Consider the following 72,089-nt stretch of genomic DNA (forward strand, 5'->3'; position numbering starts at 1 on the left):
CATTGAATCTGTAGATCAGTTTTGGTAGGATAGACCTTTTAATAATATTTAGTCTTCCCATCCATGAAGAGGGAATATTCTTCCATTTATTTAGGTCTTCTTTGATTTCCTTGAACAGTGTTGTCTAGTTTTCTGTGTATATGACTTTTACTTCTTTATTTAGATTCATTCCTAGGTATTTGATTTTTTATTTTCTGTTATGAATGGTATTCGATTCATGATTTCCTCAGTTTGTTTATTATTTGGTGTACAGAAATGCTACTGATTTTTGTGCATTCATCTTGTAACCTGTGACTTTACTGAACTCATTTATAACTTCTAGAAGCTTTGTGGTAGACTTCTCAGGGTTTTCTATGTATAGGATAATATCATATGCAAATTGTGAAAGTTTGATTTCTTCCTTTCCAATTTGGATGTCTTTTACATCTGGTTCTTGCCTCAGTGCTTGATCAAGTGCTTCTAAGGCTATGTTAAATAGAAGGGGAGATAGTGGACACTCTTGTCTCGTTCCTGATCTTGGAGGGAAAGATTTTAGGATTTCACTATTGTAAATAATGTTAGCTGTGGTTTTTTCATATATACTCTTAATCATGTTCAGAAAATTTCCTTCTATTTTGATTATTTGCAGTGTTTTTATCAAGAAAAGGTGCTCTATTTTGTCAAATGCTTTTTCTGCATCTATAGATATGATCATGTGATTTTTCCCTTCCATCTGTTTATATGTATTACATTAATTGATTTTCTTATGTTGAACCATCCTTGCATACCAAGAATGAATCCCAATTGGGCATGGTGTATAATTTGTTTAATGTTTTATTGAATACAATTAGCAAGTATTTTGCTGAAGATTTCCACAACTAGGTTCATTAGAGAGATTGGTCTGTAATTTTCCTTCCTTATGGTGTCTTTCTTTGGCTTTGGTACTAGAATAATGTTGGCATCATAGAAAGAGTTAGGCAATGTTCCTTCTGTTTTGATTTTTTGAAAGAATTTAAGCCAGATTGGTGTTAGTTCTTTGCTGAATGTTTTGTAGAATTCACCTGTGAAGTCATCTAGCCCAGGACTCTTCTTAGTTGGGAGGATTTTAATGACTGATTATCTATTTATTTTTTATTTATTATTATTATTTTTTAATGTTACATTCAAAAAATATGAGCTCCCCTTATACCACCCACCCCCCTTACCCCACTCCTCCCCCATAACAACAACCTCCTCCATCATCATGAGACATTCCTTGCATTTGGTGAATGCATCTCTGAGGACTGCTGCACCTCAGGGTCAATTGTCCACATCATAATACACACTCTTCCACAGTCCACCCAGTGGGCCATGGGAGGACATACAATGTTTGGTAACTGTCTCAGCAGCACCACCCAGGACAACTCCAGCCACAGAAAATGCCCCATCACATCTCTTCCTCCATCTCCCTACCCTCAGCAGCCACCATGGCCACTTTCTCCACACCAATGCCCCATTTTCTTTGAATATTAATCACAATAGTTAATGAATAGAATATCAGTAAGCCCACTCTAATCCATACTTTATTCCTCCATCCTGTGGGCCTTAGAATGATTGTGTCCACTCCACATCTATATCAAGAGGGGGCTTATATTGCACATGGATGCTGGATGCAATTCTCCTACTTTCAGTTGTAGGCACTCTTGTCTCCATGGTGTGGTGGTTGACCTTTTTCACCTCCGTTTTAGCTGAGTGGGGTAAGTCCAATAAACCAGAGTGTAGGAGTTGCAAGTCTCTTGTGGCTCAGGGCCTGGCTATCACATGATCAGTCCAGAGATATAGGTCCCCTGGGTATACCAACTACAGTTCTGGTAAAAGTAACAGGAGAGACTTGTGGACAAAGATCACATCTAAGGCTAGCTCCATCACACAGAACCACAAAATCTAAAGTAGGGCCAACTGACATGGCACTGAACTCCATCTGCCATGACCATAGAACCTTTCAGTCTCTGTAGCCTTCAGAAGAACCAATACCTGGGGTTGTATCTACTTTATCTGTCTCTGGGACTCTGTTCAGGTGTGCATAAGGGCAACCCCTCTGATAACCTCCTGGCTCTTTTTAGAGACTCATTTCCATTTAAACTCATTTGTCCTTTCCATTTCCCCATTTTGTGCAGGTCAAAAAGCATTTTTAACTCCTGGTATTTTAGGTAGACTGAGATATTATGCTGGTCCAAATTGACCTTTTTATTCAAGGTCATTTTCTAGTAATATCATCAGCCGGTACTTGGTAGTAATCCCTCAGTGCCAGGGAGGCTCATCCCTGGGAGTCATGTCCCATGCTGGGGGGAAGGCAACACTTTTACATTCTGAGTTTGGCTTCAAGACTGGCCACATTCGAGCAACACAGAGGCTTTCAGGAGATAACTCTTAGGCACCCTGCAGCTCTAGGCCTTGTTCTTATTTCAGGTGCAGAGGCTCAAAGAATAGTCATTGGTATAAAGGGCTCATTGTTGGACCTTCCTTCTTTTTTGGTCTTTGCAGTCGCACTTAGGGGATTGTTGCTGTTCCTTTAGGGACTGTGATAGAGGTCCCCTGGGTAGAAACTCAGCACTCCCTCAGTTGTTTTTAATTTTAACTACTATGAAAATATCCAAACATTTTTATGTACCCTGGATATATGCCCTGTAGAACTCTCTGCCAATCATTGTCCCCTGTCAATAACATCCCACACCAGTATTCCTCCCCTGCCATTGTTGAATGTCTCTGTGATGCAAAACTTCACCAAAAGTGAACCCTAATGTATTGCCAGGTTTCATTAGTAGTAAAATGGAATATAGTGCTGAGTTTAAATGTTAGATATAGAATACATATTAATTTAGAAAAATTAAGGTAAAAATAAATTAGGGTATCAAAACATTAAAAAATGAAAAAGATTTGTTTTTGATATTTTGCCTTCCATCATTGCTAAGGGTTGCCCTGCATGCAAAATGGCAAGGCAACTACTTCCGTCTTTTCCTCAGTGTTTACGTCCTATCTTTTTCTCTTTTTTTCTAATTATTAAGCTTATCTTCACAAAAGTTTTAGATCACAGTAATTCATATATACAATATACAGCAATATACAGTACTCCCACATATTCAACATAAAACCCTTTTCCCTTCAGCAGAAATAATCTTTTTATATATTCATACTATATTTACTGAAGCTGACGTACAGATATTGAGACAATAGCTTTCAAACAAGGTAACATTTGGGTTTAAATTGTAGTTTATATTTTAGACTATACAATTTTCTAAATTTTTAGTTATCTTATGTTTTACATTATGATTTACATTTTAGCCTATCAGCCCCTATATATTTTTGGTGTGATTTAACATGTCTTATATCCATCCTTGCATAATCATGTGGAACACATCTATTACCCACACAGTTACATTGGTTCCATCTATTCAATACCTATTTTCCCCTCCCCTTAGGGTCCACTGTCACAGTCAATCTTCATTGCTTGAAGGGCCATGTTCAGAGATACTTGCAACAGTGCTGAGGGCTTGATATGTTCAACTGCCCTAATGAACTGAGAGCCTCCATTTCTCTTGAGAGATACAATTCCCTTTATTTGAGAACATCAGTCCTCCCCAGGATGTGGGTATACCTTCACTCTCATTATATGGGTCTCTATCCAATGATATAATGCACTATGGCAAAATGAGCATTCACATATTCACTAGGAGCCTGTCCTGCATAGGATTATCCCCTTTAAGCATCATAAACAGGTAACCTTCCTATTATGTTTTTGAAATATTTATCTCAGCATTATACTCTCAACCAAATACCTGACAATCTCCTATGTTCATATGTTACCCTACCCTCCCACCAATTTCTTGGTCAATATTACCCATTCTCCCATCCCTAGCCCCCATCTAGCCCACAAAGCCCCAACCAAAGGTAACCCTATTCCCCCATTTTATCCCTTCTTGTACAAATACTTACCTCCAACTTATCATAGATTTCACCCATTAGATGTCAGCTTACATCCTTCCTCTACCTCCCATTTTCCTTTAAGCCTATGATCCATTCTCTAGCTCTCTCAGGCAGCATGGTTTATTTCATATCATTGAAGTCATGTAGTAATTGTCCTTCAATGATTGGGTTGCTTCACTCAACATAAGGTTCTCAAGATTCATCCATGTTATCACGTGTGTTTGTAGTGCAATTCACTCTTAAAGCTGAGTAGTATTCCATTGTATGTATATACCACATTTTATTTACCCATTCATCTGTTGTTGGGCATTTCGGTTGATTCTAAGTTTTGACAGTAGTGAACAGTGCTTCTATGAACATTAGTGTGCATATATCAGTTTGTGTCCTTGTTTTCTGTTCTACTGGGTGTATACCCAGCAGTGGAATTGCTGGGTCATATGGCAAATCTATAGCTAGTTTTTTGAGAAACCACAAAACTGTCCTCCAGAATGGCTGGAACCTTCTGCATTCCCACCAGTAGTGGATGAGTGTTCCCATTCCTCTACATCCTCTCCAGCTTTTGTAGTCTACTATTTTTTTCATAGCTGCCAATCTTATGTGAGTATCATATCTCATTGTAGTTTTGATTTGCATTTCCCTGATAGCTAGAGATTTGGAGCATTTTTTTATGTGTTTTTTAGCCATTTGTATTTCTTCTTTGGAGAAGTGTCTGTTTAAATCTTCTTCCCATTTTCTAAATGGGTTGTTTGTCTTTATATTTAAAAGATAGAGGAGTTCTTTGTATATGCAGGATATAAGTCTCCTATCAGATATATGGTTACCAAATATTTTCTCTCATTGTGTAGGCTCTCTTTTCACTTTCTTGAAACACTCCTTTGAGGTGCAGAAGGCTTTACATTTATGGAAGTCCCATTTATCTATTTGTTCTTTTGCTGCTCATACTTTTGGTGTGAAATTCATCAAGCCATTTCCTATTACAAGGTCTTGTAGATGCTTCCCTACACTGCTTTCCAAAGTCTTTTAGGTCTTGGCTCTTATATTTAGGCCTTTGATCCATCTTGAGTTGATTTTTGTATAAGGTGTGAGATGGTAATCCTCTTTCATTCTTTTACATATGGATATCCAGTTCTCCAGACACCATTTGTTGAAGAGGCCATTCTCTCCCAGTGAGAGGGTTTGGTGGCCTTATCAAGAATGTCAACCACCACATCATGGAACCTAGAGTGCTTACAACGGAAAGCAGGAGGATTGCATCCAGTATCCATGTGGAATCTAAGCCCCCTCTTGACATAGATGTAGAATGGACACAACCAAGCCAAGGTCCACAGGAGGAGGAATACAGTAAGGATTAGAGTGGACTTAATGATATCCTATTCATGAACTATTGTGGTTAATAATCGAGAAAATGTGGCATTGGGCGTGGAAAAAGTGGCCATGGTGGCTGCTGGATGTGGGGAATGGGAGGAAGATGAGATGTGGAGGCATTTTTGGGACTTGGAGTTGTCCTGGGTGGTGCTCCAGGGACAATTGCTGGACATTGTATGTCCTCCCATGGTCCACTGGATGGAACATGGGAGAGTGTCGGCTATGGTGTGGACCACAGACCATGGGGTGCAGCGATGCCCAGAGATGTACTCACCAGATGCAATGGATGTGTCATGATAATGGGGGAGAGTGTTACTGTGGGGGGAGTGGTGGGGTGGGGGCAGTGGGGGTGAATGGGGACCTCATATTTTTTGAATGTAATATTTTTTAAAAAATGAATAAATTGAGTAGAATTTGGAAAAATAAAAATAAAAAAATGTTATATGACTATATATGAAGAGCTATATCAGAACTCTCAATTTGGTTCCATTGGTCAGTGTGCCTGTCCTTGTGCCAATACCATGCTGTTTTCACTACTGTAGATTTGTAGTATGTTTTGAAGTCAGGTAGTGTGATTCCTCCAATTTCGTTTTTATTTATCAATATGTCTTTGGCTATTCGGGGCCTCTTTCCTTTCCAGATAAATTTCATAGCTAGTTTTTCTAGTGCCTTAAAGAATGCTATGTTGATTTTTATTGGGATTGCATTGAATGTGTAGATCAGTTTTGGTAGGATAGACATCTTAATAATATTTAGTCTTCCTATCCATGAACAGGGAATATTCTTCCATTTATTTATGTCTTCTTTGATTTCCTTGAACAGTGTTGTGTAGTTTTCTGTGTATAAATTTTTTACATCTTTAGTATAATTTATTCCTAGGTATTTGATTTATTTATTTACTATTGTAAATGGTATTTTTTTCTTGATTTCCTTTTGAGCATGCTCATTACTGGTGTACAGAAATGCTACTGATTTATGCACATTGATTTTATAACCTGCGACTTTACTGAACTTATTTGTGAGTTCTAGAAGCTTTGTTGTAGACCTCTCAGTGTTTTCTATGTATAGGATCATGCCATCTGTAAATGATGACATTTTGACTTCTTACTTTCTAATTTGAATGCCTTTTATATCTGGTTCTTGCCTCAGTGCTTGAGCAAGTACTTCTAAGACAATGTTAAATAGAAGAGGTGATAGTGCGCTTCCTTGTCTTGCTCCTGATCTTAGAGGGAAGGATTTTAGAATTTCACCATTGTAAACAATGTTGGCTGTTGGTTTTTCAATATCCTCTTTATCATGTTCAGAAAATCCTTGTGATCTGATCTTTTACAGTGTTTTTATCAAGAAAGTGTGCTGTATTTTGTCAAGTGCTTTTTATGCCTCTATAGATAGAATCACGTAATTTTTTCCCCTCCAGTCTGTTTATATGGTGTATTACACTGATCAATTTTCTTATGTTGAACCATCCTTGCATACCTCGAATGAATCCCACTTGGTCATGGTGTATAATTCATTTAATGTGTTGTTGAATATGGTTAGCAAATATTTTGTTGAGGATTTTTGCGTCTAGGTTCATTAGAGAATAGGTCTGTAATTTTCCTTTCTTATTGTGTCTTTGTTTGGCTTTGACACTAGGGTAAGTTTGGCATCATAGAATGACTTAGGTAATGTTCCTTCTCTTTCAATTTTTTGCAAGAGTTTCAGCAAGATTGGTGTTAGTTCTTTTTGGAATGTTTTGTAGAATTCACCTGTGAAGCCATCTGGCCCTGGGCTCTTCTTATTTGGGAGGTTTTTAATGACTGATTCCATCTCTTTACTTGTGATTGGTTTGTTGAGATCATCAATTTCTTTTTTTGTCAATATAGCCTGCTTATGTGTTTCTAGAAATTTGTCCATTTCCTCTGAATTGTCATTTTGTTGAAATATAGTTTTTCAAAGTATCCTCTTATGATAGTCTTTATTTCTGTGGGGGTCAGTGTTGATATCTCCTTTCTCAATTCTTATTTTGAGTATTTGCATCTCCTCTGTCTTTTTTTTTCTTTGCTATTCTAGCTAAGGGTTTGTCAATTTTATTGATCTTCTCAAAGAACCGACTCTTGGTTTTGTTTATCAATTCAAGTGCTTTCTTATTTTTGATTTCATTTAGTTCTGCTCTTATCGTTGTTCTTTCTTTCTTTCTGCTTCCTGTGGGGCTACTTTGTGTTTTTTTTGCACTAATTCCTCCAAATATGCAGTTATCTCTTCAATTTTTGCTCTTTCTTCTTTTTTATGTATGAATTTATGGCTATAATTTTCCCTCTCAGTACTGCTTTTGCTGCATCTCATAAGTTTTGGTATGTTTTGTTAACATTTTCATTAGTTTCAAGGTAGTTATTAATTTCTTTAATCCACTGTTTTTTTAAGAGTGTGCTGTTTAATTTCCATATCTTGGTGTGAAATCTGGGTCTCTGGCACTCGTAGATTTCCAGCTTCACTCCACTGTGGTCAGAGATATTATTTTGTATGATTTTGAACTTTCTGAATTCATTGAGCCCTTCTTTGTGACCTAGCATGTGGTTTATCTTGGAGAATGATCCATGTGCACTTGAGAAAAATGTATATCCTGCTGTATTTGGGTGTAATGATCTGTATATATCTATTAGATCCAGCTCCTCTAATATACTGTTCAAAATTTTTGTTTCTTTATTGATTCTTTTTTGAGATGTTCTGTCCAAAGTTGGTAGTGGTGTATCCCCATCATTTTTGAATCCTAGCTTAGCTGGGTAGAGTATTCTTGGTTGGAAATTTTTTTCTTTTAGTTCCTTGACTACATCATACCACTGCCTTCTTGCCTCCATGGTTTCAGATGAGAAATCAGCACTTAATCTTATGGAGCCTCCGTTGTATGTGATGGTTTTCTTTTCTCTTGCTGCTTTTAGAATTTTCTATTTGTCTTGAGCATTGGATAATTTGACAAGTATATGTCTTGGGGTAGGTCTGTTGGGATTTATGCTGTTTGGGGTGCATTGTGCTTCCTGGACATGTACATGCATCTCCCTCAATAGGTTTGGGAAGTTTTCAGCCATTATTTCCTCCAACACCCCTGCTGTACCCTTTCCCTTCTCTTCTCCTTCTGGGATGCCTATAATACATATGTTTGTGCATTTTGCCTTGTGATTCAGGTCCCTAAGTCCCTGCTGCATTTTTTCTATCTTTTTATCGATCAGTTCTACTATCTGTTTGATTTCAGATGTACTTTCTTCCACATCACTAATTCTCTCCTCTGCCTCTCCTAATCTGCTGCTATTTGCTGAGAGTGTATTTTTTATTTCTTGAACTGTGGTGTTCATCCCCGTCATATCTGTTATCTTGTTTCATATGTCTGCAATTTCCTCTCCAAATGTTTTCTTCATATTGTTAATCTCTTCCTTTACTTCATTAAGTTGATCTCTCATATATGTTTTTAGATCTTCAATTATTTCTCCCATGTTCTGCTACTCTTTCTGGTTTTTAGTATGTTGATTGGATTCATCCATATTTTCCTGATTACTTTTTTTCATTTGTAGTTTTTAGTTGCTGTCTGGTCATCATTTTATTTTGACAGGTTTAATCGGTTCCTTAGGTTCTTTGTCTAGTCTTGGGGATTAATTAGTTGTTGTTCATGCAGAAGTGTTATATCTTCTCTTTATCACTTTGTTCTTCTTACTCTATTTTCTTGTTGCTGCCTAAGTTCACTTTGAAGGAAAATATTAGGGCCAGGGAAAGCAAAATGAGAAAGTAAAGAAAATGTATAAAGTAATTTTGGTAATAAATGTTAACAGAGCAACAATGTGTTATCTAGGAGAATGGATATTAGACTCATGTAAGTTGTATAGACTTATAGCAGTAAGTAGAGTACTGATAATGAGATAGTCAACTGAATATGGGGAATGATATGAATGCGTGAGAGCACCTACACCTCACCAGAAACCCCAAATATGTTATTGAATACTTGGATAGCACCTCCTACAGTCCCTCCCCCTTAGGTGTGCTAGGAGAGTTCTAATAGATTTTCTATCTACACCTTCTCCCAGACCTAGATTCCTATTCCTGGATGTTTTGGTAAACTGGGCTTTCTCAGCAGATTCACCTCTCCTTTCTTCCTAGACTCTCCCCAAGACAGCTGGTACACTCTTCCAAGTCCAAGGAGAGAGAAAAAAGAACAACCACAAATGCCAAGGGCTAGGGTAATCAAGGACCTCAGATGGACCTCAGGACGTGGTGGATTCAGGGATGGGAAATCTGTGGTATTGCAGATTCAAGGTGTGTGAGTCTCTGGAGCGTGGTCCACCAGGGTTTATGGGACACAGACTTGGGAACCATGCATCTGGTTAACAGGGGGCCTGGGAGCAATGCAGTGCAACACAGCCTTCAGGGATCCCTGCAGCTGGGCACCAGCCCTAGGGGGAGGGGTTCCACCTACAAATTCTGACCTCCGTGTCAGAAACCAAAAGTTCCACCTCTTGCAAGAATCTTTTCTGTCACTGTCTCACCAAATCGACATCCAGACATTTCTTGCCCTGCAAGCCCCCAAAACAGCCCACTCAGGTTTTGGGAACACCCCACACAGCAAAGATCCCAGGGATCACAGCATCCTGGCTGCCAGCCCTAGGGGGTGGGGCTCCACCCAGAACTGCTGACCTCCTTGTCAGAAATCCAAAATTCCACCTCTTGCAAGAATCTCCTCAGTCACTTTCTCACCAAATCGACTTTCAGACACCTCCCGCCCTGCAAGCCCCTGAAACTGACCATTCAGGGCTTGGGAACTCCCCAGCACAGCAAAGCCTTCAGGAAACGCCCTCTATCTATTTATTTGTATTGGTTTTTTGATATTGTCAACTTCTTCTTTTGTCAATGTAGGCTGTTATGTGTTTCTAGGAATTTGTCCATTTCCTCTAAATTGTCATTTTTTTTTTGGAGTATAGCTTTTCAAAGTAGCCTCTTATGATAGTCTTTATTTATATAGGTTCAGTGGTGATATCTCCTTTCTCATTTATTTTTTTGGGTATTTGGATCTTCTCTCATTTTTTCTTCGATAGTCTAGCTTAGGGTTTGTCAATTTTATTGATCTTCTCAAAGAACCAGGTCTTGGTTTTGTTTATTTTTTCAAGTCCTTTTTTATTTTCTATTCCATTCAGTTCTGCTCTGGTATTTGTTATTTCTTTCCTTCTTTCTTTTTACTTGAGGTTAGTTTGTTGTTGTTTTTATATAATTCCTCCAAGTATGCAGCTAGTTCTTTAATTTTAGCTCTTTCTTCTTTTTTGGTGTATGAATTTATGGCTATAAATTTCCTTCTCAGTACTGCTTTTGCAGCATCCCATAAGATTGGATATTTTGTGTTATCATTTTCATTAGTTCCAAGGTAATTATTAATTTCTTTTGAGATTTCCTCCTTGACTCACTGTTTTTCTAAGATTGTGTTTTATAATATTGGTGTCAAATATGGTTCTCTGCCCTTCCAGCTTCATTCTACTGTAGTCAGGAAATTATTTCTTATGATTTTGATCTTTCTGAATTCATTGAAATATTTGCTGTGGCCTAGCATGTGGTCTATCTTGGGGAATTAACCAAGTGCACTTGAGAAGAATGTATATCCTGCTGTATTTGGGTGTGATATTCAGTATATGTCTATTAGGTCCAGCTCATTTAATACATTGTTATAAGTCTTTGTTTCTTTATTGATTCTCTTTTGAGATGTTCTGTCCAAAGTTGATAGTGGTGTATTAAAATCCCCAACTAGAATTGTAGAGGCATCTATTCCTTCACTTATTGTTTTCCAGTATTTTCCCCATGTATTTGGAGGCACCATTGTCAGGAGCATAAATGTTTATGATTGTTCTTTCTTCTTGAAATATTATCCTTTTTACTAATATGTAGTATCCATCTTTGTCTCTCACAATTGTTTTTCACTTAAATCTATTTTGTCTGATATTAATATAGCTACTCCTGTCTTTTTGTTGGTTATTGTTTGCTTGTAAGATTGTTTTCCAGCCATTCACTTTTAACCTCCTTGAGTCTCTGGGTCTAAGATGTGTTTTTTGCAGACAGCATATAGATAGGTCATATTTCCTTATCCAAACTTCCAGTCTGAATCTCTTGACAGGTTAATTTAGTCCATTGACATTCAGTGTTTTATTTAAGGAATTATTTATATTAGCCATATTTTCTTTTGATTTATGTTTGTCATATTTTGTTTTTCTTTTTCTGTTTTTGTCTTTTTAGTTGCTCTTACACTCTTCTTCAACTCTGCCTGTCCTGTTTTTTTCTTTCTTCCTACAGAACTCCTTTTAGTATTTCTTGAAGGGCAGGATTCTTGTTGGCATACTCTTTTAAGTTTGGTTTATCTGTGAATATTTTGAACTCTCCATCATTTTTGAATGCTACCTTTGCTGGAGAGAGTATTCTTGGTTGGAAATTTTTTTTCTTTTAGTACCTTAACTATGTCATACCACTGCCTTCTTGCCTCCATGGTTTCAGATGAGAAATCAGCACTTAATCTTATGGAGCCTCCTTTGTATGTGATGATTCTTTTTTCTCTTGCTGCTTTTAGTGTTTTCTCTTTGTCTTGAGCATTGGATAATTTGACAAGTATATGTCTTGGGGTAATCCTATTGGGATTTATGCTATTTGATATGCATTGTGCTTCCTGGACATGTACATCCATCTCCTTCAATAGATTTGTGAAGTTTTCAGGCTTTATTTCTTCCAACACCCCTTTTGTCCCCTTTCTATTCTCTTCTCCTTCTTGGATGCCTATAATGCATATAATTGCATGTCTTTCATTGTCATTCATGTCCCTAAGTCCCTGCTGGATTTTTTTCTATCTTTTTATCAATCAGTTCTACTATCTGTTTGACTTCAGATATACTGTCTTCCACATCACTAATTCTCTCCTCTGCCTCTTCTAATCTTCTTTTATTTCCTGAGAGTGTATTTTTGATTTTTTGAGTTTTGCTGTTCATCACCATCATATCTGTTATCTTTTTGGGTATGATTGAAATTTCTTCTGTATTTTCTCCAAGTGTTTTCTTCATATTTTAAATCTCTTCCTTCACTTCATCAAATTGGTCCTTAATATCTGTTTTGAGAGCTTTAATTACTTATTCAATGCTCTGCTCCTCTTCCTGGTTTTTTTTTTTTCATTGGATTGGGGCATGTTTTCCTGATTATTGGTTCAGTTTATAGTTTTCTGTTGCTCTCTGATCATTTTATCTTGACGGGTTTAATCAGTTGTTTAACTTCTTTGTCTAGTTTGGAGTTTAATTAGTTGTTTTTGCATGTGTGTTAAGTCTTCTTTTTGTCACTTTGTTCTTCCTAATCTATTTCCTTGTTGTTGGTTAAGTTCACTTATAGGAAAATATTAGGGCCAGAGAAAGCAAAAGGAGTAAGAAAAGAAAATGAATAATAGTAGTATTAATAGTAAATATCAACAAAGGAACCATGTGAGATCTAAGAGAATGGATATTAGACTCATGTAAATTACACTGAGTTATAACAGGAAGAAAAGTAGAGTATGTATAATGAGACAGTAAACTGAATATGGAGAGGAATATAATGTGAATTAAAAGACCAGTGTGTTCAGGAGAGAGGGAAAGAGAAAAAAAAGGGCAATAATATAAAGAGTGAATGTAAGACAGAAAACAGAATAAAGGTATTAAGAATAAAAAGTCAGAAAAATAGGGGGCCAAACAAAGAGAGGTCTAATGTAAGAGAAACAATCATGATGGAGGATATAAAGATTTAGAGGAAAGGGGATAATATTGGTGACCAAGATCAATACAGACAGAAAAGAAGAAATGGACATTGAGGAAATACAGTAAATGTGAATTGCTCCCTGCAGCACCTAATGTAAAAAGATTAAAAAAAGAAGAGAAAGAAAGAAAGAAAGGGGAGAAGTAAGCAAGAACAAAAGAGAAAAAAGAAAAAAGAAAGAGAAAAGGTCCTTGAGGAGATAAAGAGGAAGGAAAAATAAGAAAACAAACCAACAATATACTAGGCAAGGTTTCAAGCAAAGAATCCTCTTTGTAATTAAATAAAATGCTTAGGGATCTGACATTCCCCCTTTCTCCCTTCCTCACTTACCTCTCTCCCAGGCAGCAGGAATACTGCCTGAGAGGTCCAGTAGGAGATTCACATGGGTCCTTGTTGAAACATCTCTGCACCCAAAACAGTGGCTCTTAATTTCCAGAGAGAGGGCATCCACACCTCACCTGGAACCCCAAGTATGCTATTGGAAGCTTAGAAAACACCTCCTACAGTCCCTCTACTCTACGTGTGCTACAAAAGGTCTAGTTGACTTTCTGGCTCCACCTTCTCCCAGACCAAGTTTCATATCCCAGGGTATTTAGGTGAATTGGGCTTTCTCCGCAGATTCGCAACTCCTCTCTTCCCAGGTTCTCCCCAAGCCAGCCGGTATGCTCTTCCAAGCACAAAAAAGGAGGGGGGGCGCATAAAAGAAAACTGAACCCACACTCACCAGCCATTCTTGTGCACCCCCCACTGAATCCCTCCCACTTCAGAGTCAGTCCAAAACTGGGGGGCTAGAGCAATCCTGGACCTCCAGGAGTGTTGGACTCAGGAAAGGGAAGTCTAGGACACTGCAGACTCAGCTATGTACGTCTGTGGAACATGGGCTATGGGGGCTTAGAGGACACGGACCTAAAGACCACACGTCTGGGGAACAGAGAGCCCAGGAACACTGCCGCACAACCAACAGTTCTCAGGGAACACCCCACAGCCTCCAACCTCCATACTTGCAACCTGCAATTCTACCTTTAGCAAACACTACCTCTGTCACTGTCTCTCCAAATTGAAGACCACACACCTTCTGCCTTGCAAGCACACAAAACACCCCTCTCCAGCAAGACTCCAACCCCACTGGCTAACCAGGAACTGATGTAGGGAAACTGATCAAGGTGGCTGGGGGTTCCAATGACTGCCTGCCAAACTGCACAAAGCTTGGTCACCCCTAGAGTTCTCTCTGATGGCTAGGTAACATCAAACATAGGCTACTCTACTTTGTGCAGAGTCTGGAGAGTTCTGGAGGATATACAGACACTATAATCCACAGAAAAGCCCCTTTTTTAAAAAAACATAACATGTCCTTTAAGACTGTGAGTTTATATTGTGATGATCCCATCCTTGAACCAGTGTCAGAGGACAAAGGAATGGAGCCTCTCACGAGGCTATTCAGATGCATGCCTGTCTGTGTCTTTCATGAGAACTTAGGCACATCTTAGCTAAGGAGCCCATATATAGTTCATATTGCCATTATGCCATATGATGTAGAATGCAGGTTGGGGCCCACTCAGACTCCATAGCACAGTCCATGGAGCCATAGATTGGATCAGCAGAGGCAAGCCTCTGTAGTCTCTATTCATTCACTAAATCATTCAGAGGTTACACAGTCCCTTCACTTACAACCTAAGACTGTGAGTTTGGATTATGATGATCCCATCATTGAACTCATGTCACAGGACAAACAAAGGGGAGGGGAGACTCTCATGAGGTCACTCAGATGTCTGCCTGTTCATGTCTTTTACAAGAACTTAGGCTCATCTTAGCTAAGGTGTCCATGTAGATTCCGGATTAGCAATTATGCCATATGACATAGCTGCAGAATGCTGGTTGGGGCCTACTCAGACTCCATAGAATAGGCCATGGAGCCATAAACTGGATCAGCAGAGGCGAGCCTCTGTAGGACCCATTCATTCACTCAATTGCTCAGAGGTTGCACAGTCCCACCCAAGGGAATATCCTATCCTGGAAACTACAATATCAAGATTTTGGGAGGTGATCAGTCTCCCTTTCCTCCAGAGATGGGCCTGACTGGGACTCAGAATCCTGGGGCCTTATTTTTCTGGCATCTTCTGATGTTGTTCAGTCTACCTTTCCACCTAATCAGGCTGGGTCAGAAGATGCAGCCCACAGGGATCCTTTCCCCAAGGGAGGCCCCATCAAGGGGACAGGTGGTGACACCTTATTTGTGTCTGGAGATCTCTGCTGGCCACACTCACTAATAACAAACTGGAGGCTCAACAGGCCTTCTCAGTTGGGCTTCCTGATCAGGGAACCAAATGTTGCAGCAAAGCCAGGAAGTCTGAAGACAGAGAAACCCAAAATGACTCTCAGAGATATGGAGGAACAAATTTATTATGTGCAGGCTCAGAGGAGAGACAGTCTCCAAATTCTGAGCCCCATTTTTCAGTTTTCATAAGTTTATATAGGATTTTATGTAGGATCAGTATGGCTTTTGCTCTTTGTCTAACCATTGCTGGGCAAAATTTTGCAAGTGGGTTTACAGAAGAAGAATGCAGGTTCAAGGTTGTGTGCTGATTTACAGAAGCGGGGGTTTGGAATTGTTTGTTAGATTACAGAAGTGGGGGCAGGAGTTGTTCGTTTGATATTTTCCTGCAAGGCCATGTTTTCATGGGCTGATTTACAGAACCAGGGGTAGGAATGGCCCATTAAATATTTTTCTGCAAGGTTATGCTTTTATTTCTCAACATTAAAAGCCAAAAGAGCCTAAGGAAAATGGAGGTGGAGAGAGCCAAATAAGTTTTCAGAAGACTATGGAAAAGACAACCAGCAAGATGGTGGTAGAGTTAGGAGCTCCCAGAGTCAGCTCCTGCTACAGGGCAGTTAGTTAACACCCAGAGCTATTGAGAGCTAGCTGAAATACCTGTTTGAGGGCTCCAGGAGACCTGAAGAGCATCCTGCAACATACTTGAAGGAACAGAAGGAGGAGAATGCCTACCTACAGAGAAGATTCATAAGTAGAGCACTACCTACCATGGAGGCCCTTGCCCATCCTCCACTGGAGGTATAAGCTGCCTATGGAGCTGTTCCATGGCCAGAATTGAAAGCTCCACTTCCCAAAAATGGGGGAGGAAGAGACGGTTGTGCACCAACATCAGCAACTGATGAGTAAATTCTCTGGGCTAAAGTATAATCCTCAGAACAGCTAAAGTTTGAGACTGCCCAAGTCAGAAAGAGGCCAGGAGCCACCATCTTAACTCTGTGCCTGGCCCAAGGAGAAATGGGGTGGACTGAGAATCCCATTGTTCGTGGGGACTGGCTTCTTTTCACCCAGATCACATTGCATCTCAAACCCAGGGTCCAGAATCACCTCCAGCAGGGAGGAAATTGTGGGGACCTGCAGCAGACTATCTGGGAAATTACAGGTGAAGCCAGAGGTCAGTGATTATCCTACTCTGGTGGCATGAACTGCCCCAGGAGCTATTGTGTGGCTGGAATTGGAAGTTCCATTTTCCAAAAACAGGGGAGGAAGCGACCGTTGGCTGCTGATTTCAGCTACTGATGTATAGACTTGGCTGGCTAAGATATAACCCTGAGAACAGTTGGAGTGTGAATCTGCTCAAGTCAGAAAGAGGCTGGAGGCCACCATTTTGACTCCACCCACAGCCTGAGGGGAAGCTGGGCTGACCAAAAATCACAGTGATGGTAGGAAAATGTTTCTTTCACCCAGATGGGATTGCAGCTCTAGAGAAGGCTTCAGCCCTGCCTCTGGCAGGGAGGAGGCTGGTGGACCCTGCACCATCTAATCCAGGTAACTGCAGGTACTATTTGCTGGCAAAGACTGAAAATTAGAAGTCTACCAAAGGAACTGTGGTCATCTTAGACCTGCACTGTATAGATTGCTGCCCACACCTGCAGCTCCATTCCCACCTCAAGCAGAGAAGAAGGGAGTGTGAAGCTTCATCAGTCTCTCTGGGTAACCACAGTCTAGGCCTATATGACTTGTATTATTCCACAGAGCTGTGACTCTTTCCCTAACCCTGGCAAAGGAGAAAGTTAAGGAAGCTTCATTGGCCTCTGGCACAATGAGGGCAACTTCACCCTCCACAGCTTATAGCAACAATTACAACCTTGGCTCCCACTGCACAACCAGCAAGGGAGAAAAGGCAGGAAGCCATTAACCAAAGAGAAAAACTGCACTCAGAATAAATACTCCAGTAAGCCAGATGCCAACACCAACAAAAAATTACAATTCACACCAAGAAACAGGAAGCTATGGCCCAGTTAAAGGAACAAGATTAGCCTTCAGATGACATAAAGGAGTTGAGACAATTAATTATAGATGTTCAAAGAAATCTCCTTAATAAATTCAATGAGATACCTAAAGAGATTAGGGACATTAAGAAGACCCAGGATGAGCACAAAGAAGAATTTGAAACAATATATAGAAAAATAGCAGCTCTTATGGCAATGAAAGGTGCAATAAATGAAGTTGAAAAAAAAATTGGAATCATATAATAGCTGATTTAAGGAGGCACAATAATGCATTGGTGAACTTGAAGAAATGGTCTCAGGAAGTGACCATACAAAAGGAGAGATCAAGAAAATAATGGAAAAATCTGAACAAGGTCTCAGGGAAATAAATGGCAGCAAAAGGCATGCAAACATCCGTGTCATGGGTCTTCAAGAAGGAGAAAAGAATGCAAAAGGGATAGAAGGTATCTTTGAAGAAATAATGGTAGAAAATTTCCGAACCCTATTGAAGGATATAGTTATCCATGTGGAAGGAGCACAATGTACTCCCATCTGAAAAAAGTCTGAATAGACCAAATTCAAGACATACTCATCAAAATGTCAAATGCCAAAGACAAAGAGAATTCTGAGAACAGCAAGAGAAAAGCAATGCATACTATATAAGGGATATCCAATAAGATTAAGTGCTGATTTCTTACCAGAAACCATGGATTCAAGAAGAGAGTGGTGGGATATATTTAAAATACTACAGGAGAAAAACTTTCAGTCAAGAATCTTATATCCAGCAAGACTGTTTCTCAAAAATGAGGGCTAGATTAGAATAGCCACAGATAAAAGGAAAACAAGAGAATTTCTAAGCAAGAGACCAGATTTTCAGGAAATACTAAAGGATGTGCTAGAGCCTGAAAAGAACAGACAGGAGAGAGAGGCCTGGAAGAGTCTATAAAGAAGTTCATATCAATAAAAGTAACTAAAATTGTCAAAAGAGTGGTGAAAATAATATACGACAGGTCAGGAATAAACTTAACCAATGAAGTATAGCACTTGTATTAAAAAAACTGCAACTCAATGTTAAAAGAAATCAGAAAATTCCTAAATAACTCTAAGAACAGTCCACGCTCATGGATTGGAAGACTATATATCATTAAGATGTCAATTCTACTCAAACTGAAATACAGATTCTATGCAATCCTGATAAAATTTCAACCAGTATTTTTAAAAAATTGAAAATATGATCATCAAATTTATTTGGAAGTGTAAGGGGTCATGCATAGCCAGAAGAATCATAAAATGGAAAAGCAGATCCTCATCTGTATACTTAATTTTTAAATCATTATTACTTAGCTATAGTTGTAAAAACAGCATGGTACTGGCATAAAGACAGATACATAGACCAATGGAACCAAATTTATGGTTCAGAAACAGATCCTCGCATATATGGTCAAGTGATTTTTGACTAGCCTGTTAAACCCACACAGTTCAGGGAGAATAGTCCATTCAACAAATGGTGCTGAAAGAATTGGATATCCACAGCCTAAAAACCTAAAGAGGTCCCCTATCTCACACCTTATCCAAAAATTAATTCAAAATGGATCAAAAACCTAAAAATAAAGACAAGAACCATAAAACTTCTAGAAGTTGTAGGAAATTATCTTCAAGACCTGGTGGTAGATGGTGGATTCTTAAAGAAGATAAGAGCAGGACTGAGATGGACTACTGATGTTCAATTTATGTAGAAATTTTAATTAGGTTTACTGTAAAGTATGGAAATGTATACAGTGGATGGTAAAAAATAGAGTAACAGCTAGTTTATAAATGGGGATGTGGTTAAAAATATTAGCCTAGGTAAGTAAATGACGATTGACAGAATGCTAGGGAATAATCTAGGAACTGAATAGCACAGTAAACCAAGAGGTGGATGAGAATTGTGGTTGATGGTACAGAAGCAAGAGTGTCCTTTGTGATCTAGAGTAAATGACATCACTACTGCAGGGGCTTGGGAATGTGGGGAAGCATGGGAAAAATACAGCTGGAGTGACATATGGACTGTGCTTAGCAGTAATAATATAATATTATTGCATCTATGTGAAAGATGTACTGTGCTGATCATAAGGCAATAAGGAAAATATGTACCAAAATGTATGTACCAAATATGTACCAAAATATGTACCAAAGTGTACCAAATGTACACTATGGACATGGTAACAATCAGGCGATATTAATTTATCTGTAGCAAATATTCCACCACAGTGTGGTGTGTTGATGGAGGGGTGTTGTTTGGGAGTTCTGCAAATGTGCATGATTGTTTTACAAGTTTACAACTTCTGTCATTTAAAAAAAAATTAAATAATAATAACAGGGTGGGTTAGGGGAAAAACACACCAAATGTAAGATAAGGACTATGATTTGTAATAAGATTTTGATAATATTCTTTCATAATTTGTAACAAACATCTCACGATGATGCAAGGTGGTATTGGAGGATTGATGTATGGACCACTGTATGATGTTATGCATGTCTGCTTTGCAAGTTCACAACTTTTACTACACGCTTAATTGTTTATATATGTTCATATATAAATGACATAAAGAAAATAATAATAGAGTTGTTTTGAAAAATACTTTGTTTAGTAGTACTATTTTGACAATGCTCTTTAATCATGAGTTAAAAAGTTTTAGCAACAATGCAAGTTATTTGTGGTAGGGTGAGTTATAAGAGTCTTGTATGATGTTATATATGTTTGCTCCATAAGTTCCCTATTATTATACACTTATTGTTTATGTATGAATGATATACTTCAATAAATTAATTTAAAGAAAAGAAGACTGTGGAAATTGCTGAGTGAGTATAGCTCAGTGGAATTTTGCCTGCCATTCATATAATAGGTCCCTGGTTTAACCTCTGGTACCTCCTAAGAAAATGTCCAGACAGTGATCAAGAAGGTTGTCAGTCAGCCAGCTGGTAAGACAAGACAGGGAACTTATACACTGATTTTTTTGTTTTTCTAGTTTTAGGTTTTTTGATCTGTTACTGTATATTTATTATTATTTTCCATACTTTTTTATTATTTATTTTGTTCTCAGAAATTGGGTAATTTGCCTGTGGATAGTGGGCTGCAGGGTGATTGATGAGAACCAGCAGCCTAAAATGTTTCTTAGGGTCCTAGAGGGAATCCATTTTTCCTGCCTTTTAAAAATTTTATTTCTCTTTGTTTCTTTTTTCCTTCATTTTTCTCCTTAGTTACTTGAATTCCTTTCTGTTTTTCACTTATCCCTTTTTTGTTGCTCTTCTTTCACTCCACATTTTCTTGTTTGGACTTCATTTTTTCTTCTCTTTTCATTTTTCCAGTCTTTACATTAATTCTATTTTTTCTTATTTTATTTTTCCCACCTTATTAATTCATATCTCTTAGTATTTATTATTATTTTACACTCTTATTACTTATTTTTTTCTGGCATATTTACAAATCCTTTTATATCTTAGTTTAATATTACTATTATTCTTTCTCACTTCTTCTCGTCTCCCTTTTCTATGGTTTTATTATTTTTTCAAGGAATCACAGGCAGCTACAAGGATATAAAATAAGTGGATCCAACACACAATGAGGAACACATTAACACATAACAGCAAAATATAAAAATAAAACCAGAGATTAAAAAGAGATACTAACCATCTGAAGAACCCCATCAAGTAAACAGATGCCTAGAAACAGCAAAAAAAAAAAAAATGCAACCCCTACCAAGTAACTGGAAGACATGAATAAACCAAAAAACAGGACAAAATGCAGAAAATGGGATAACTAATGAAGGATGGGCAAAAAATATCATGAATCAACTTAATGAAATGAAGGAAGAGGTAAAGGACATTAAGGGATGGTTATGTACTGTCTTCCACATCACTAATTCTTTTCTCTGCCTCTGAAAGGAATAGAGTATGGATTAGAGTTTATCTACTGGTGTTCTGCTGTGGAAATATTTAGATTAGTATTGAAGGAAATTGTAGCATTGATGTGGAGTAAATGGTCATGGTCACTGCTGATGATAGGGAGAGGGAAGAAGAGATATGATGTGGGGGTCTTTTCAGGACTTGGAGTTGTCCTGGGTGGTGCTGCAGGGACAGATGCTGGACACTGTGTGTCCTGTTATTGTCCACCAGGTGGACTGGGTGAGAGTGTGGACTACAATGTAGACTACAGTCAATGTGGTGCAGCAGTGCTCCAAAATGTATTCACCAGGTGCAGTGAATGTGTCACAATGATGGGAGAAGTTGTTGATGTGGGAGGAGTGGGGTGAGGGGGGTGGGATTATATGGGGACCTCATATTTTTTTAATGTAACATTTAAAAGAAAATAAAGAAGAAAAAATAAAAAATAAAAATGAATACACCAAAAAAATTAGAAAATAAAAAAGAGGAAGAGGAAGACTGAACCCTCGCAGATGCCAGTAGCCACCTTGCTTCAACACATGGCAAGAGACTTTGGTGAGGCAGTAGCTTCGAGTTGGACTTTAGGGCCTTGTAACTATAAGCTTCTACTCCAAATAAATACTCTTTATAAAAACCAACCTATTTCTGGTATTTTGCACCAGCACCCCTTTGACTGAGTGATACAGGAGGCATACCATAACTAAAATTTAAAAAATATAAAGAAATAGATTATAGTTCATTAAAAAGTGAAAAAAAAAGGAAGACACAGAGGAACATCTTGAGTAAATCATAAACATGCCTAAAAAATAACAGATCTGATGGTAATGAATGACACAATGCAAGAAATAAAAATATGGTGGAAGCACATAACAGCAGATTTGAAGAAGCCAGGGACATAATTAGTTATGAAAAATAGTAATCTGAATTCACACATATGGTAGAACAGGTAGACAAAATGATAGAAAAAATCAGCAGGGATCCAAGGAATTGAATGACAAAATGTAAGGCACAAAGACATGCATTATACACATCCAAGGGGGAGAAGAGAAGGGTAAGGAGGCAGAAGGAGTATTGGAGGAAATAAAGGCTGAAAATTACCCAAAATATTGATGGAGAAAGGTATACATTCCAAGAAGCACAGCACATTCCAAACAGTATAAATCCTAACATGTCTACCTAAAGAAATAATATCATCAAATTGTTGAGCTCTCAAGACAAAGAAAGAATCCTGAAAGAAGCAGAGAAAAGAGATTCATCACATACAAGGAAAGCTCGATAAGACTGAACACAGATTTTTCAAATGAAACAAGGGAGGCTGAAGGCAGTGGTATGATACAGTTAATGTGATATAAAGAAAAAAAAATAACTGCCAGGAAAGAATTCTGTATCTAGTAAACCTGGTATTCAAAAATAATGGAGACACCACCCCAGAATACTCAGGATTGGGAAATAATATATGGACTAGAGTGGACTTTTTGGTATTATAATACAGAAGTATTGGTAGTCTAACAAAAGAAGAAACTATATCATTGATGTGGAGACAGTGGTCATGGGAGGCACTGAAGGCAGGGGAGAAAAAGAGGTGTAATATTAGAGCATTTTGGGGACTTGGAATTGTCCTGAAAGACATTGCAATGACAGATTCAAGCCATTATATATCTGTAATAACCTACAGAATTGAGTGGGAAAGAGGGTAATCTAGACTGTAAACTATAATCTATGCTTAATGGCAATGCTTCAAATGTTTTCATCAATTGCAATTTATGTACCACACTAATGAAAGAAGTTGTTAAAGTGTGGAAGGGAGGGAGGTGTGGGGAATGGGTTATATGGGAATCCCTTACATTTTTTTTGCATAACAATTTGTGAAATCTAACTATATTTTTAAAAAAATGAAAAATATATTATAAAATGATGGAGAGTTCAAATTATTCACAGATAAATGGAAGATAAAGGGATTTATCAACAAGAAATCTGCAATTGAAGAAATACTAAAGGGAGTTCTGAAGGTTAAAAGGAAAAAAAACAGGAGAAAAAGTGTTGGAGAAGAGTGTGGAAAGAATGAGAGTTAGTAATAATTATTAAAAATATAAAAAGAGAAATAAAAACAAAATATGACATTTATAAACATGAAGAAAATTCACCCAATGTACATAATGCCTTTATTGTAATAACATTGAATGTTAATGGATTAAACTCTCAAATTAAAAGCCACAGATTAGCAGAAGAAATAAGGAATTATAACCCATCGATATATGATATCTATAAGAAACTCACCTTAGATCAAAGGAGGCAAGGAGGTTGAAAATGAATGGTTGGAAACACCTTCCATGTAAAAAATAACAAAAATGAGCAGGAGTTTTGTAATAATGTTCAACAAAATAGGCTTTAAATGTAAAGCTACTTTAAGAGACAAAGAAGAACACTATATATTAACAAAAGGAATAATCAATCAAGAAAAAACATTCATAAATATTTATGCACCAAACCAAGCTACTTTAAAATACAAGAGGCAAACAACTGAAGAACAAAGAGTTGAAATTGATCCTTCTGTAGTAATACTGTCATGCTTTAATACACCATTATTGCCATTAGAAAAAACTCAACAGTGGGTTAATAAAGAAACAGAGTCCTCAATAATATATTGACCTAATAGACATATACAGATCATTACACGCCAATACAGCAAGATATACTTTCTTCTCAAGGGCACATGGATCATTCTCCAGGATAGCCTGCATGCTAGGCTACAGAGTATGTCTCAACAAATGCAGAAAGATTGAAATTATACAAATAATTTCTCTAACAATAATGGAAAAAAATTGGAAATTAACAAGGGGCAGAGAATGAGAAAAGGCAGAAAGATATGGAAGTTAAACACCCCCTTCTTAGAAAATCAGTAAGTCAAGGAGGAAATTGCAAAAGAAATCAGGAAATACCTTGAAATGAAGGAAAATGAGGACACAACATATCAAAATCTACGGGATGAGCATTGAGGGAGGATGGATTCAGACTGTGCAGTCAGAGCCCAACTATCTCACAAAAACAATGGAAAAAGAGCCAAAAGCTCTCTGAAAGACCTCCTTCAGGGGCCAGCAGACCAGGACAGTGGTGCGCAATTTCCAGGAAGGTGAAGGACAGAGAAACAAAGAAACTGAAATGACAAATATAAGTTCCCAAACCCCCAAAGTGGCCGGGAAGGGCTCCCCTCCCCCACTTCCAAATATTAATCTGGGGTAAATCCCCTGGATCACTGCAGCTGACTATGAAGGGAACAGACATTTACTCCCTGTCAGCTATTACAAAGAAATGGGAAGGGAAGTTGGGGGCTTTTGTTCAGTGAGTTCTGTCAGGAGAGCCTGTTTTGAATCTGGTCTCAGGCCAGACCAAACAACAGGAAAACAGAGAGTTCCTCTTTGTGGAAAGAGTGCTGATGAGCAACACATGTTGGCCATTCTGGAAATTGCATGGACAAAAACTGTCTTTTGTTTTCTGTTTCCTAACTCCTGGGAGAAAATCTGTCCAGCACTACTGAGTCCCTGGTCCAATTTTGATAACTTAAGCTGGGCAATTGTAAATACTTAGAATGAATTAAATCAAATATCAAAGAATGGCTGTGAAAAAATATAGGCAGAAAGGAGAAACTGGCCATTAGAGTAAATTCACCAACATATTCAGATGCAGAGACATCAGGAAAAAATTACAAGCCATTCTAGGAATCAGGAAGAAACAGCCCAGACAAAGGAACAATCAAAATATCCTAAAGAGTTATAAGATTTAAGATAATTAATCAATGATAATCACAGAACTCTCTAAATCAATTCATAAAAACTGAATATGACTAAAGGGACAAAGGATATTAAGAAGACATGGGGTGAGCATAAAGAACAATTTCAAAGCCTGCAAAGAAAAGTATCAGAACTTATGGGAATGCAAGACAGGATGGATTAGATTAAAAATGCACTGAGGAATGTAAGAGAAGTTTTGAATTGTTTGAAGACAGAATTAGTGATACTGGAGACAGAATATTTGAATTGGAAAAGACAGGAGAAGAGAAGTAGAAGAGAATGGAAAAATGGGACAGGATCTCAGGAAATTGAACGACAATGAAAAGTGCACAAATATAAGCATTATAGGTGTCTCAGAATGAGAAGAGAATGAAAAAGGGGCAGAAAGAATGTTTGAGGAATAATGACCAAAAACTTCCCAACACTTATGAAAGATATAAATATCAATATCCAATAAGGACAAACAATGTACTTAAACAGAATAAATCTGAATAAACCTATTCTGAGTCACTACTACTCAAAACGGCAAATGTTAGAAATAGGAAGGATTCTGAAAACAGGAAGAGAAAAGCAAAGCATTACATACAAGGGGACCTCAAGAAGTTTAAGTTGCAAACTCTCATTGGGAACCAAGGAAGAGAGAGGAAAATGGTATGATGTGTTAAAGATACTAAAAGAGAAAAACTGCCAGCCAAGAATTCTGTATTCTGCAAAGCTGTTCTTCCAAAACGAAAGGGAGTTCAAATTCTTCACTGACTAACAAAAACAAATAGAATATGTTACCAAACGACCAGAATTACAGTAGGATATATATTCTTTTCAAGTACTCATGGATCCTTCTCCAAGATAGACCATATGTTAGGTCACAATATAGGTATCAATGAACTTAAAGACAAGAATTCATAAAAAATACTTTCTTTGATCATTATACAATGAAGATGGAAATTAATAATAAGAAGAAAATGGAAAAATTCATGAATATATAGTAATTTAAAAACACACTCCTAAATAATCAGTGGGTCAAAGAAGAAATTGCAAGAGAATTCAGTAAATATATTGAGATCATTGAAAATGAGAATACAATGTTTCAAAACCTATGGAATACTGTAAAGGCAGCACTGAGAGGGAAATTTATAAACCTCAATGATTACATGAAAAATGAAGAAAGTGCTAAAAGTTAAGATCTAACCGCACACTTGAAGGAACTAGAAAAATAACAGCAAACTAATCCCAAACTAAGCCAAAGTAAAGAAATATTAAAAATCAGAGCAGAAGTAAATCAAGTCTAGTACAAAAAAACCCCAATAGAATTAAAAACACAACTGTTGGTTCTTTGAGAAGATCCATAAAATTGAGGAACACATTGCTAGACTGCTAAAGAAAATGAGAGAAGATGTAAAAACATAAAATCATAAATGAGAATGGGAACAATACAACTGACTCCAAAGAAATAAGAAGATAATATGAACAACTGTATGCCAAACTAGACAATGTAGATGAGATGAACGAATTGCTAGAAACACTCAAACCACCTTCACTGACCCTAGAAGAAACTGACAATCTAAACAAACATAGTACAAGTGAAGAAATTGAGACAGTCTTCAAAAACTTCCCAAAAGATGAAAAGCCCTGGTTCAAATGGCTTCACAGGTGAATTCTACCAATTATTCAAAGACAATCTAATAGGAACCTTAATCACACTTATCCAAAGAAATGAACAGTAAAATATGCTACCAAACTAATTCTATCAAACAAACATCAACCTAATAACAAAACCAGATAAAGATACTCCAAAAAAAAATTTACAGACCATTATCTCTAATAAATACAGATACAAAAATCCTCAACAAAATACTTGCAAACATAATCGGACACCACATTAAAATAATTATACACCATGATCAACTGGGTTTTATTCTAGGTATGTAAGGATGGTTCAAACACAAGACAATCAATTAGTGTAATAAACCACACTGATAAATTGAAGAAGAATAATCACATGGTCCTCTCGATTGATGCAGAAAAGACATTTGACAAAATACAGCACACTCTTTGGTAAAAATCATTCCAAAAGATAAGAATAGAAAGAAATTTTCTCAGTATGGAAGTACATATATAAAAACTACAGCTAACTTTGTACTCAGTGGTTAAAGAATGTTGTCCCACTGAGATCAGGAGCAATACAAGGTTGCCCATGGTCACCATTTTTATTCAGTATTTTCAAAGAAGTTCTAGATAGAGCAATTAGGCCACATAAAGAAATAAAATACACACAAATAAGAAAGAAAGATGTAAAACTTTCACTATTTCCTAATGATATGACCCTATATATAGAAAATCCTGAAAAAGCCACAACACTACTTTGCGGCGGCTTGCTCGGTCGGTAGAGGTGGGGTCTGGCTGCGGACGAGGGGTCGGTCCAGCTCTGGACGAGGGGTCGGTCCCGCTCGGGACGAGGGGTCGGTCCCACTTGGGACGAGGGGTCGGTCCAGCAGCAGACGAGGGATCGGTCTCACAGGGGTTGCGCGGTTCGGCTGACGGGGTCGCCCGGCGAAGCCGGCGACGAAGGGGTCGCCCGGAGAAGCCGGCGACGAAGGGGTCGCCCGGAGAAGCAGGCGACGAACTGGGGACAAGGGAGGCCAGGCCCTTGTCGGGGGCTCTCAGGACTGGAGGGCGCACGGCAGAAGAACTACCGCGGAGACAAGGTAAACACGCAAGTCCACTTTACTGAGGGAGAGGCAACAGTTTTATAGGGGCTGGGGAAGGCTGATTGGTCGAAGCCACGCCCTGTTCTGATTGGTTGCCGGCGAAAGGTCAGTGGGCGGTACTGGGCGGGGGAGGGGTGGTGGTTAGGGATTGGCTGTCGCTGTTGCTGGGGGAAGGGGCAGGGTTTCGGGATTGGTGGCTGCTGTTGCTGGGGTGGAGGGCAGACTTGAGTTTCCCGCCCACGCCTGGCTGTTGCTGCTGTCGGGGGAAGGGAAAAGGGCGGGCTGGATTTTTCCGCCCATGCCTGGCTGTTGCTGCTGTCGGAGGAAGGGAAAAGGGCGGGCTGGATTTTTCCGCCCATACCTGGCTGTTGCTGCTGTCGGGGGAGGGGAAAAGGGCAGACTGGAATTTTCTGCCCTGCGCCTGCGCAGGGAGAAGGAAGAAGAAGGGTGCCGCCCCACAAGGCATCGGGTGGCGCCATCTGGGAGGAGGGGTGGCCGCGGAAGCATGGCTGCCGAGAAGGGGAGACCCGAGGGCACTGTGCGCCCATGCTGAGCTTCCTTCAGGGGTGGCGGTGGGCCCGACCAACCACCCTATTATGGGGGCAGCGGAATTAGGCCTACCGCGGCCGCTCCCCTGCCAGGCCAGCAAACCACACTTCAGCCGGAGGGGTGACCGCACTACTTGAATTAATAGACAATTTCAGCAAAGTTTTGGGATGCAAGATTAATATGCAAAAATCACTACTGGTGAGCAATCTGAGCAGGAAATTTTTAAAATTCCATTTATAATAGCAACTAAAATAATTAAGTATTTAGTAATTAACTTAACCAAGGGCCAAAAGAACCTGTATTCAGGAAACTATAACATATTTCTAAAAGAAATGGAAGAAGAATTACATAAATGGAAGTGCATTCCATGTTCATGGATTGGAAGACTGAATATCTTTAAGATGTCAATTCTACCCAAACTGATTTACAGATTCAATGCAATCCCAATAAAAATACCAACAATCTTTTTTGCAGAAATGGAAAAGCCAATAATCAAATTTATTTAGAAAGGTAAGGGGACTCAAATAGCCAAAATATCTTTAAAAGATTGAGGTAGGAAGACTCTCATGCACTGACTTTAAAGCATATTACTTAGGTACAGTGGTCAAAACAATATGGTACTTGCAAAAGACCGATTGAACAATGGAACCAAATTGATAACTCAGAAAAACACCCTTACATTTACAGTCAAGTGTTTTTTTTACTGCTAAGCCTACCCCATTGGGCCAGCATTGTATATTCAACAAATGGTGCTGGGAGAACTGGATAGCCATATCAGAAAGAAAGAAAAAGGACCATTATGTCACACCTTATACACAAATTAACTCAAAATGGAACGGGGACCTAAATAAAAAAAGGAAAACATAAAACTCCTGGAAGAAAATATAGAAAAAAACATCTTCATGATCTTGTGGTAGGCAGTAGTTTCTTAAACCTTACATGCAAAGCATGAGCAACAAAAGAAAAAACAGATAAATGTGACCTTCTCAAAACTAAACACTTTTGCACATCAAATAAATTTGTGAAAAGGGTCAAAAGGTAACCAACACATTGGAAGAAAATATTTGACAATCATATATCCTATAATGGTTTAATATCCAAAATATATAAAGAGATCATACAATTCATTAATAAAAAGACAAACTACCTCATTAAGAAATGGGCAAAAGACTTGAAAAGACAATTATCCAAAGATATGTAAGTGGCAAAAAACACATGAACATTTTCAACATCTTGAGTGATTGGGGAAACACAAATAAAAATAAAAATGATATTTCATTTCATATCTATTAGACTGGCTACTGTTAAAATGTTGGAAATCTGTAATTACTGGTAGCATTGTGGAGAGATAGGGATGCTTAGTCACCATTGGGAATATAGAATGGTACAGCCACTATGGAAGAATATTTGGCTGTCAACGGTGGCTCAAGAAGAAATGAAAAAATCATGCAGACCTGGGTTCAGTGAATCAGAACAAATGCTACTGAATAGTTTATTGTACCAAGTCATAATATTTGTACAATTCCAAACAATGTTCTGTTTGGCAAAAAGGCCCTAGCAATGCTATAGTTAAAAACGTGGCAAACCCTATACACATTGATCTTAACTTGTACCTACACAATGAGGAACAAGAAGTCACCATCTCCTTTCACTGACTTCTTTCCAAGTCATTTATTTCCATGCCATCTGCGAACATTTCTGATTAAAGCAGTCATGTCCAGCATCCCAGCATGCTTTGTGCTGGCTATATGCCAACATTTGATAGTTCCTATATAAGTTTATTTATTTTTAATTTATTTTGTATGATAATTTTTAATTGTCTTTTTTTAAAGATACATAGATCACAAAAAGGTTACATTAAAAATAGAGGAGGTTCCCATATAACCCACACCCCAACCCCACCACTCCTCCCACATCATTAACCTCTTTCATCATTGTGGCACATTCATTGCATTTGGTGAATACATTTTGGAGCACTGCTGCTCTGCATGGATTATAGTTTACATTGTAGTTTACACTCTGCCCCGGTACATTCAGTGGGTTATGGCAGTATATATAATGTCCAGCATCTGTTCCTGCTACGGTGGCCATTGTCTCCACATTGATGATACAATTCAACTTTCCATGTGGTCTGGCAATATGATTACCTGCTATATACCCAAAACAACAGAGAGGAATGACAAGTATAGACATCTAAGAAAGGATGTTCATAGCAGTATTATACACAATTCTTAAAAGTTGGAAACAAAGTAGGTATCCATCAATTATTGAATGGATAAACAAATTGTGCTGTATACACACAATGGAATATTATGCAGTGGTAAGAATAATTGAAGTCATCCAACATACAACAACATGAATGGACCTGGAGGACATTATGTTGAGTGAAACAAGCCAGACAGAAAAGGACAGATACTGTACGATTGTGCTGTTATGAACTAAACATATTATGTATACTCACTAAAATAAGAATCAGAATATAGGTCACCAGAAAATAGAATGAGGGTAGAGAATGGGATACTGATGGTAAATTTGTGTAAAAATGGTTAAAATGTTGTTTGCAAATCTTTAGAAATGAATGGAAATTTTGTGAGCACATCATGGTATTTGTGACTAGCAGAGATATTATATGGGTATGGAAGTGGTTGAAAGGGAAAATCTAAGGTCATGTATAGTACTAGAAGGAAAGATAAAAAATGCAACACAGGATTGTATAACATAGGGAAACTGCATGTAAAATTCTAGTTTGGATGATATTGCATATATAAGACTGTTTTTATAAGATAAAAATGCAAAGACACTAGAGAGAAGGAAACAAAACAGCAGCTATGTATGGCAGGAAAAGCAGAGTGAGATTGAAAGGTAATGAGTTTTTCTTTTATTGTTTAGTTGGTTTTCGTCTTTTAGTGTTATTGTTTTGATTACTGGAATAATGAAAATGCTTAAAAATGAAGTGATGAATGAATATCTGTGTAATTATACTTAATATCTTTGTACGCTTCAGATGGATTTATGCTTTATTAATATCTATCAATAAAAATAATTTGTAAAAAATATGGGATACAGCAAATGTTTTTCTGAGACGGAAATTTATAGTCATAAATGCCTGTATTAACAAAAGAAGAAAGAGCTAAAATAAAACCCAACTGCACACATGGAGGTTTTAGATAAAGAACAACAAACTAATCCAAAAGCAAGCAGAAAGAAGAAAATAACAAAGATTAGAGCAGAACTAAATAAAATTGAGATTAAAAATACACTTGGAAAAATTAACAAAACCAAAAGCTGGTTCTTTGAGAAGATTGATACAGTTGACAAACCCTTAGGTAGACTAACAAAGAAAAAGAGAGAATATGCAAATATGTAAAATGAAAATGAGAGAAGGGATATCACCACCGATCCCACAGAATATCATAAGAGGATACTGTAAAAAATTATATGAGAACAAGAGGAATAACTTAGATGAAATGGACAAATTTCTAGAAGCACACATGCAACTAGAATGAAGAAGAAAGAAATTGGTGGACTCAACAGACATATCACAAGTAATGAGATTGAATTAGTTACCAAAAGCCTCCCAAGTAAGAAAAGCCCAGGGTCAGATAGCTTCACAGTTTATATCTACCAATCATTCTGGAAAGAACTGACACCAATCCTGCTAAAACTCTTCCAAAAAATAGAAGTGGAAGAAACATTGCCTAACTCATTCTATAATGACAATATCACACAAATATCAAAGCCACATAAAGATGCCACAAGAAAATAAAACTACAATTTTCTCTAATGAGGATGGATGCTAAAATCCTCAACAAGGAGAAACAATGTCGTGAAAGCCACAATGCGCAGTTGTTTGCTCACTTTTCCTCGCCCAACTAGTGCACCATCAGACTCTCGCGCGCAGTAAGTCAGTCGGGTGCGTTATTGGGCTCGCTCTGGCTGAGTTAAGCGGAACAGCGCGTGCTCCGCGGTCGTTATTATGCCGCGCTCCTCCAAGTTGTTACATCGCAGGACTGCTGGCCCTTAGGCTGGGCGGCGCGGGTCTTTCCTGGTTCGCTGTACCGACGTCTTTTGAGCAGCCACACTCAATCCTCACCCCCAACGAACCAGATCCGCCTAACTAATGTGGCCGTAGTACGAATGAAGCGCGGCAGGAAGCGCTTCGAAATCGCTTGCTACAAAAATAAAGTCGTAGGCTGGAGGAGTGGCATGGAAAAAGACCTTGACGAAGTTCTGTAGACCCACTCAGTGTTTGTAAATGTTTCTAAAGGTCAGGTTGCAAAGAAGGAAGAGCTCATCAGCGCATTTGACACAGATGACCGAACTGAAGTCTGTAAGCAGATTTTGACTAAAGAAGAGGTTCAAATATTATATAAAGAACGGCACAGGCAGCTGGAGCAGATGTTTAGAGACATTGCAACAATTGTAGCAGACAAATGTGTGAATCCTGAAACAAAGAGGCCGTACGCTGTTATCTTTATTGACAGAGCCATGAAGGACACCCACTATTCAGTCAAAACCAACAAGAGTACAAAACAGCAGGCGTTGGAAGTGATAAAGCAGTTAGAAGAGAAAATGAAGATAGAACGTGCTCACATGATACTTCGATTCATTATTCCAGTGAACAAAGGGAAGAAGCTGAAAGAAAAGTTAAAGCCATTGATCAAGGTTATAGAAAGTGAAGACTACAGTCAGCAGTTGGAAATTGTGTGTCTGATTAACCCAGGCTGCTTTAGAGACATTGATGAGCTAATTAAAAAGGAGACAAAAGGCAAAGGTTCATTGGAAGTACTCAATCTGAAAGATGTCCAAGAAGGAGGTGAGAAATTTGAATGACATTTATCTATCTCTTCAGCCATAAACCACTAAAGTGTTTTCATTTCCAACTGAACTATTTTCTTTCTGTGGCTTGCCAAATATTTGTTCAAACTATTTGACATTTTCCATCTCTGTGTTAAACGTGTGCACAAGAAGACTTTTCCTACATAAGTATAATAATGTGGAATTAATTTACTTTTAATTATAAATTGGGTGTTAGGCTAAAATAAAAAATCCATGACACATAATCCAGACTGGCTTTCTGCTGCTGTCTCATGCCTTTATAACTTCCCAAGGTGAAAATCATTTGAGGTTACTTTAATGGATATATACAAGTCAACAAAGTTTGTACATTCTAGTGAACTATTTGAGTGTGTTTGTTGTGACAAGAACGGAGCATTTGCTAAAAAAGAAAGCATAATGCCTAATTTCTGCTTAATGAAATGTGTGTATAGGGTTAACTGTATTGTGGCCTAATATAAAATTTGAATGAAGGCTTCCTGATTATCTGAAAATAGATATATGGTGACTTTTCAGGACTTAAATAATTTTCATTGAACATGCTGACATGGCTTAGCTTAGTCTTAGTACAAATAACATCATTAATTCTTAAAATTTATAATATATATTAAAATAGCTAAAATTATATGTAATCAATAAAACCACCCTTATTAAAAAAATAATAAAATCCTCAACAAAATACTTGCTAATTATATTCAACAACACATGAAATGAATTATACACCATAATCAAGTGGGTTTCATTCATGGGATGCAAGTATGTTTCAACATAAGAAAATACATGTAAAACACCACATTTAAAGATTGGAAGAAAAAAATCACATGATCATCTCTGTTGGAAAAGCATTTTACAAAATATAGCATCATTTATTGATATAAAATTTTCCAAAACATAGGAATAGAAAGAAACTTCCTAAACATGAAAAAGGGTATATATGAAAACACCAGAGTTAACATGCTAAAGGCTTTCACTCTAACGTCTGAAATAAGACAAAGATGCCCAATGTCAATGCTCTTATTTAACCTTGTGTTAGAAGTACATGCTCAAGCACTTAGGCAAGAAAAAGAGATAAAAGTCATCCCAATTGGAAAGGAAGAAGTAAAAATTACACTATTTGCAGATAACATGATCCTATACATAGAAAGCCCTGAAAATTCTACAACAAATTTCTAGAGCTGATAAATGAGTTCGGTAAAGTGGCAAGATATAAGACCAACATGCAAAAATCAGTAGCATTTCTGTAAACTGATAATGAGCAATCTGAGGAGGAAATGAAGAAAAAATTCCATTTACAATAACAACTAAGGGAATCACATATCTAGGACTAAAGTTTACTGAAGAAGTAAAGGACTTGTACACTGAAATTTACACGTTACATTTTTAAAGGAAATCAAAGAGGACCTAAAGAAATGTAATATTCCATGTCAATGTATTGGAAGTCTAAATATAATTAAGAGGGCAGTCCCACCCAAACCGGTGTATAGATTTGTTCAGTCACAATATAAATTACAAGAGTAGTTTTTACTGAAGTTGAATAGCTAATTATGAAATTTATTTGGAAGGGCAAAGGGATCTGAATACCCAAAAATATATTGAACAAGAAAAACAAAATTGGAGCAATCACAATTTCTGACTTTAAAGCATACTACAAAGCTAAAGTGGTCAAAACTGTATGGTATGGGCACAAGGATAGACATACTGACAAAAGGGATAGAATTGAGGTGTATGATGTTAGATCCTCACATATATGGTCAACTGATACTTGAGAAGACCACTAAGCCCTCTCAACAGCTACTGAATGGCCCCTTCATCAAATGGTGCTTGGAGAACTGGATATCCATACTCAAAATAATGAAAGAGGAACACCATTTCACATCCTACACAAAACTTAAGATGGATCAAAGACTTAAGTATGAGTCAAGACCATAAAGCTCTTAAAAGACAATGGAGTGAAGCATCTATAAGATCTTCTAATAGGAAATGTTTTCATAAACTTAACACACAAAGCACAAGTAATGAAAGAAAAATTAGATAAAGGGGACCTTTTCAAAATTAAATACTTTTGTGTTTCAAAGGAGTTTGTCAAGGAAGTGTGAAGGCAGACTACTCAATGGGAGAAAATATTTGTTAACTATCTATCCAATAAAGGTCAAATATCCAGGATATATAAGGAAATCCTACATCTCAAAAATAAAAAGGTAGACAACCCATTTAAAAAATGGGAGAGATCTGAATAGACACTTCTCCAAAGAAGAAACACAAATGGCTAAAAAGCACATGAAAAAATACTCAACATCACTAGCTATTAGAAAAATGCCAATCAAAACTACAATGAGATATCATGTTACACCTATTAGACTCAAAAATATTAAAGAACTACAAGTGTTGGAGAAGATGTGGAGGAACAGATACCCTCATCCACTCCTAGTGGGATTGAGGAATGTTGGCGCCATTATGGGTGATGATTTGGTTGTTCCTCAGGAAGCTAACTATAGAACTGCCATATAATCCAACAATCTCACAGCTGGGCATATACCCAGAAAAATTGAAAGCAAGGACATGAGCAGATACATGCACAACAATGTTCATAGCAGCATTATATATCCAGGTGTCCATCAACCAGAAGAATGGATAAACAAATTGTGATGTATACATATGATGGAAAATTACTCATTTGTAAGAAGGAATGAGATATTGACACATGGGACAACGTGTGAATCATGAAGACCTTATGTTGATTAAAGAAAGCCAGTCATTAAAGGACAGATATTACATAACCTCACTGATATGAATTAAGCAAATTGAACAGACTCAGAGAGCTAAATTCTGGAAGATAGATTATTAGGAGACAGAGAGGGAGTAGAATGTGGTGAGACAATGCTTCAAAATGTGCAAAACTTATGATAAAGTATAAGGACAGTGGTTTGGCAGTCAAAGAGGTGATAGTGGTTCAGGGATGTCAATGAAGTCAATGATGCTAGAAGGTGAGTGTGAGCAGTGTGGGAGATTGGATGAGTTATCCATGGAATTGCGGGGAGGGCTGGAGGAAGGAAGAAGTGAATTCAGAGGATTTGTAGGTCTGTGTTTAAAGCTAATGGGGGGGATATTCTTTTAGCAAATATGGTAGGGGAGGGTTATTGGAGCAGGGCATCCAGGCTTGGGGGTTATGTGGATAGGGTGCAAATGTGGCATGCTTCTATGGAATATGAAAGTGTTCATCTTGTCATGGGTTGTTATGACAGTGGGTGGAGACCCACACAATAAACAAGAAAATATTTTCCTCCCATCCTGTGGAATCTTGCTAGGTTCTTAAATCGTGGGGCAAGAGACTCTGGAGAATATAGGCGGTGCCTAATAAAAGAAGACTGACCAATATGTCGAATCCTCAATATTAATGGAAATAACTATGAAACATTCTTCAAAAGTTGCAACTTAGTGGCTAACATGTTTTCTTAGGGGATGGGGAAGGAAGAATGGAGGGAGCATGGGACATTTTTAGGACATTGGTATTGTTCTGTGTGATCTTTCAATGATGGATCTAGGCCATTTTGCATTTTGTGAAAACCTATTAAAGTGTACAGTACAGAATGTGAACTATAATGCAAACCATCAATTATGGCTAGTGGAGGTGCTTCAATATTTGCTCATCAATTGTAATAAGCATAAAATACTTATGTAAGTTGTTATTAATAGGGAAAAATGTGAGAGGGGAAGGGGGTTAGGTATATGGGAATCTCCCATTTTCTATGTGACTTTTCAGTAACATAAATCTTATTTGAAAATAAAGTGAAAACAAATAAGACATTCAGGGAACATGAGGAAGAAATTGCTACTGTACAAAAAGAAAACATCTTACCAGGACAAAAGACAATATATAAAAATAATTTTATTTTATTTTTTATTTTATATTTTCCAATTATTTTATTTTTTTGACTTTATTTTTGAGAAGGGTTTTGGTTGCACGAGAGTTGAAGCTGTAGCAGGGTAGGATCACTGATGCAGGGTGTTGGCAGTGCGAGGATGATGAGAGGGATGCACCTGGGGCATGCTTCTATGGAATGTGAATGTGTTCAAGTGACCATGGTGTGTGTCTCTGTGGGTGGAGACCCACAGAATAATCAATGGAATATTGAATTCCCATCCTGGGTAGTCTTTATACATTTTCTAAGAGAGTAGCAACAATGTCTAGAATACATGGGAAGTGCCTAGTGAAGGAAGATAAACCAAAATTGTGCTGGGCAAGTATAATGAACTGCAGAAAAAGTGTAGGCTGCAACTCTTATGAAATTCCAGCCTCAACTGGCACATGACTAGAACAAAGATTTAAGACTCTGTGATATATATTTCATGGGTAATGTGGTAACAATAGGTTCAAATAAAAGGGTCAGACGAACCATGTGTAATGAAATTATAAATGACTGTAACTCTGTTAGATTGGAGAAAGAGGATAAGATATATCTCAAGATAAGGCCCACCAAAAGAGTGCCAAATCCCTGGAGGATGTATGTCCTCCCTACAATGTCCAGATGTCTCTAGAGCTCTCAGGAGCATCCCTGCTTGAGTCATTTTTACTGTAGCAGTCAGTGAGATCCTCCTGATATGTGCATAATTGTAAATTCTAGAATGACCTTCTGACTCATTTTGAAACTCTTATCCGTAAAAACTCTTGAATTAATAGTTCCTCCATTTAGTCAAGGTCTTTTTCCAAGTGAATCACTACTCGGTGTTTAGTAATAATCCCTTGGTGCCTATGTACTCTGGGGATTATTGTCCCTCTATTAGAGAATGTAGCAGTACTCTGCAAGATTTCATTATGATATTTTGTTGGTTATTGCGTGGGTCTCCATGCACTGAGATTATACCCCATGACCATAGGAACACATTCATATTCCACAGAGGAATACCTCAGGTGCATCTTTCTCCACACATTCCCTATTACTTCTATGATGCACGAGTGGTCCTCCCCTGCATTAGTTGTAAATTTTCTCTCAAACCTTCTCCCAAACAAAGCCAAAAATGTTTTTCTCTTGCATTGTGCCTTTTATCAGCATAAGATCTGCTTACTTTTATGTGTTTACAATTTCTTCTGTGTTTCTCATGTCTTCTTTCTTTTTAAAATTTATTATCAAGAATCTTTAGGCTACAGAAAAGTCACAACAAAAATATGGAGGGGAAAAGGGTGGGGCACATGGGAATCTCCTATATCTTTTATGTAATATTTATGTAATATAAAGCTTCTTTAAAATAAAATTCAAAAGATAAATAGGGGGTTGCTTTCCTCATACATCCTCCATTATCAACACATGGTTGGTGATAATAGTCAGCTGATATTATCTCATAATCTGTAACAAGTGTTCTGCCACAGTATGGGGTGTTGGTGAAAGGTTGTTGTAGGGAATTCTATACATGTGTATGACTGTTTTGTAGGTTCAGAACTTCTGTAATAAAAGTATATTAGAAATAATACAGTGAGTTTGGGGAAATACATCACATGTAAGACACAGACTGTTGTTGTAGTAATACTTTGATGATGCTCTTTCATAATTTTTACAAATGTTTCACAACAACACGAGGTATTTGCGGTGGAATGATGTATGGGAGCCCCATATGATACTATGCATGTTTGTTTTATAAGTTCATAACTTTTACTATACACTTATTATTGATGTATGTTCATGTATGAATGATATACTTCAATAAATTGTTTTTAAAATGAAAAATATATATAGGAAATTCCAATATACCCCACCTTCTCTACTTCCCACATTTTCCCCTATTGATAATATCTTCCATGAGTATGGTACATTTATTATAATTGATGAAAAAATATCAAACATTTGTTATTAACCATGATCAATAGTTTACATTATTGTTTACACTTTGCACCATGCAATTTTATGTTTTGAAAAAATGTATAATGAACTATATCCCTCATTGCAAAATCATGCAGAACAATTCCAATCTCCTTAAAATTTCCTATGTTCCATATATTTTTCCCTTCTCCTCCCTACAGAAATTATGGTAACCACTAGGTTTCAATTTTTCAAGAAGAAGGTTCATAGTTACATGCATTAATATTGAGGGCTTGACATATTGGTCTGTGTTCTTTTATTAGATACTGACTATGGTACTCAAAAGATTCTTGTCTCTGTATTTTAGAATGTAGAAGGACTCCTCAGGGTGGGAGTTTAATATTTTGTTCATTATTGTTTGGGTTTCCACCCTCTGAAAAACTAGCTTACAACCATATGAACACATTTATATTCCATGGAATATTCACATTATCCCACAAATCCCCTCATCACCAATGCCCTGCAACAGTGACCCTCCACTGCCTTATCCACCAAAGGAACATACCTACAAGTGCATTTTCAGCCATAGACCTAGGCCTTGCCAGAGTTCACCTCTTCTTTCCTTCAGCTGCTCCCCCAGTTCCATGGATAGTCCAAACCCCCAACTCTGCTTACCTTCACATTCCAGCACTGTTGACCCCACTCACATCCCTGCGTCACATCCTCTGTCAAACCTCCCACAACACCTTATGGGTTTTGCCCAGATTGAACATTAGCTCACCACTCTCAACTCCCTTTCTTTCTCCTGGTAACATATCTTCCAGACACTACTTCTGTGAGCCAGAAAGCTATTTCTAATAGTTTTTCCCAAATGAATAGGTAGTTGTTAGATTAAAATATGTTGATGAGCATGAAGAGCTTTTAATAGTGTCTGGGGCAATTCAAGCAGTTTTATTGAGTTAGGATTGCATTAGCTTACATGCTACCATGATTTAAGGTGATAGCAATTGTTCCAGAATAGTTCACAATGAAGGACTATCTTGCTGAATATCTGCTCATTCCTATAATTATGAATCCTTAAGTAAGAATTCTCTAAAATTGGAATTGTTGGGTCAATGGATATATGCGTTTTTAAAATTTCTAGCTCTTTCCAAATTGCTTTTCTTTGAGAAGTAACTGCTTCTCTGTATCCTCTTCCACATGGGTATTATTGATACAATCTTTGGTGATAATATTTTGCCAATCTTTTAAGTTTCCACTAATTTCACCAACTTTTCTGGGAATGAGAATAGAATTTTATTGAAGACTTTGGAAGAAAATGAGCAGCGGAAATGCTTTATTAAGACTGTGATTGGATAAATTTTCCATTCTGCAACATGAATAGACTATATGCTTAAAATGGCTGCTTTGGTATATATTGAATATGTAAGCATTAAAAAATCAGATTCTGTTTTGAGGAACATTTTAACACATTGACAAAAATTACACATATAACTAATACGAATTGGCAGCATGCTTGCACTCTGTGAGTTTAAAAGCTTCTGAATAAAGGTTAAATCCTCTATATTTGGGGCACCAGACTAATTGACATCATGGTGATGAAATAAGCAATTAAATTATTGAAAAACAATATGAAGGTGCTAGAATGTATGGCAACTTCTTGAAGAACTTACTATTTTCCCCGCAAGACTCTGGTATAAGTTACCCCACAGCGTAAGTGATCTGATCAATACCACCAAAATGACATCAGCAAAAGCTTTCCTGGTTTCCTGTTTCTCTATGCCCTAAAATATCATTAGGTTGTAATGCAAAAAACTATGGAAATCACGTAGAGTAAAACTGTATCTAGGCTTACGAGCCAGACAATTATTTGGTTGGTTAATCACATAGCAATTGTTTTTTTATTGTAATTTATGTTCTGATTGTTAAGAAACCTTGATCATATCTACTATTTTGGGAGGTATTCATTTTTCTTCAACCAGGGAAGAAAAATAACAATTTGGTATGACTCAATCTATGTCTGGCCTTTTTAATCTAATATTTTGATTGAAGACCAGTGTGGCATCTAGTAATACCCGACTTCAGCATCTTGTTTTGCTATTTATTTCACATGTATTCTTGCAACAATCCTCTGAGGCAAGGATTTTTATCTGCATTTTTCAGCAGAGCCGAAACTGGAGCCCAGGCCATTATCTCTTGTGCTTTTCCTTAGGTTAACAGAGGAAACCTTTGATGAATAACAGCATGGCAGTAGCTTTGTAAATGCAAAAATAAGCTTAATGTTTTTTACTGCAAAATAGGAGAGTAATATAGAATTTTTACAAAACACTTCAGAAAATCAGGACATTTACCTTTCAAGTCCAATTCATGCCAAATTGGCCTTCTAAGCTTTCAAAAATTACAGCAAAGTAATGTGCATTTGCTTTATCTTTACAAGTAAAATTACAATTAATAGAGACAAAGATTTCCAGATGTTTTGTATTTACATCTTCCACCCTAATAAAGAAATAAAAGCAGACACTTTTCAGTGTCATGCATATATGTGCTCTGACCTGAGGGCCACCGTATTCAACTCAATTAAACAGAATTACTGAACACCTATCACATATATGACAGTAACTTTTAATCTGGTGGTGGAGATCATAATAGATATGCATGTATGCATAGAACTAAAATCTCAAAGAGAATGTAAATACCTACGTGTGGAAGAGGTGAAAAAATTGGAAAGATTCCATCCAACAAGGTAAGTAAAAGGAGACAGAGAGGTTGTCAGGTAAGAGTAGGGGGTTTGAGCATATCCTTTACAGAAATATGGGGAAGATTTTAACTGGCAGGAAAGAGAGAGGGGCTCTAGAAAAACAGCTTGTTTCATACAAATGATTACAAATGAGAAAGTGCAGTGTTTGGGGAATAGTGACAATCTTGTTTGTTTAAGACATGATGCATTTTTAGGAATGTAGGAAGAGAGGAAGATGGAACAATAGAGTGGAACCATGTTAAGGAGGGTATTCAGATCCAAGTAAAGGAGTTTGACAAACAACATAATAAACAATGGTGGATCAATGAAGGTTTCTGGGCAAGGAAAATGACACAATTAGGGCTGAACTTGAAGCAAATGAAACTGTTAGCTGCATGAAGGGTATATGGCAGAACATGAACTATGTGATGAGTTAGAAGACTATTGCAGTAGCTGAGATGAGAGATGAAAAGAGCTTGAGATGAGAGTGGTATTGGGCAGATAAAAGACACTGCAGGGATGGAAACTAGGTAAATTGGTACTTGATTAGATGACAGTGGTATGAGTAAGGCAATGGGGAGGTAAGTATATGAACATGAGGGTACGATTTTCTGCCTCTAGGAATGGAAGACCAGTAAAAGAAATAGGGAATCTTGGTTTAAGAACTGATTTGCAAAGTGATTGTTTGGAAGGGAACTTTATACAATGAATACTTCTAAGTGAACATTGTTACAAAGGATAGAAAAATTTCATTCAAAGACATTTATAGTCACTGTAATACTGGAGACAGTGATGGTGTTACAAATGAGTTCAAAGTCTCTCCTAAAGTAGAATATGGTTGCTGGGGAAATAGGGCTGCTGTTTGGGACATAAAGCTATAGAAATAATATAAAATTAGTGCACATCAAAATATTACAGACTAGAAGAGTTTGGAGAAAGAACAGAGAATAGAGATACATACAGAGAAATGAAAACCCCTATTTGAATCTGTTAGGAATTAGATAGTGTTTAACGAATAAGAATGGGTTTTTCTATTAAGGAATTTATGTGCTAAACAGGAGTCAGGAAATGAGCCTGGAGGCCAAATCTGACCCCAAATCTATTTTGTATGGCCAGTGATCTGAGAAGGTTCTTCATTTTTAAAAGTTGAAAACAATTAAAAGAAGAATAATATTTCATGACACATGAAAATTCTATGAATTTTTCATATTTTTTCTGTTTTGTTCTATTTTTTATCTTTTTTTAAAGACACATAGAACACACAAAATGTTACATAAAAAATATGAGGGCAGGAGGAAGGGGCGGGTGGGAGAGGGCGCAGAGTGTGGCTGCTCCGGCTGCTGCCTCTGCTGGTCTCAAAAACAGGTTTTTGAGCATTAGAAATTCTTCAGGACCAGGCTGTTTTGGGATTTTGCAGGTCAGGAGGTGTCTGGACATCGATTTCGTGGGAAGGTAATAGAGAAAATTCGTGTTAAAGATAAAATTGAGGCTCGCTTACACGGAGGTGGAGGCTGTGGGCTGATGCTCCCTCCTGAGGTGGGCGGCGCTGTGGCACCGGCACTGTGGCTGTGATTCCTGGAGGCTCTGCTGTACGACTGGGGAATTCATAAGCCCTGAGTGGGCTATTGGGGGGCTAACAGGGCAGGAGGCCTTCGCAGACCGATTTGGGGAGATAGACGGGAGTTTTATTGTGAGGAGGGGAATTTTTGATTGTGGACACAAATAATAGCACTTCCGGCTAGAGCCCTGCCCCCAAGGCTGGCTGCCAATCTGCAGCAGCCTTATCACTGGCAGCAAAGAGACGTCACCAGGAGGCTATTTCGGGGGATGGCAGGGTGGGAGGCAGCTGGAAGGCTGATTAGGGGAATTTTTTGTGAGGCGTGGGATTTTTGATTTTGGACACTGATACAGTGCTTCTGGCTAGAGCCCCGCCCCCTAAGCCTAGCTGTGGATCTACAGCATCCTTAAATTGGATGCAATATAGAGGCGCCCCCACCTGTCTGTTTCAGGGGCCTGCAGGGCGGGAGGTGTCCTAAAGTCGAATCGGTGATACAGTCACACAAGAGACCCTAGTGAAAGGGGGAATTGTGGGTTTCGGAAACATAGATCAGAGTTTGTGGACGTGACCGCTCCCATAGGGCTGGCACCCAGCTGCGGGGATCCCTGAAGCCTGTATTGCACTGCCGTGCTCCCAGGCTCCCTGTTAACCAGATTTGAGGTTGCCAGGTCTGTGTCCCTTAAACCCTGGTGGCCCACACCCCAGAGACTCACACCTCTAGAGTCTGCAATATCACAGACTTTCCATCCCTGAATCCACCATGCCCTGGGCCCATCTGAGATCCATGATTGTTCTAGCCCTCAACGTTAGCATTTTTTTTTTTAATTTTACTTTTTACTTTTTTATTTTTTATTGTCCTGGTTGCTAATATTGCATTATTTCCTAGTTTTTTCTCCCATTGTATCCCCCAAGGTCTTTTTCTATTTTCATTTATTTAGGGGTTTTTTGTTGTTGCTGCAGTTGGTGTTCTATATCTCCTTTTCTCTTCCTTACTTGTTCCCCTCCTTTTTCTTTACCCACCCCCCTTTTTCTTTCTTTCTTTCTTCTCTCCCTTTTTTTTTCTCTCTTTTCCCTTGTCCCTCACTTTCTTCTTATTTTATTTTCTCTTAATTATACAATAGGTGCTGCAGGGAACACCTCACATTTGCTGGGTTTCCTCATCCTCTGTTGCCTCATTTCTGTGTGAATTGATTTTGGCTACCTACACTATCCCCTTTCCTCCACATGTTGATATCCTCCAAAATCTACTGTCTCTCCTACATTCCACCTCCCTTTCTTTGATCCCCAAATAGTCTAATTCTTAATTTCTATTACCTTTATTTTGTTTTCTGTCTTTTATCCACTCTTGAAACTATTGTCTCTCTTTTCTCTTTCCCTCTCTCACGAAAACACTAGCCTATTAATTCATACCATATTCCTCCCATATTCAGTCTACTACCTCATTATAGGTACTCTACTTACTACTATAACTCTACAGAAGTTACATGAATCTAATAACCATCCTCCTAGATCTCATGTTGTTGCTCTGTTAACATTTATTACCAATACTTCTTTACACATTTTCCTTTCTTACACAATTGCCTTTCCCTGGCCCTAATACTTTCCTTCAAAGTGAACTCACCCAGCAATAAGAAATTAGAATAAGAAGAACAAAGTGACAAAGGGAAGATATAATACTTATGCAAAAACAACAGCTAATTAATCCCCAAGACTAGACAAAAAAGCTAAGGAAATGATTAAACCCGTCAAGATAAAATGGTGACCAGACAGCAACAAAAATCTACAAACCAAACCAGTAATCAGGAAAACATGGATGAATCCAATTAACAAACTAAAAACCAGGAAGGGGAGCAGAACTTCACACAAGTAATTAAAGATCTCAGAACATTTATCATGGACAAATTTAATGAAGTAAAGGAAGAGGTTAACAACAAGAAGACAACACTTGGAGGGGAAATTGGAGACACACGCAAAAAGATAATAGATATGATGGGAATGAACATCACAGTTCAAGAAATCAAAAACACACTCGCAGCAAATAGCAGCAGATTAGAAGAGGCAGAGCAGAGAATTTGCAATGTGGAAGACAGTACATCAGAAAAAAAACAGATAGTAGAATTGGTCAATAAAAAGATAGAAAAAATTCAGCTAGGACTTAGGGACATGAATGACAATGTAAAATGCACAAACATACGTATTATGGGCATCCCAGAAGGAGAAGAGAAAGGAAAGGGATCAACGCAGGAAATAATGGCTGAAAACTTCCCAAATCTACTGAAATAGACAGATGTACATATCCAAGAAGCACAGCGCACCCCAAATATCATAAACCCCAACAGGCCCACTCCAAGACATATACTTGTCAAATTATCCAACGCTCAAGACAAGGAGAAAATTCTAAAAGCAGCAAGAGAAAAGAAAACCATCACATACAAGGGAAGCTCCATAAGATTAAGTGCTGATTTCTCATCTGAAACCATGGAGGCAAGAAGGAAGTGGTATGATATAGTCAAGGTACTAAAATGAAAACATTTCCAACCAAGAATGATCTACCCAGCTAAACTAGCATTCAAAAATGATGGAGAGTTCAAAATATTTACAGATAAACAGAAATTGAAAGAATATGCCAACAAGAAACCTCCCCTTCAAGAAATTCTAAAGGGAGTTCTGCAGAAAGAAAGGAAAAAACAGGACAGATAGAGTTGGAGGAGAGTGTAAGAGCAACAAAAAAGACAAAAAGAGAAAAACAAACAAACAAATATAACAAACACAAGTCCAATCAAATATGGCTAACATAAATAATTCCTTGAAAGTAATAACACTGAATGTCAATGGATTTAACTCACCTATCAAAAGATTCAGACTGGGACATTGGATAAGGAAATATGACCCATCTATATGCTGTCTACAAGAGACACATCTTAGTCCCAGAAATTCATGGAGGCTGAAAGAGAATGGTTGGAAAACAATCTTACAAGCAAACAATAACCAAAAAAAGGAAGGAGTAGTTATATTAATATCAGATAAAATAGACTTTAAATGTGAAACAATTGTGAGAGACAAAGAAGGATACTACATATTAGTGAAAGGGACAATCTGTCAAGAAGAACCAACAATCATAAATATTTATGCTCCTAACAAGGGTGCCTCTAAATATGTGAGGCAAATGCTGGAAAAACTAAGTGAAAGAATACATGCATCTACAAGTATAGTGGGGGATTTTAATACACCACTATCAACTCTGGCCAGAACATCTCAAAAGATAATCATTAAAGAAATGAAATATTTGAACAGTATATTAGAGGAGCTGGATCTAATAGACATATACAGATCGTTACACCCAAATACAGCAGGATATACATTTTTCTCAAGGGCACATGGATCATTCTCCAAGATGGACCATATGCTAGGCCACAAAGAAAGGCTTAATGAATTCAGAAAGATCAAAATCATACAAAATAATATTTCTGACCACAGTGGAATGAAGGTGGAAATCTGCAAGGGCCAGAGGCCCAGCTTTCATACCAAGATATGGAAATTAAATAGCACTCTCTTAGAAAAACAGTGCGTCAAAGAGGAAATCTCAAAAGAAATCAATGACTACCTTGAAACAAATGATAATGATAACAGAACATACCAAAATTTATGGGATGCAGCAAAAGCAGTACTGAGAGGGAAATTTATAGCCATAAATTCACACATCAATAAAGAAGAAAAAGCATAATTTGAAGAACTAACTGTGCATCTGGAGGAATTAGAAAAAAAACAACAAAGTAATCCCACAGGAAGAAGAAGGAAGGAAATAACAAAGATAAGAGCAGAACTAAATGAAATAGAAAATAAGAAAGTACTTGAAATGATAAACAAGACTAAGAGCTGGTTTTTTGAGAAGGTCAATAAAATTGACAAACCTTTAGCAAGACTAACGAAGGAAAAAAGAGAGAAGATGCAAATACACAAAATAAGAAATGAAAAGGAGATATCACCACTGACCCCACAGAAATAAAGACTATCATAAGAGGATACTTTGAAAAACTATATTCCAACAAAAACAACATTTCAGAGGAAATGGACAAATTCCTAGAAATACATAAACAGCCTATATTGACAAAAGAAGAAATTGAAGATCTCAACAAACCAATCATGAGTAAAGAGATAGAATCAGTCATTAAAAACCTCCCAACTAAGAAGAGCCCAGGGCCAGTTAGCTTCACAGGTGAATTCTACAAAACATTCTGGAAAGAATTAACACCGATCCTGCTGAAACTCTTCCGAAAAATCGAAACAGAAGGAACATTGCCAAACTCCTTCTATGATGCCAACATTACCCTAGTACCAAAGCCAAACAAAGACACCACAAGAAAGGAAAATTACAGACCAATTTCTCTAATGAACCTAGACGCAAAAATACTTAACAAAATCCTTGCTAATCATATTCAGTGACACATTAAATGAATTATATACCACCACCAAGTGGGATTCATTCCAGGTATGCAAGGATGGTTCAACATAAGAAAATCAATCAGTGTAATACACCATATAAACAGATTGAAGGAAAAAAATCACATGATTATGTCTATAGATGTAGAAAAAGCATTTGACAAAATAGAGCACCCTTTCTTGATAAAAATACTCCAAAAGATCGGAATACAAGGAAAGTTCTTGAACATGATAAAGAGTATTTATGAAAAACCCATAGCCAACATTGTTTACAATGGAGAAATCCTAAAATCCTTCCCCCTAAAATCAAGAACAAGACAAGGATGCCCACCATCTCCCCTTCTATTTAACATTGTCTTAGAAGTACTTGATCAAGCACTGAGGCAAGAACCTGATATAAAAGGCATTCAAAATGGAAAGGAAGAAGTCAAAATTTCATTATTTGCAAATGACATGATCCTATACATAGAAAACCCTGAGAGGTCTACAACAAAGCTTTTAGAACTCATAAATGAGTTTAGTAAAGTCACAGGTTATAAGATCAATGCGCAAACATCAGTAGCATTTCTGTACACCAATAATGAGCAAGATCAGGAGGAAATCAAGAAACAAATACCTTTCACAATAGTAAATAAAAAAATCAAATATTTAGGAATAAACTTCACTACAGATGTAAAAAACTTATACACCAAGAACTATACAAGACTGTTCAAGGAAATCAAAGAAGATCTAAATAAATGGAAGAATATTCCCTGATCATGGATAGGAAGACTAAATATTATTAAGATGTCTATCCCACCAAAACTGATCTACACATTCAATGCAATCCAAATAAAAATCAACACAGCCTTCTTAAAGAATGAGAAAAACTAACTATTAAATTTATTTGGAAAGGAAAGTGATCCTGAATGGCCAAAGACATATTGAAAAAGAAAAATGAAATTGGAGGAATCACACTACAGGACTTCAAAGCATACTACAAAGTTACAGTAGTGAAAACAGCATGGTATTGGAATAAGGAGAGACACACAGACCAATGGAATCGAATTGAAAGTTCTGATGTAGAACCTCATATATATAGCCATATAATATTCGATACAGCCACCAAACCCTCTCAACTGGGAGAGAATGACGTATTCAACAAATGGTGCATGGAGAACTGGATATTCATATGTAGAAGAATGAAAGAGGATTACCATCTCACACCTTATACAAAGATCAACTCAAGATGGATCAAAGACCTAAATATAAGAGCCAAGACCATAAAGACCTTGGAAAGCAGTGTAGGGAAACATCTACAGAACCTTGTAATAGGAAATGGCTTCATGAACTTCACAAAAAAAAGCACAAGCAGCAAAAGAACAAATAGATAAATATGACTTCCTCAAAATTAAAGCCTTCTGCACCTCAAAGGAGTTTGCCAAGAAAGTAAAAAGGGAACCTACACAATGGGAGGAAATATTTGGCAACCATATATCTGATAAGAGACTTATAGCTTGCATATATAAAGAACTCCTATACCTTGAAAATAAAAAGATAAACAACCCATTTAAAAAATGTGGAAAAGATTTAAACAGACACTTCTCCAAAGAAGAAATACAAATGGCCAAAAAGCACATGAAAAAATGCTCCAAATCATTAGCTATCAGCGAAATGCAAATCAAAACTACAATGAGATACCATCTTACTCTCATAAGATTGGAGCTATGAAAAAAACAGAAGAATACAAATGCTGGAGAGGATGTGAAGAAAGGGGAACACTCATCCACTGCTGGTGGGAATGTAGAAGGATCCAACCATTCTGGAGGACAGTTTGGCAGTTTCTCAAAAAACTAACCATAGATTAGCCATATGACCCAGCAATTCCACTGTTGGGTATATACCCAGCTGAACTGAAAACAAAGACACAAACTGATATATGCACACCAATGTTCATAGCAGCATTGTTCACTATTGCCAAAAGTTGGAATCGACCCACATGCCCATCAACAGAGGAGTGGATCAATAAAATGTGGTATATACATACAATGGAATACAACTCGGCTTTAAGAACAAATACACTACAAACACACGTGATAACATGGATGAATCTTGAGAACCTTGTTGAGTGAAGCAACCCAGGCATTGAAGGACAAATACTACATGACCTCAATGATATGAAATAAGTAAACCAAGCTGCCTCAGAGAGCTAGTGAGTGGAAGATATGCTTACAGGAATCGGGGAATAGAGGAAGGATGTAAGCTGACATCTACATGGGTGAAATCTATGATAAGCTGGAAGTATGTGTACAAGGAAGGGATAAAATGGGGCATAGGGTTACCTTTGGATGGGGCTTTTGGGGTTTGAGGGGGGCTAGGGATGGGCGGATGGGTAATATTGCCCAAGAAATTGGGGGAAGGGTGGGGCAACACCTGAACATAGGAGATTGTCAGGTGTTGGTTGAGAGTATAATGCTGAGAAAACCTTTTCAAAATATAATTAGGAAAGTTACCTATTTAAGATACTCAAAGGGGATACCCTGACACAGGACAGACTCCTAGGGAATATGTGAATCCTCATTTTGTCAGAGTGGGTTATACCATTGGGTAGAGACCCTTATAATAAGAGTGAAGGTAGACCCACAACCTGGCGAGGACTAATGTCATCAAATAGAGGGAACTGTATCTCTCAAGAGAAATGGTGGCTCCTAGGGCATTAGGGAAGTTGAGCAGGTCAGGTCCTCAGCACTGTTGCCAGTATTTCTGAACATGGCTCCTCAGGAAATGAAGATTGACTGTCACTGTGGGTTCCAAAGGGAGGGGGAAATAGATATTGAATAGATGGAACCAGAGTAAATTTGAGGGCAAGGGAAGTCTTTCACAAGAGTACACAAGGTTGGATATAAAACATGTAATATTACATCAAAAACAAATAGGGGACTACAGACTAATAATGTAAACCATAATGTAAAACATAGGATAACTAACAAATTTAGAAAACTGTATAGCATAGAGTATAAACCACAATGTAAACACAAATGTTACCTTGCTTGAAAGCTATTATCTCAATATCTGTACATCAGTTTCAGTAAATATGATATGAATAAGTTAAAAGATTATCTCTGTGGAAGGGAAAAGGTTTTATAATGGATATGTGGGACTACTGTATATTGTATATATGAATTACTGTGATCTAAGGCTCTTTTGAAGAGAAGCTAAATAATTAGGGAAAAGAGAAAAGAAAAAGGATGCAGAATTTTTCCAAATCAATATGTACTCTATATCTAACCTTTAAACTCATGGCTATATTTCATTTTACTATTAAGGGAACCTGACATTATATTGGGCTTCACTGTTCAGGAAGTTTTAGATCAAAGGGTGGTTCAACAATGGCAGCGGAGGAATACTGGTATGGGATGTTATTGACAGGGGACATATGGTTGACAGGGAGTTTATACAGGGCATGTGCCCAGGGTGCAAGGAAATGTTTGGATATACTCATAGTGGAAACAATTAAAAACAACAGCTGGGGGGGTACTGTGTTCCTGGCCGGGGAGGGGGGGCTCTGTCGTGGTCCCTAGGGGAGCAGCAGCAGTCCCCCAAGTGCAACGGCAAGGACCAGGAAGGAATGAGGGTCCAACAGTGACCCCCTGATACTAATGACTATGCTTGTGATCCTATACACCTGAAATAAGAACAAGGCCTAGAGCAGCACTGTGCCTAGGGGTTCCCTCCTGACAGCCTCCGTGTTACTCAAATCTGGCCAGTATAAAACCAAACTCAGCATGTAAATGCACTGCCTTCCCCCCAGCGTGGGACATGACACCCAGGGATGAGCCTCCCTGGCACCGAGGGATCACTACCAAGTACCAGCTGATGATGTAACTAGAAAATGACCTTGAATTAAAGGTTCAACGTGGACCAGCAGAATATCCCTGTCTACATATAGTAACAGGAGTTAAAAATGCTATTTGATCTAAAGTAATGGGGAAATGGAAAGGACAAATGAGTTTATATGGCTATGAGTCTCTGAAAAAGAGTCTGGAGGTTGTCAGAAGGATTGCCCTTATGCACACGTGAGCAGAGTCCCAGAGACAGATAAAGTAGATACAACCCCAGGTATTGGTTCTTTTGAGGGCTAAAGAGACCCACAGGTTCTATGGTCATGGCAGATGGAGTTCACTGCCGTGTCAGTTGGCCCTTCTTTGGAGCTGGTGTTTCTGCATGATGGAACTGAACTCCGATGTGATCTCTTTTCACAAGCCTTTCTTGCTACTTTACTTGAATTTTAGTTGGTGCTGGGGTTTAAGATATATCTAGGGGATTTGAATCTCTGGACTGACAATATGATAGCCAAGCCCTGAGCCTCAACAGACTTCAGCTCCTACACTCTGATTTATTGGACTTACCCCACTCAGCTAACATGGAGTTGAATAATGTCAACCACCACGCCATGGAGCCTAGAGTGCCTACAACTGAAAGCAGGAGAATTGCATCCTGTATCCATGTGCAATCTAAGCCCCCTCTTGACATAGATGTGGAATGGACACATCCAAGCCAAGGTCCACAGGAAGGAGGAATACAGTAAGGATTAGAGTGGACTTAATGATATTCTATTCATGAACTATTGTGGTTAATAATCGAGAAAATATGGCATTGGTGTGGAAAAAGTGGGGGTGGGGAATGGGAGGAAGAGATGAGATGTGGAGGCATTTTCGGGACTTGGAGTTGTCCTGAGTGGTGCTGCAGGGACAATTGCTGGACATTCTATGTCCTCCCATGGCCCACTGGATGGAACGTGGGATAGTGTGGGCTATGGTGTGGACCATAGGCCATGGGGTGCAGCGATGCCCAGAGATGTACTCACCAGATGCAATGGATGTGTCATGATGATGGGGGAGCATGTTACTGTGGTTGGAGTGGTGGGGTGGGGGCGGTCAGGGTGAATGGGGACCTCATAGTTTTTGAATGTAATATTTTTTAAAAAAGAATAAATTAAGTAGAATTTGAAAAAAAATAAAAAATAAAAACAAAACAAAAAAATATATGAGGTTCCCATATACCCCAATCCCCACACTCCCACTCCTCCTACATTGATAAATTCTTTCATTAGTGTAGTACATTCATTGCGTTTGATGAGTACATTTTGGAGCATATCTACACAGCAAGGATTATCATTTATGTTGTATTTTATACTGTCTACCAGTCCATTCAGTGGGTCCTGCATCAGTCCCTGCAATGCAACTGAAGACAACTCCAAGTCCTGAAAATGCCCCCTATCACACCTCTTTTTCCCTCTCCCTGCTTTCAGCAACTTCTGTGGCTACTGTCTCCACATCAATGATATAATTTCTTCCATTGCTAGAGTCATAATAACTCTGTAGTAGAATATCAGTAAGTCCACTCTAATCCATATTTTCTTCCTTCTTCCTGAGGACCCGAGGATGGTGATGTCCACTCCACCTCTAAATCAAGAGCAGGCTTATATCCCACACGAATGATGGATGGAATTATCCTCCTAGCAGCTGTAGACTCTTTTGGTTCCCTGGTGTGGTGGTAGACCATCCTCACCTTCTTGTTAGCTGACCTTGGTAAGTCTAAGGAACTGGAGAGTAGGTGTTGCAACTCTGCTGAAGCTCAGGGCAAAGCTGGCATACAGTTCAGAGATTCAAGGCTCTTGAGTATACACCAACCCCAGCACCAACCACAGGTTCAGTAAAAGTGATAGAAATAGCTTGCATAGAGAGGTCACATCTGAGTTCAATGCCATCCCACTGAGGGGTAAAGATTCAAAGGTAAGGCCCACTGGTAAGGCACTGAATTCCAGAGCCACCTGTCATTGCCATAGGACCTGGGTGTCTCCACAGCCCTCAGGAGCACCACTCCCTAGCATTGTAACTACTTTGCCTGTCTCTGATGTCCTGCTGAGATGTACATAATTGCAACACCTCTGATGATCCCCCAACTCATTTTGAAATCTTGTAGTCATATAAACTAATTTGTCTTTACCACTTCTCCTTTTTATTCAAGGTCTTTTTCTAGATGAATCACTAACTGGTGCTCTGTAATAATCCCTCTGCACCAGGGAGGCTCATCCCAAGGAATCATATCACACCCTGGGGGAAGGCAATATGTCCAATTTTTTTTCCATTTTTTAATCTTTTTTAAAGATGCATAGATCACACAAAATGTTACATTAAAAAATATAAAGTTCCCATATACCCCCTCCTCACACCCCCTACTCTTCCCACATTGACAACTTCTTTCATTAGTGTGGAACATTCATTTTTTTTGGATATTTTTCATATTTTTAATACCTCAATTTAATTTTTACTTTATTTTATTTTTTCTAAATTATTATGTATTCTAATTCTAATCTTTAAGCCTGTCATTACTATTTCATTTTCTTATGAAATTATTTTGGCAATATATTAGATTTTATTTTTGAAAATTTTTGGGATCATAGAGGGGTTCAACTGTGGCACGGGAGGAGCACTGACAATACATATTTTTTTAATTAGAAAAGATATGAGTTTTAAACCTATCTTGCATAAAATACAGAGTTTCTGTACATCCCCCCACCATGAACACCTTACATTGTTATGAAACACTTGTTACTATAGATGATATCTCTTTATTTAAAATTGTACTCTTTTTAGCAGTAGTTTCCTTTGTTACAATTGGTGAGTGTTAAAATAGTTCTATCTATATAAATTTATCAATACTTCCATTTAATTTTATATTTCCTAACTTTTTAAAAATATGAGATCCTATTCTAATATCTCAGATATAATCTCTTTTTTTCCAAAAATATTTTAGCAAAACCTCTCATACTTAGAGATTTAATCCACACGATTTATATTTGATTTTATTTTTAACTTTGTTTTTAAATAAATTCAAATGCAGAAAAGTTGCAAGAATATTATTTATCCTTTTCACTCAACAGTTAATATTTTGACAATTTTCTGTATCATGTAAACTTTTTCTAGCTATTTGTCCATTTGAATGTAAGTCATCCATTTTTCACCTTCATGCTTCAGTGTGCCTTTTCTTAAATGGTCTTTATCACATTTAACTACAAAAAATGACCAAAATTAGGAAGTTAATGATAATATTTTTCAACTACAATTATTCATCAATATTCACTAATGTCCTCGTAATATGCTTAATAGAATTTCATTGTTCTATTGTAGCATCCAATGAAAGAATATGCATTGCATTTAGCTGTCATATCTCCAAAGTCTCTTTTAATTGGAAACATTTCCTTAGTCTTTGTTTTTTTTCCAATATAATAATAAACTTTATTAAAAATAAAGTTTTATAAAATAATTACACCAAAAGTATAAGAAGTTCCCTTTTAACCCCACTTGCACCCTCCCCACACACATAGCTAATTCTTTATGGGGAAAACACCCACAGTAATGCACAAAGATTAACCACACACTTAAAGAGGTTGAAAACTTTTGGTGTTTACTTCATATCTCTTTACTTTATGTTATAGAAAATAAAATTATAATGGTTTTCCTAACCTCTAGAGGCTGCTTTCCTGAAATTGGTATCTTAATAAATCCCAAATTTTCTCATCCTTTTACAACTGCTATAACCACCTGAGGATTAGTATCTAGAATAAAATGATTCATTTAAATGAACCATAAGTAGATAAAGAATCCAATTTTGAAAATGAAGAAAAATGAATGTGGGCAATTCACCAACCACTGCCATAGACGTGAAGATGTAAATGTCTTATATCATAGTGTGAAGTTCAAATTGGTGAGAGTATAAATTGGTACCCATAGTTTAGAAAGAATGTTGATAATATCTAATAAACTTAATGATATGCCTATCCTACAATTTTGTTTTTAGATTCCTACCTTTGAAACATTCTCACTCCAGTGTAATAAGCATTGATACGGCTTTTCAACTTAGCACTGACTATAACAATGAAAATAAGAATAAATGGTACAATCTCTTTGTAGATGAATGGAAGAACAGTATTTTTTCATACTTACAATATTTTATAATAGCTGAAATAAATAAAATATATTTACTTGCATTAATATGGATGAGTTTTTAAAACCATAGTATTGAGCTACAAAAAAGCAAAAGTTTAAGGACCACATGCTGCCATTAATATAAAATTTACTAATGCAAAAATAATATATATGTATTTTTATTTGTACGGACCTATTTGATAAACATACAAAACTATTTGTGCTTTTTTAGGACATAAACTTCCAGATGCTGGTTGTCTAAGGGTGCTGATGCAATATTTTTATATTTTATGTTATTAAATAAAAGAGAGGTATGAATTAAAGATTGCAATATAATAACAACTTAATTCCATGGCAGGTAAAAAGTTTCTGGTATTCTGGTATATCATTTTCTGTGTTTGAGGTATAACATAATTAAACCTAAAAATTATACATTACAATAGTTTCACCAAATTTCATATTTACAGATATATTATTATGGCCACATTATCTGTATATTGACAATAAATGAAAAATTAATAGAAAGTTAATTTTTTTTCTGCCCAATGTTAACATAAATATGTAATGCTACAACCCAGAAAGCAACATTGTCCTCCTCTGTTTCTAAAGAAAGGATATTGGTAAAAGATTTTTGAAATTATTTCCTGTTCTGGCTGTGAAATGCCAAAGTTCATGTTGGTACGAGAATTCCCAACACAAGAAAATTTTCCAGGCATCAAAATTAGATGCAATGTGAGAACAGAAATTATGGCTTGATTCTTTGATGTGTCAATGTGAGAAAATAAAAGAGGTGATTTCAGGAATAAGTAGCAACTTGGAAGCATCTAATACAATGTAGTTTGGAAGAAAAAAAGATGACACGGAATTTATTTTATCACTATAGCTTGAAAAGTTTGCAAAATATTGGTTCCCCTTATAAATCGATCAAAATTAATTATTTCAATATTAACCTTGCAAGATATATTTCTATCTAGTGCCCATTATTTATTATAGGTGTATTTTTCCCATATACCACCCTACTAATACCACCTTGTATTAGTGACATATATTCCATTATCTACACTGTGTTGTTATCTTTTAGTTTTTATTTTAGTAATATATACATCCTAAAATTTCCTCTTTCAGTCACATTCACCTATGTAATTCAGTCCTGTTGATTGCACTCACAATAATGTGCTACAATTACCACCATCCATTTCCAAACCTTTACCATAAGCCTAAACAGAAGACCTATATAAGTGAAGCATCAGCTCCCCAGTCTAACATTAATCACTTTCCTGTTAACCTAAAATCTAGATTCTAACTCTATGAGTTTGCTTATTCTAGTCATTTCATATCAGTGAGGTCATGCAATATATGTCCATTTGAATCTGGCTTATTTCTCTCAGTATAATGTACTCAAGGTTCATCCATGTTGTTGTATGCATCAGGGCTTCACTTTTTAAAATTTAATTTTTAATTATTTTATTTTTTATTATCTTTTGTTTAAAGATACATAGATCAAAAAAATTACATTAAAACCTATAAGAGGTTCCCACATACCCCACACCCCACACCCCCACTCCTTCCATATCAACAACCTCTTTCATCATTGTGGCACATTCATTGCATTTGGTGAATACATTTTGGAGCACTACTGCATTGCATGGATTATAGTTTACATTGTAGTTTATACTCTCCCCAGTCCATTCAGTGGGTTACGGCATGATATATAATGTCCAGCATCTGTCTCTGCTATATCACTTAGGAAAACTCCAAGTCCCAAAAATGATCCCACATCTCATCTCTTCTTCCCTCTCCCTGCCCTCAGCAACTACCGTGGCCACTGTCTCCATATCAATGCTATAGTTTCTTCTATTACTAGTCACAACAGTTCTATAGTAGAATACCTGTAACTTCACTCTATTCCATATTTTATTCCTCCATCCTGTGGGCCCTGGGATGGTGATGTCGACTCCACCTCTAAATTGAGAGGTGCCTTAGATCCCACATGGTTTACGGATGTGATTCTTCTGCTTGCAGTTGTAAGCACTCTTGGTTCCTGGTGTGATGGTTGACCGTCTTCACCTCCCTGTTAGCCCACCTGTGGAAGATCAACAAACCAGAGAGTAGGAGTTGCAACTCTGCTGAGGCTCAGGGCCCAGCTGGTGCATGGCCACTCCAGAGACTGAAGTCTCCTGGGTATACACCAACCCCAGCACCAAACACGAGTTCAGTAGAAGTGACTTCATTTATTTTTACAGTTGATTAATCTTCCATTGTACCATAATTTCTTTTTCCATTCATCAGTTGATGGACACTTGGGTTGGTTCCATATTTTGGCAATTACAAATAATATCATTATTAAGATCAGTATGCAAATACCTGTTCGATTCCCTGTTTTAAGCTCTTATGAGTATACACCTAGTAAAAGATTGCCAGAACATCTGGTAATTCTAAGTTTAGCTGCCTGAGGAACTGCCATAAATCTTCTACAATGGGTGTTCTATTTTATATTCCCATCAGCAATGAATGAGTGTTCCCATTTCTCCACATATTTCACAATACTTACCATTTTCACTTTTTAAAATAGTGGCCATTCTAGTAGGTATGAAATGATATCTCACTGTGATTTTAGTTTGCATTTCTTTTATAGTTAGTGATGTTGGACGTCGTTCATGTGTATTTTAAGTGGTTGTATTTCTGCTTTAGAAAATATCTATTCAAGTCTTTTGCACATTTTTCATTTAGATTGTATTTTTATTGTTGACATGTAGGATTTCTTTATGTGTTCTGGATAGTAAACCCTTATTTGATATGTTGTTTTCAAATATTTTCTCCCATTGTGTAGGTTATCTTTTCACTTTCTGGACAAAGTCCTTTGATGCAGAATGTTTTTTAATTTGGCCAAGGTCCCACTTACCCATTTTTTCCTTCACTGCTTGTGCTTTGGATGAAATCTAAGAAACCATTGCCTACCAACAAAAAAATATCATGAGATGCTTTTCTACATTTGCTTCTGGAAGTTTTATAGTCCTGGTTGTTATATTTAGGTCTTTGATATTGTGTAAAACTTTGTATACGGTGTGAGATAGGGGTCTTCTTTCATTTTTTTGGATATGGATATCTGGTTCTACAAGCACTGTTTGTTGAAGAGACTATTATTTCCAAGTTGAATGGACTTGGAAACCTTGTCAAAAATTGAGGTATAAGATTTTTCTTTTTGGGGTACTGAATATGTTCTCAAATTGTTTTTGGTGATGAATACACAGCTCTTTGATTATACTGCAAGCTCTTGATTGTACACTTTGGATGAAATATATGGTGTATGAATATGTTTTATAAAACTACTTAAAATAAAATAAATTGGCCTATAGATGTGAGGATCAGCTAATATCAAATTATTAGTGAAAGAATTTATACTTTCAGTATTTCAAGGGCATTAATTTTGAGTGAGAAAACCAATCTCCAACCATTATATACTGTGATTCCTTTTATATAGCACTTTTGAAATGAAAAAAGTTATAGAAATTTAGGACAGCTTAGTCGCTGTCAGTTTAGGTCCAACAGGAGTAGGGGAACATGGTGATTTCACTTATAAAAGGGCAATGTTAGAGATTGTTATGGTGATAGAATTCTTCTGTATTTTTTCTGTTATGGTGGATACATGAAATAACATATGATTAAATTGCATAGAACTAAATGCCTCCCCATATTCACAAATAAGTATAAGTAAGACTGGGAAATATGAACATGTTTGGTGTATTTCAATTATTTCAATATCCTAGTTTTGCTTTTGTACTATAGTTTTCCAAGATGTTATCATGGGTAAAAGTTAAATAGTGTATTCTATTTTATTTTTTACAACAGCTTGTTAATCTACAATTATCTATCTAAAAAATAATTTTAAAAATACACACACAACTATTGCCAAGTCCAAGATTAGGAAGGCTTTCCCCTAAGTTTTTTTTTCTAAGTGTTTTAATACATGTTTTAATACATATATTTAGGTCCTTGACCCATTTAGACCTTAATTTTTGTATATGATGAGAGGTAGGACTCTAAATTAATTCTTTTGGGTATGGATACCCCGTTTTCCCCAGCACCATTTGTTGAAAAGACTATTTTCCCCAATTAATGTACTTGGCACCCTTGTGGAAAATCAGGTAACCATAGACATATGGGTATTTTTGTGAATACTCAGTTCTATTCTATTAGTCTGCATGTCTATATTTATGCCAGTGTCACATTGTTTTGATTAACATGGCTTTATAGTAAGCTTTGAAATCAGGAAGTGTGAGTTCTCCAGCTTGTTCTTCTTTTTAAATAGTAATCAGGCTATTTGGAGCCTCTTGCAATTCCATTTGAATTTAAGGGTCACCATTTCCATTTCTGCCACCCCCCCCACCAAAATCCTGCTGATAATTTGATATGAATTGCACTGAATCAGTAGATCTCTTTGGAAATATCTACAGTTTAATAGTATTGAGTCATCCTATCCATAAATACAGGATGACTTGCATTTATTTAGGTCTTTTTAAATTTCTTTCACCAGTGTTTATTTTTTCAACAAATCAATTTTATTTATACATATTAATAAAGCATACAGTTCATCCAAAGTATACAATCAATGGTATTTGGTATAATCACACAATTGTGAGTTCTTCATTTCAATCATTATTAGATCATTTTCATTATTTCAATAATAATAATAAAAAAACAAAGAAGAAAATTCCTTACCTCTCAATTTATCTAGGTTTCCCCCACTGTAAATAGCTGCTGCTTCTGGCTATTCTATCCAAAATGTGTAATCAATGGCCTTTAGCATAATCACAATGTTGTATATTCGTCATCTCAAAAATTTTAGAACAATTTCGTTACTCCAAAAAGAATGAATACACATCCCTTAACATTCTTTCCTCAGTCCTACATAACCACTTATCTCATTTCAACTTTCTAAATTGATTTATACTTTATTTTATATACATGGAATTATATAATACTTTTTACTCTGTATCTGGTCTCCCTCATGTAGCATGTGGGTTTTTTTGGCTGATATTAACGTTTTGTAGTATTAACATGTTTTTTCAGCTTCGAAAAACGGTTTTATATGTGCAATTGTACCCATATTCCTATTTCCCATAATATATTTATATTGCACATTATGTATTTAATTCATAATAGCACAATTATACAGTATTTGTCCTTTTGTGTCTGGTTTGCTTCACTCAACATAATGTCCTCCAGGTTGATCCATATTGTCATGTATTTCATGACTTCATCTCTTCTTACCACTGCATAATATTCCATTGTGCATATATTCCATTCATCAGTTGATGGGCACCTGGATTGTTTTCAACTTTTGGTTGTCATTAGTAATGCTGCGATGAACATCAGTGTGCAGATATCTACTTGTGTCTCTGCTGTCAAGTCTTGGGGTTTTGCCAGGTCCCCTGGCAAGTCTATATTCAACTTCCTTTGGAACTGCCAAGTAGTCCTCCACAGTGGCTGCACAATTTTGCATTCCCACCAACAGTGAACAAGCGTTCCTATCTCCCCACATCCTCTCTTATATTTACAGTTTTCTAGTTTTCTGACATTTCAATAGAGGCCAGTCTAACAGGCATGGAATGGTATCTCTTTAAAGTTTTAGTTTGCATTTCCCTAAGTGCTAATGACATTGTCAAGTGCTGGAAAAGATGCAAAAAAAATGGAAACACTTATATAATGGTGGTATTCTTATAAAATTGTGCAGTCACTGTGGAATTCATATTGACAATTCCTCAGAAAAAAACGTGGCTATTGGCCATTTTTATATTTTCTTTGGCAAAATGTCTATTCAAATACTTTGTACATTTTTGTGAAGTTATTTTTATTTTATTGATGATATGTGAGTTCTTAATATGTTTTGGATGAAATTCTCATATCATATTTTCCCCCTTTCTGCCAGATGTATTTTCATTTTCTTGACAGTGTCTTTTAAGGCCAATTATTTTTTATTTTGATGAAGTCTATTTTTTGTTGTTGATTGTGTTTTCTGTGCAATATCAAGAAACAGTTACCTAAACTAAGGTCAAATATATGCTATCGTTTTCTTTTAAAAACTGTATTTTAAGCTCTTACATTTAAGTTTGTGATCCATTTTAAAATAATTTTTGTGTACCATGGCAGATAAGGGTCCAATTTCATTTTTTTGCATATGGATATCCAGTTGTTACAGCACAATTTGTTGAAAACGCTCTTACTTCACCATTGAAATGTCTTGGCCACCTGATAGTGTATAATCCTTATGAAACTGATGGATTTGATTTTCTAGTATTTTGGTGAGGATTTTTAGGTCTATATTCATAATGGATATTAGTCTGTAGTTTGCGTTACTTGTGTTATTACTGTCTGGGATTTTAAAATATTTTTTTAATTTTTATTTTTAAATACATTAGATTACATAAATGCTACATAAAAATATAGGGAGCTCTCATATGCTTCACTCCCTACCCCTCCCATACTTTCCCACATTAACAACATCCTTAATTAGTGTGGTACATTTGTTACAATTGAGGAACACATTAAAGTATTGCCACTAAGCATGGATTATAGTTTACATTATAGTTTGCACACTGTCCCACACAATTTTCTAAGTTATGACAAAATATCTAATGGCTCGTATCCATCATAGCAACGTCATTCAGGACAATTCCAATGTCCCAAAAATGAACCCATATTAAATTTGATTTTCCTCTCCCTCCCCTCAGAACTTCCGGTGGCCACTGTCCCCACGTAAATGATAAAAGTTCTTCTATTGCTAGAATAGCAATTAATCTATAGTAGAGTAATTGTACTTCATTCCCCAGTCCTGAGGATTCTGGGATGGTGAGGCCCACTCTGCCTCTAATTGAGAGGGAGATTATATCCTATGGGGCAGATGAATGGGAATGTCTTGCTTGCAGTTGCAGAATCTTTCTGTTCCTAATGAACCCAAGTGTAGGTATTACAGCTTTTGAGATTCAGGGCCCAACTGGCACATGAACAGCCCAAAGATTTGTTTCTTAAACATACACCTATCAATTCCAGTACTAATTATAGGTTCAAATAGAAGGGCAGAAGAGTCAAGTGTAGGGAAACCACAAATGAGTCCAATTCTCTCATACTGGGGCACATAAATTCCAAAGTAAGGCACACTAGCAGGATGCCAAACTCCCAAGCTGTTTGCCCTACCTGTATCTCTGGAGCCCTCAGGAGTCCCAATATTTGAGGCAATATTTCCTGCAGCAGTCAATGAGATACTGCTGAGAGGTGCATAAGTATAACCGCTGATATGACCTCACAACTTATTTTGAAATCTCTTAGCAATAAAAACTCATTCATATTTACACTTTTCCCTTTTGTATAAGGTCTTTTCCTAGATGCATTGTTGGTTGGCATTTGGTAATAATCTATCACTGCCAGGTAGGCTAATTCCCAGGATTCCTGTCCCATGCCAGGGTGAGGATAAGGTAATGCATTTATATGCTGATTTTGGCTTAGATGCATTGTTGGTTGGCATTTGGTAATAATCTATCACTGCCAGGTAGGCTAATTCCCAGGATTCCTGTCCCATGCCAGGGTGAGGATAAGGTAATGCATTTATATGCTGATTTTGGCTTAGAGGGGGACCACATTTGAGCCACAATGAAACTCTCAAGAGGTAACCCTTAGGCAACATATAATACTAGGCTATGTTTCAATGGCAAATGTAAAGGTTCATAAGTACAGTCGTCAATATCAAGGCCCCATTGCAATGGTCCATCCTCTTTTATTAGGCTCTGCCCCTTTACTTGGGGTATTCATGCTGTCCCACTACAGAATGTGGCATAGCTCTCCAGGATGATAATTTGATACACTTTCCATCATTGTGTGGCTCTCCACCATGGTGACATTTCTCCATGAACACTTCAACACTTTCATATGCCTTAGCAGTATTCCCGGGGTGAACTTCCTCCCATTCATTCCAGATCACTGACACCCAACACTAATGATCTTCTCCTACCACAGATGTGACTGTCCTGTGATGCAAAATTTCTTCAAAAATGAAACCAACAGGGAAGCAGATTTGGCTCAAGTAATAGGGATTCTGCTCACCATATGGGAGGACCTGGGTTTGGTCCCTGGGGCCTTCTGTTGAAAAAGAAGAGAAAGCATACGTGCATGATGAGCCAGTGCCCATGTGGTGAGCCAAAGTACCCATGTGACAAGTTGAGTGCCCAAGTGAGTGCCCAAGTGGTGAGTCGAGTACCTGCATGGTGAGCAGAGTGCTCATGTGAGTGCCCACATGGTGAGTCAGTGTATGTGCGGCATGCCAAGTGCCCATGAAAGTGAGTCACACAGCAAAATGATGAAGCAAAAAAGGAGAGATGAAGGTAAGAGTCAAGGTGAAGTGCAGTAGAAACCAGAAAGTGAGGTGGTGCAGCTGACAGGGATCCTCTCTCCACATCCATGGTCCCCAAGATCGTATACCAGTGAATCCTAGAGGTAAAAAGATGAGAAGAGATGACCAAAAAAAGAGAGAAATAGATGCAGAAAATCACACAGCAAATGGACACAGACAGCAAAAACAGCAGGGCAGGGGTAGGGGGAGGAGGATTGGGGGAATAAATAAATAAAATAAATAAATCTTTAGAAAAAGGAAACCAACAAACAACCAAATAAAATTAGTAAGAGAATGAAATAATAATGATAGTTTTAAAAATAACAAAAAATACAAAAATAATAAAATTTGAAATAATAAACTATATTTTGACATTACCTTTCATCACTTTAAGATCCATTGTCTTGTATGTACAGTGACATTTTCTTCCATATATTCCCCCAGTGTCTTATTTTTTTCATTTTATCTACAAAGAAGCTTTAGGTTACAGTAAAGTCAAATACAGAATATATGGGATTTCCATACACCCAACATCCTTCCCCTTTTACCACCTCCCCTATTAATATTTTACATGAGATTGATACATTTCTTACAATTGATATACAAATATTGAAGCACTGTTACTAGCCATGGCCAATGATTTACATTGTGGTTTGCATTTTGGACCATACACTTATAAAAATTTTGATGAAATTTATATTGGCCTGTATCCATTACTCTACATTCATGCAGAACAATTCTAATGTCCTAAAAATGCACTGTATCCCATGTATTCTATTCTTCCCTCCACCTCCCCTTGGGATCTATGCTAACTACTAAGTTTCAATTTTTGAAGAATAAGGTTCATATTTACATGCATTAATATTGAGGGCTTGGCATATTTGTCTACTTTCTTTTATTAGGCACTGCCTATGTTCTCAAATAACTCTTGTCATTCATTTGAGAACAGAGCAGGACACCCTAGAATGGCAATTTATTATTTTCTTGTTTATTGTGTGGGTCTCCAACTACTAATATAACATGCTATGACAGGATGAACACTTACATATTCCATAGATGTCTGCCCCATTTGTGCACTCTCCTGTATACCCCCACATTCAGCATCCTACAGCAGTAACCCTCCCTTGTTATATTTACCAAAACAACATTCCCAATATTATAGTATTAACTAGTCCAACCAAAACTCCCCACCGCAACCCCCTCAAAGACCAGCACCACTGTTATATCCATCCACTGCACAACTACACCCTTCTACCTTATAGTTTTTGCCCATATGTGCATTGGCTTACAACCTCTACTCACTTTCTGTCTCCTGAAAACCAGACTCTACCTCTGTATTTCTGCTCAATTTGTTTAATTCATATCAGTGAAGTCAAGTAATATTTGTCCTCAGTGCCTGCTTGCTTCACTGTATGTTATTTCTTCAAAATTCATCCATGTTATCACATGGGTTAATACTGCATTCCTTCTAACAGCTGAGTAATATTCTATTGAATGTATATCCCACAGTCTGCTTATCCATTCACTTGTTGATGGACATTTGGGTTGTTTCCACATTTTGACAACAGTGAATAATGCCACTATGAATATTGGTGTGCATGTGTCTATTCATGTCCTTGCTTTCAATTCTTCTGGATATATACCCAGCAGTGGGATTTCTGGATCATGTGGCAATTGTATAGATAACTTCCTGAGGATCCACCAAACTGTCCTCCACAATGGATGTGCCATTCTACATTACCAGTGGATAAGTTCTCCCTTTCTTCCACATCCTCTCCAATATTCGTAGTCCTCTCTTTTTTCATCACTGCCGGTTTAATGGGTATAAGATGGTATCTCATTGTAATTTTGATTTGCATTTCCATAATAGTGGTGTTGAACACCTTTTCATGTGATTTTTAGCCATTTATATTTCTTCTTTGGAGAAGTGTCTATTCAAATCACTTGCTCATTTTTAACTTGTTTTTTTTCACCTTTTTATTTTTTTAAAGTAGTTTGTCAAGAATGTATTTCTTTATATATGCTGGATATTAGGCCCCTATTGTATAGATGGTTACCAAATATTTTCTCCCATTGTGTCTGCTGCCTTTTCACCTTCTTGACAAACTACTTTGTGGTGCAAAAGTTTTTTAATTTTGAGGGGATCTTTTTTATCTATTATTTCTTTTGTTGCTCCTGCTCAGTGATTGAATGCCAGCTTCCCAATAACAAGGTCCCCGGTTCAATCCCTGACCCTAGTACTTATAAAAAAGAAAAAAAAAGGGAATAGTTTCTGAACTATCAATTGCAGTATAACAAATGTTTTTTGTTTTTTTTTTTTTCCCATCACTCCCTCCACTTCTCAATTCTGTCCTGTTTTGATTTCATGGTAACAATGAACTCATGGAAAAAATTGGGAAGTGTTCTCTTGTATCTTTTTTGGGAAGCATTTCAGAAGGATTGGTTGCAATGTTACTTCTTCTTTGAATGATTGGTAGAACTCTCCAGTGAAGTCATCTCAACATAAGCTTTCGTTTGTGGGAAAATTTTTGATTAATAAATAAATCCTTAAGCATCTTATGGCTCCATTTGTTTTTTCAATTTCTTCTTAAATCAGGTTGAGTAGTTTGCATTTATGTAATTTGTTCATTTCATGCCTGTTATTTAATTTGTTGGCATACTTATTTGTTGATAATATGTCCTGGAAATGAACTTTGTCTCTAATATTTTGATACTGTACCTATTGAATTTAATTCCTGATTTTACACATTTTGAATCTTCTCTCTTTTTTTCTCCTTGATTAGTATATATAAATATTTGTCAATTTAGTTGAAATTTTTAAAAAATGCGTTACTGATTTTCTCAATTGTTTTCCCAGTCTTTATTTCATTTTTTTCCTGATATAATGTTTATGGTTTCCTTGATTCTGTATGTTTTGGGTTAATTTGTTCTTTTTCTAGTGACTTGAGGTAAAATATTAAGATTTTGATTTGTGATCTTTCTTCATTTTTTAATGTATGTTTATGCTATAAATGTCACTCTGAGTAGTGCTTTAAATGAATGCCATAGTTTGTATATATTGTATTTTAATTTTCATTCACATGAAAGCATTTTCTAATTGCCCTTGTGATTGTTTTTTTGACCCATCTCTTATTTAGAAGTATTCTTTAATTTTAACATATTTGCGAATGTCCTAAATTTTCTGCTGTTATTGTTTTCTAATTTTATTCACTTGTTTTGAAGGATATGTTCTGCTTTATTTCAATCATTTTGAATATATAGAGGCTTGCTTTACTGTCTGTATATGGTCTATTCTCGAGATTGTTCTATGGGTGCTTGAGAAGGTTGTTTTGCTATTGTTCAATTAACTGTTCTTCAGAAATGTCTGTTAAGTCTATTTGGTTTATATTGCTCACAGTTTATTTTATTTTTAAAAATTTTCCTCTTCTGTGTAGTTATTCTATTCATTATTTAAGGTGTGATATTGAAGTCCCCATGTCTTATTGTTAAACTGTTTATTTCTCCTTTCAATATGTCAGTTCTTGCCTCTTGTAGATGTGAATATATTGCTAGATGTGTATATATTTTTAATTTTTCTTATGGTTTGATGTTCTTATCATTGCAAAATATTCCTTTTAACTCCAGTTACATTTTTATTTTAAAGAATATTTTGTCTATTTTAGTTTAGTTATTCAAGCCCTCCCTTGTTTGCTGGTTGCATGATGTATATTATCCTATCCTTTTACTTTCACCCTATTTGTCATTTTAAATCTCACATGTATCTCCAGCTGGACATCAAGTTAAACTTTGTTCTGTTATCCAGTCTGACACACTCTGGTTTTGATTGTACTATTTAGTCCATTCCTATTTAATGTTATAACTTTTAAAAATGTTTCATATGACTATCTGATTGATATTCTATGCCCACTGTCCAACTGTGCTACTTTTTTAAGCAAATCAATTTTATTGATACATATTAGTAAGGCATACAACCTATCCAAAGTGTACAATCAATTGGATTTGCTATAATCAAGTATTTATGCATTCATCATTTCAATCTTTATTACCGCATTTTCATTATCTTAATAATAATAATAAAACAGACAAAAAATCACCATTTCTCAATATCTCTATGCTTCCCCTATTGTACATAGTTGCTATTTCTGGCTATTCTTGCATATTTATTAATTAATTTATTTTAAATCAGTTTATTGAGATTTGAAATTATACCATACAATCTATCCAACATGTATAATCAATGGCTTTTAGTATAATCACAATGTTGTACATTCATCACTACAAAAAAAATTAGAAAAATTTCATTATTCAAAAATAACCCCCTACATTTAAAGTTATTATTGATACAGGTGTAATCATGCCTGTTGTTTTCTTTTTGTTTTCTATATCTCATTTGTTTCATGCTCCAAAGTTCCACTTTATTGCTTTATTTTGTATTAAGTGAATATTTTCAAATGTATCATTGTAATTATTTTAATAATTTTCACTATTATTTTTGTTATTTTCTTGATCTGTCACTTAAAAGGTACATCCAAACTTACTCAGAATGCACTTAAAATTCTACAAACCTTTCCCTCCTTTTTGTGTTATTATTAGGTCTATACATGTAAAAACCAAAAAACACATTTTTATTTTTATACTTCATAAATGTGTATGTCTTTTATTTATTTTTGCAAAGCAATCAGAAAACATTTATTATACTGAAATGTGTACATTCTACTATTTTTAAAAAAGCAATGTAGCAAATTTTCTCCTGCCATAATTTAACCAATTTCACTGGAATAAACTAATATTCTGTACTACATATATAAATTAATTTGTATAATTTCAGGTTTTATGAACTTTTTAAAGTTTTTTTACCCCACTTCTGAAATCTGCTTAGCTCAAAATAGCACACAGCATTAGATGGCATTTATTGTTCATATATCATGAGAGCCCAAAAGGAGCAATATATAGACAAACAAAACTAAACAATTAAGAATCTCACTTCTTTCTCAGCCGATTGTCACTGAAAACATTTATTCATACAAAAGCAAAGGAAAATGACAGAAAGGAACGCTTTCTTACTTTAGGGTGTACAGGAATTGCAGATATTTTCAAACTGAAGATGGAAATATTTTGAGACTTTACTTCTTTGTAATAAATTAATCTTCCTTATGAATTAAACAAAATGTCAAAGCTTGTGACACTATGAAGGTATGCAAGAGAGAATGAGTTGATAAATTGGTAATCCACCATCACTTGATATTTGCCATGTCTGGTACTGAGTATTAATGATCATTTACTCAAGTGTTGAGATGTAGGCTTTGTGCATAAATTGCTTCAACTACAAAACTAACTGAACTGCAGGAGAAAGATCAGCAGGAAGCTCAGTAAGCACCTAAGTGGAGAACTCATCCATCATCTTGGCTCACTTGGAAACAATTTTCAGTTTATTTACTATTTAATAGATATTCGTTGTTTTGTACTCACCTAGCTTTGGTTTAGTGTATGCCACTACTTTGCCTTTATGTTACACATACAATTGTTTAGATTTATTTACAATATATGCCATACCATTTTTATTTTTATTTTGTTTTGTTGGTTGAATAAATTTGTGATGCTCAAAGAATTGAGATGATGCTTGTTAAAAACAATATCAGTATTTGGTCCACTTTCATCTAAACTATATTTTACCTGGACAATTTATATGTTTTTAAAAGGTCTTTTGGGAAACGGACTTTGGCCCAGTGGTTAGGGCGTCCGTCTACCATATGGGAGGTCCGTGGTTCAAACACCGGGCCTCCTTGACCCGTGTGGAGCTGGCCATGTGCAGCGCTGATGCGCGCAAGGAGTGCCGTGCTACACAGGGGTGTCCCCCGCGTGGGGAAGCCCCACGCGCAAGGAGTGCGCCCGTGAGGAAAGCCGCCCAGCGTGAAAAGAAAGAGCAGCCTGCCCAGGAATGGCACCGCCCACACTTCCTGTGCCGCTGACGACAACAGAAGCGGACAAAGAAACAAGACACAGCAAATAGACACCAAGAACAGACAACCAGGGGAGGGGGGGAATTTAAATAAATAAATAAATTTTTTTAAAAAAAGGTCTTTTATTGGGAGAAAGTAAATATATGAAATAAATGTGTGATAGTTATGAGTAATGTTGGCTCTGAACAAACTTATAGAAACTTAGTTTTTAGAGTGGGTAGAAGGGAGTTTTGCTTATATGTTAACATACAGTTGACAACGTGTTTTTGTCTATTCTTTATTACCTTAGTAGAAGTTTCATGCTATGTATATGTATGTACCGTAACCAATCTATTGCCTATAGAAATATGTAAACTACAGTATTTACAGCCATTGTTAAAAGTTTATATTGTATTTTTCTTCTCATTATATATATGCTTTATAAGATTCAAAAAGAATATTTTCTTGATTGATAAAAGGATACAAAATGCAAAATCCACAATTTTTATAACTGAAAATTTCCAGTTTTGCAGTACATTGTTATATTGGGTGTCTTGTCTTTCTTGAGATTTTAGCTCACTAATGAATGTACACATTACACACATTTGGGTTTTAGTTGGTATTTTTTAAAGCTTGCATTAAATTTTTTTAGTTCTTTGTTATTTCCACTAACCCATTCCATTATTTAAACAAATGCTATAATACCCACCTACTAAAAAAAGTGAAAAAAATTACCTAGTGTAGCAGTTTTATATGGTTATGAATTCCAAAAATAGATACTGGATTATGTTTGTAATCTGGTCTGTACCTGGGTATGATTAAGTTAGGATTAGGACATTGATTGGGTCAAGTCATTAGGGCATGGAGTTCCCATCCCCTTGTGGGTGGGGACTCACAGATAAATGGCATGGCAAAGGACAAAGTAAAGGGTTTTGATGTTGGAGTTTTAATGTTGGAGTTTGATACTGAAATCTTAAGCTGAAGCCCCAGGAAGTAAACACACAGACGAGAGAAAAGCAAGCACTAGGAAGAGAAGAACACTGAGCTCAAGAAAAAACAAGCCCTGGGAAGAAAGGAACCCTGAACACAGAGAGAAGCAAGAACCTGGAAGGGAGGGACCCAGGAAACCTGAACCCTCACAGACATCAGCAGCCATCTTGCTCCAACACATGAAAATAGACTTTGGTGAGGAAAGTAAATTATGCTTTATGACCTGGTATCTGCAAGCTCCTTACCTAAATAAATACCCTTTATAAAAAATCAACCAATTTCTGGCATTTTGCATCAGAACCCTTTTGGTTGACTAATACAGCATTTGGTACTGATTAGTGGGGAAGTCCTATGCAATTACAAAATGCTGGAATGGTTTTATAAATGGGTAGGGGGTATTTTTTGGAGGAATTGTGAGATGCTTGATGAAAAAGGCCTATATCACTTTGAAGAGATTGTTGATATCAAAATGGATGCTAAAGAGACTTTTTACAATGACTTAGAAGTAAATGATGAAACTATTATTGGAAACTGGAGGAAAAATGATCTGTGTTCTACAGTTGCAGAAAACTTAACGAGATTAACTCCTTGTGTTTTATGAAAGGCAGAATTTGAAAATGGCATGCCTGGGCATTTAGCTGAAGAAATTTCCAAAGTAAACCCAGAGAATGCGGTTTGGCTTCTCTTGCAGCTTATAGCAAAATGCTAGATAAGAGAGATATACTGAGGACTGATCTGTCAGGCACAAAGAAAACAGAAACTAATTCTGGAAAATCTAAGTATCTGGAAATCAAGCTTCCAGAAGAAAGTGCCTCATTTGAGGACTTAACTAAACTTGCAACTTGTAAATCAGGATTGAAAATGCATTTATCTCAAAAAGACTTGCGGAAAGTCTTACTGTCTGCTGGCCTGGACTTTTCCTTCTTGGATGCAAATCAACAAGGTTTTTGAGAGAATTGCATGAAAAAAAACCACTGTCACCTTGGACTAAAAAGGACATGGAAAGGAGAGATTGAAGCAGAAACAGTTTTAAGAGGAAAACCTTGGACACTGAGATCTGGAATTAAGACATCACCTTGGACCAAGAGAGGAACCCTACTCATGTGTACAGAGAGGGTGAGTTTGCACCAGCATTTGA

General features: G+C 36.9%; 1 pseudogene; it reads left to right on the top strand.

Annotated features, from left to right (window-relative positions):
• Nucleotides 1-31,808: 31,808 nt before the first annotated feature.
• LOC101431590 (ribosome maturation protein SBDS pseudogene) lies at nucleotides 31,809-33,139 on the top strand (annotated as a pseudogene).
• The last annotated feature ends 38,950 nt before the right edge of the window (nucleotides 33,140-72,089 follow it).

The sequence above is a fragment of the Dasypus novemcinctus genome, chromosome X, assembly GCF_030445035.2.
Source record: "Dasypus novemcinctus isolate mDasNov1 chromosome X, mDasNov1.1.hap2, whole genome shotgun sequence".
Classification (NCBI taxonomy): domain Eukaryota; kingdom Metazoa; phylum Chordata; class Mammalia; order Cingulata; family Dasypodidae; genus Dasypus; species Dasypus novemcinctus.